Here is a 72,089-nt window from a genome sequence, read left to right on the forward strand (position 1 = left end):
GCTCGAATAGAAGCACCGAAAAGAAATAGAAAAGGCTGCAAAACAAGCCTCAGAACTGTGTAGAACCCTCATGTCTTCGAATTGTTCTTAATGAACACCGGATGCACGTATGCCACTTATTGCAACTGCAAGTGAATGTGATGACTGTGGGACACGGAAATAAGGATTTCAAGTCTACACAATTCTGTTAGCAGAGAAGCAGAGGCTGTCTTATCCCTTTGAGCTTCTTTTCTTTCACCCCTCCTCTCCCCTCCCCCAGCACAGAGAGCATATTTTATTCAGGGTGCCACGAAATGGTGAAGCATTCGCTGTCACGCAGCACATTCTCTCTGCCCTGTGCCAGCCTTGCAGGACATGACTCAAAGACTTTAACAGAAGTGATGGCACACTGTCCCTTTATGAGCCTGGTATTTTTCTAAGAGGGCCATTTGGATCTGTAGGCACAAGGAGAACGCTGTGGGGTGGCTGTGTGGGGATCTCTGCACATCGTAGCTCTCTTCTCCTTCCCAGCATTTTTTAGCTCTATTGCTTCGGCTGCACTGCTCTGTCCAGCCCACTAAGGGATGTGCTCTTTTTTCCTCCTCTGTGCAATAGCTGTGCTGGGGGAGCAAGTGGAGGGGATGGGAGGAGGTGGGGGGGGGGGGGGGGGGGGGGGGGGGGGCGTGAATATAAGAAAGAAAACCTACTCGCATCTGTTTTAATAACTTCCAGCAAGAGCTCTGCCCAGCTCCTGCTGCAATATCTGGCTGTTGTTTGTCTCCTGCCTTTTGCAGGTTGAGTTCGTGGAAGATGTGCTTAGGAACAGTGAGGAAGGCTTCAGAGGTTGGGGGAAAGAAGGGTGAATGTATCCATCCTGCCTGGATTTGAGGCCAAAGGGAACACAAAGAGACAACCCCACACTTCCCACCAGCCGACCAAACGGCACCACAAGTGTCTCCTGATGAAGTTCTCCTCGTTTTCGAGATTGCCCATCTATAAAAGCGTTCTTTACCTGTAGGACCTCTGAAAGTACAAAGGACACTGCATTACCCCCATAGGATCCCGTGCAGAATAAAGGAAGATTGGTAGGAATCAGGACCTAGAATTTAGAAACACCTTTCTCTCTGTCTTTGCGTGTGTCTCTTACGCTAATTCACCCCTCTCCCCCTCCCCTCCTGATGCATCAGCCCACCGTAAAGCCCAATTGTTCCCTTTCGGAGGCAGAGATGGGCTCTGCTCGCCTGCTGAATAAGTCGCCTCTATGCGGTACGACGTGTTTTAAAAGGACAATGCGAGAGAAGGTTTGCCTGGGGAAAAAAAAAAAAAAAAAAGGAAGAAATAAAGGTTACAAATGGTCCAACTCCTCCTCTCCCCTTCCAAACCGAGAGCTGCCCTGGAACCGCACAGACCCAACTCTGCTTTAACCGTTCTGCTTAAAGTAGTTAATCGCTATTGAAATGCTTGCAGAGGAAGGCTTACGAAACACTTTCTTCTCCATTTTTCGCAGAGAAAGTGTTTCCAAGTTCTGAAATAGACAGCCCGAGTCTGAAGTATAAAGCTTTCAAAGGAAAACCATTGATCTAAATGTGTTCCTCTTAGTTTGGCTTGGATGTGCTGGGGAGATGCTGTTTTGGTGCTTTACTGCACAGGAGAGGATAATTTCTAAACATGTAAATAAAAGCATATTGCATGCGGGGGAAAGAGTAATATCTCACTGCAAATGATGAACCGCCTGGTGCAGAGACAACCTATCCTTTATTTTAGTTTAAATAGGGTTGAAAAAATGTTCATTAATTTCTCCATTCTGTGTGTCTGCCTGTTTGTATATCTATCTATCCATCCATCTATCAGTTTATCTATCTCTGTATCCATCTATCTATCCATCTATCTATCTATCTATCTATCTATCTATCTATCTATCTATCTATCTATCTACCTACCTACCTACCTACCTATCTATCTGTGTGTTATCTATCTATCCATCCTGCCCTCTATAAAAATAGAGGGTAAATGCACTATATAATATGCATCTTTGATCACTGTATGTTCATCTATACAAGGGTAGATGTATAGAGAAATACATACGTATGCTTTTACATATAGTCCCCTACAAATGGATCAGGTTTGTATGCATATATGCATATGTAACGTGTAGTATACATGTGCCTATGTAAATCCATACATAAGCGAGAATATATATAATTTACATATATAAATGGGTCACTTCTTATGTCTGCACATGGGAAAAGTTATATGTTTGGTGATAAAAGTGTGTACGTGTGCCTGTATATGTGTGTGAAACTGCATATATGTCTTTATCTGCCTGCCCAGAAGTCTATATATGTGTATATGCAGATATATAGTCACATATATGTCTGTAGATATATGTAACTATGTAACAGATAATGTTTTTACTATCCGATTGAGGTTTACTTCTGCAGCCTATTGTTTCAGACAACAGATATAAGTTGCGATGGAAGAGGAACGTCGGATTTGGTGTCTGTCCCCCATTTCCAATTATAGATGGATCATTACAGACAGAGAAGTACTGAGAATCCAGACATCTGCTCTTCACATGAATGCACTCACCTCCTAGAGAACAGCCTGCCATCATGCTCTGGAAACTGGTTGAAAATGTCAAGTACGAAGATATCTATGAGGTGAGTATATAATATGCATATGAGTAAGAGAGTATATGTATATTTAAATATACATCTAGCTGCATAGAGCCATACTATATAATACATATATAGCTCTACATCTGCTTACATGCAGATATAGAGACGCAGACACCCGCACACACAAATAGAGACGGGAAACAGAGTAAACGCTTAAATGCTTATTTATTGGCAAATTTGTAGCCGGGATGCCAAGTCCTAAACTTTTTTTTTTTTTTTGCCTTTTTTTTTTCTTTTTTTTTTTTTGCCTTTTCTTTTGTGGAAAAGCTGTTTGATGCGATTTAAAACATCAAAGAAACGATCTGAGGGTTGGAATGAGGCAACTTAAAGGCAAGAGTCGGATTGTTTAAGAGCCCGAATTAAATGTAATTCGATTAAATACGGGCAAATGTCGAGAAAGAGGGGGAAAAGATGAAATTAGAAGAGAAACGCGATCTGCTATTCGGGGACGGGATGCATTTCTTTATTTCTTTCTTTTCTTTTTGTCCTAGTTTCTTAATTTCCGATTCCAATCTAAGCTCAACCTGAATTTGGATATATATATATATTGTCTTTTTCTCGTTTTCACGACCGGATGGCTTTTTTACGACTCTTTTTACACGCATACACCGTAGATAAGATGTGCGCGTCCGCATCCACCCTCACTAATGACGAGGCACACACATTCTCGCACGTCCGTGCGTGCACACAGCCGAACCGATCCATCCAAAGCGGGCACGGAAAGTTCTGGGCTTTATTTTAGAGACCTCCTCGGGATTTTTGAGGTTCAAAAGCAGAGAGAGGCGGGAGGGGACGGTGTGTGTGTTGGGTGTGTGTGGGGGGGTGAGGCAATCACAGCAGAGCCAAACGGTTCTTAATTTTATCCGGATCTTTCCCAGCACGGCTCCCCGAATGCGTTCCTTGTAAGTAAAGCAGCGCGCTGGATCGGCTCCGAAATGGGAACAAATAATAATAATAATGATAATAATAATCAGATGGAGGGAAAGTTTTGCCGCTTCGTCAATGATTTTTTGTTTGTTTGTTTGTTTGTTTGTTCGGTTTTGTTTTTAATTTGGATTTGGTGGCGGTGGTGTTTATAGGAGCGGGGAGGGATTCGCACGGCTGTTGGGGTGGGGGTGTTGAAAGGGCTCTGGGCGATGCCGTCCGCCCCGGGGAAGCGCCGTCGGGGCCGCACCGCTGCAGCCTGCCGCTGCGGCCCCAAAGCGGTCCCGCACCGCTCCGGACTTCCATCGGGAAAGCGTTCAGTGTTAAATAGAAATGAGGAAACAATAAATAAGAGAGAGAGAGAGAGAGAAGCAGAAGGAGGGCATTGATCCGACTTTTCGCAGCCGGAGTAAGGACGGGAAAGAGCCGCAATATCTCCTGCTCTCCAAACTGCATTCAGGCTCGTTATCAACCAGCAGCGCAGCCCGGTGGGTGTGCGGGGTCCCACGGCCGCCCCCAGCCCCTTCGAGCCTTCCCTGTTCCTAGCACATCCCGGCCATTGTCTGTGCCGCAGCAGAGGGTGACAAAACGTCTCCCTTCCCGTCCTGCGAGGTGGGGGAATGTCGAGGCTTTCCCTTCCACTCTGGTTTTTGGAAGGAGAGCTGGAAGCTTCGTGCGTCCCTCCGCGGCCGTGGGAGCGGTGGGATGGGATAGAGTAATCCTAACCCGAGGGTGCGCTTCGGGTCATTCCGTACAGGGCATCCTTCAAAATGATATTTCTTTGGGTCGGTTTGAAAGAGAAGGAAGGATTATTAAAAGGAAAAAAAAAAAAAAAGAAAGAAAAAAAAAAAAAAAAAGAGAGAGAGAGAGAGAGAGAAAGAAAGAGTGAAAGAAAGAAAGAAAGAAAGAAGAAGAAAGAGAAAGAAGAAAGAAAGAGTGAAAGAAAGAGAGAAAGAAAGAAAGAAAGAAAGAAAGAAAGAAAGAAAGAAAGAAAGAAAGAAAGAAAGAAAGAAAGAAAGAAAGAAAGGAAAGAAAGAAAGAAAGAAAGAAAGAAAGAAAGAAAGAAAGAAAGAAAGAAAGAAAGAAAGAAAGAAAGAAAGAAAGAAAGAAAGAAAGAAAGAAAAAGTGTTTCCCCTCCTTTTTCTTTCCGATTTCTAATTAAGAACACGATGGTAGGGGCGTCTCAGGCGCTTAAATGGAATCTGTTCTTAAAACAAAAGTGTGTGTGTGCTTGTAATGGGGGCTGGGGGGGCTGCTCTGGGAAGTGTGAGTCTATTTAGGAAGGAACGTAAGTTGAACTTTAACAGAAATGGCAGACAGTCCAGTTGAACGAGTTTCTGCAGCATCAAAAAGGTTTTACATCGCCCCCGGCTTTGCCTCGAAACTAGAAATCTACTATCCTTTAAAAAAAAATCACTGCATTACATTTTACATTCGGGTGAAAATCGGGATAGATATGTGCATATCTATACGGCGGGTTGGGTTCTTTCTGCGTATCGGGCTGGAGGAGGATTCGGAATAGAAGAGAACCCAACTTCACCCCGTTGCAACGTTTATTGGGTTGCTCTGAATGAACGCGGGTCGGTAACGCGCACCAGAAGGGCTCAGTCTCCGCTGTAAATACGGACTGGAGTCAGTGCGCATTTCTTCTTCTTTTTGAGAAAGAGAGAGAGAGAGAGAAAAAAGAAGTGAAAGGATTAGGAAAGCCTCTGTTTTTCCTCGTTATTTGTTAAAAAATATATATAAATCTACAGGAACAAAAGCACCAAAGGCAATCAATTCACCGTATTGGGAATGTATAATTAAACGTAAAAAGGGGGGAGGAGGGGGGGGGGGGGGGGGGGGAAGAAAAAAAAAAAGAAAAGAAAAAAGAAATACGTTTTTTTCTTCTTCTTCGCCTCCAGCACTGCTTCATCTCCCTTCCCTGCTCAGTGTCTGCTTTCCACGTCTTCCCCCCGCTCGAGTTAATTGAAGTTCTGCCTCTTCCCTGCTAAACTTTTTCCCCCCTCTCCCTCTCCCCAAACTCTGCCCCTGCCAGCCCCCTCGTCTGATTACATCGAGTAATTCTCCACTGAATGAACGTCATTTACAATAGTAGGGGAGCTCTCGAGCTGGCTGCCAGCTTCACGCTCCATTTGGTCCTGCATTCTCCCTTTAAAGTAGTCGTGTAATATTAATAGTCATGAATATCAATTATTATGAGGCGGCGTAGGGAAGGAAAGGGAAGGAAGGGGTAGAGGAGCAGTCTGAGCCCAGCCTTGGGTTGAAGAGGATTGCGTTTGGGAGCTCAAAGGGGAAAAAGGAAAAAAAAAAAGAAAAAAAAAGAAAAAAAAAAAAAAAAGAAAAAAAAAAGAAAAAAATACCAGAAAAAAAAAAAATACAGAAAAAAAAAACCAACAGAGAGGGAGGGGTGAATCATATATATGTAGATAGAGGTTTCCAGGCTCGGTTTTGGGGGCATTGGTTCTTTTTTTTTTTTTTTTTTTTTTCTCTTTTTTTTTTTTTTTTTTTTCCTTTTTTGATGGATAGTCTCCGAAATACCTCAAGCTGTTCTCCTGTATCCAACACGGCCCTTTGCAGATCTCCTTGATATATATCTATATATATATATATATTATTTTTTTTTTCCTTCCAAATATTATCGCCACAGTCTTTGATTTTTAGCTATTACAAGACTTTTTTTATTTCCAGATGTTAGTCCACACCTATTCCGCCATGGTGAGTTTGGATCCATGTTGTACTAGAATTGCATGTTCTCTCTCTCTCGATCTGTTGTCTCTCTCTCTCTCTCTCTCTCTCCCTCTCTCTCTCTTTTAAACGCCTTTGGCTTGGTAATTTAGCACAATAATTGGAGGAGGCTTTGCAGCTGCTTCTCCCTTTTTGCATTGTGTGTTCTCCATTTGAGATTTGGGGGGGAGGAAAGAAGGGGGGGGGGGGTGGGAGAGCAGGGAAAAAAACTTTATTTCCCCCCCCCCCCCCCCCCCCCCCCCCCCCTTCTTCTTCTTCTTTTTAAACCCTATGTGCCATTGCTTGTGGGGGTACGAGCTGCACTTGGTGGAATATCTCTTTTTCTTCTGTATTTTCACCCCGCAGCTTCCGAGCGACTGGAGTGGGACAAAAGTCCTCTCCCACCTTTCCTCTGAAGCCTCCACATGCTTCTCTCCCCCAACCCCCCCACACCCCAAAAGACTTTACATTACAATTACCCCCATCCCCTCCCCCATCCCCTCCCACCCCTTTCTCCGGAATATAATATTGGAAAAAGAGACAAAAAGACACTGGGAGTTCCTGTTAGAAATCATAGCGGTTGGATTTGTTCAGTACTGATGTTTCGTTTTTATTCTGATTATTATTATTATTACTATTAGACTCTTTTATACAAAGGGTCCCTGTGATATTATTATTATTATTATTATTATTATTATTATTATTATTATTATTATTATTTCCCAAGTGTTTTCTCGGACAACTCCTTACCTCGGACTCTTCCGAGAAGTGCAAACTTTCCCCTTCGGGTCTTTTTTTTTTTCCCACGTGAAGATGGGTCGTTGATGTTGAGTTGCAGGGCTTCAACGGAGGGAATAAAGAGACGCTGGGAAACTTCGGGCAGGACGAGGGGTGGGTGGTGAGGAGGGATGGCTTTGAGGGTTCTCTCTTATATTTTTACAACTTTTAGTTTTATTTTGGGGACCGGTGGAGGGAGAACCGTGTTAGTAGAGCGGAGTCACATATCGTGTACGGAGCATCAGTCCTACATGTTTAATTATGACACGAAGCGTCTCTCCCTTCCCCCTCTTCTCCCTTCCCGAATTATTCCTGGGCATAGGTTTGGGTACGAAGCTCTGGGACACGGCTTGCAACTGGGGAGGAGGGACACCAACTACCATTGGTTCACCATGGTTTTACTTTTCCCTTATTTTGTTTTATTTCTGGGTTGGTGATTAATTGCTGGGTTTGCGTTCTTTATACATATATATATATAATGAAAAAAAGGGGGAAAAGGGGTAAAAAAAAGAAAAAGAAAAAAGAAAAAGCTCCTCTTTTTGTTGTTGTTGTTGTTGTTGTCGTCTTTCTTTCATCCCGCCTGTAGGACCGGCATGATGGAGTGCCCAGCCACAGTTCCAGGCTGTCCCAGCTGGGATCCGTCTCCCAGGGACCCTACTCCAGCGCTCCTCCGCTCTCTCACACCCCGTCCTCGGATTTCCAGCCGCCTTATTTCCCACCCCCCTACCAGCCTCTTCCTTACCACCAAAGCCAGGACCCTTACTCCCATGTCAATGACCCCTACTCCCTAAACCCCTTGCATCAACCCCAGCAGCACCCCTGGGGACAGAGGCAGAGGCAAGAGGTGGGATCAGACACCGGGTCACTGCTGCCACAGCCTCGGGCCGCCCTGCCCCAGCTCTCGGGACTGGACCCCAGGCGGGACTACCACTCGGTACGGCGGCCAGATGTCCTGCTGCATTCAGCTCACCATGGCCTTGACTCCGGCATGGGGGACAGCCTTTCCCTTCACGGCATCGGGCACCCGGGGATGGAGGAGGTCCAGGTAAGGCACCATGCTTCTTTTTCCATGGGCAATGCCTTTCAGTTGAGAAGTGTTTACAGTGGTTTTGATGTAGGTTAAACGCTTTTTGTCGCAATGAGATGATGATGATATTGCCCTTTCCCTCCCCAATTTTTTTTCCCCTTCCTTTTCTTTAGAACTCTTTATGTTTGGGGCGAATTTATTTCCTCGCTGTCACGCACGGGCTCCGCTTTGCCAACTGTCTGCTGCAAACCGCACGCGAACCAGTAGAGTGCGTGGAGCAAGCACAGGCTCTGCGTGCTCCACGTGCTCCCAAAGCTGGCAGGGTTGAAGCCTGGCTTTTCAAATCCCAGCTATTTCCCATGCAATCTCAACTCCCACCCCCCCCCCCCCCCCCCCCCCCCACTAATTTCCTGCACTCCAGGGACTGTGATGAAACTGTCAAATTACCACTTTTTTTTTTTTACTTTTTTTTTCCCTTTTTTTCCCCTCTTCCATTCGTGAATGAGGGATAATATCAACAGAGCCCACATCGAGAGGGGCCATCGGGACAGAGCCAGCCTCATCCCTCCCTTTTTAAGCACAATTATTAGGGTAGCAATGATTTTACATAGTTCTGTTCGCTCCTTTGGATGACAAAGGAGTTTCACGGGGAAGAAAGAGCAGCATTTCCCAGCCTTCCCCCATCCCACTCGAAACTCATCGTCACGTGTTGCTTCCTAAAAACGGAGTGACCCTTAACAGCTTCGGTGCTGGGGCGGTTGGCACCTTGCTTGAACAAGGCACGGCCCCGGGGGGGGGGGGGGGGGGGTGGGAGGATGCAGCCTCCGGGTCCGGCATCAGGCTTCAGAAAGTCAGGGTTTGGGGGGTTGCCTTTCTTTCTTTCTTTCTTTCTTCCAAGTTTATCTATCAGAGGTACGAAGAAGATACGTATTAAAACTTGGAATAAGCAAAGGGAGGGATGAGGGAAGGAGGTGTAGACTTCTAAGTTACAGGCAAGGGGAAAGGCAGGAGAAATGTAGAGAGGAAGAATAGTAAATAAAAGAATCGTAGTGAACATCGAGGCAGAGGAGATGTATAGCATCAGCCTGAGGACTGTCGTAGGGATGCAGAAAACCCCATGCTTGTCTGGAAATGTGGACTTGAGGAACAGGGAGGTTTTCTGCCCAGTTGTGCTGTTGCCTCCGAGCTCCATGACCGGTCATTGGTTTCTGTGGGTTTCTAAGCTGGTTTGGGAGACCTGGGGCTAGTCCTGAGCCCCACGGGAGTGTTGTGCAGGTCTCGGCTCGCATTCCATCGAGAATGCAGCAAGAGGCTCTGCTCCCTCTGCCCTTCTCTCTCAGCAAACGAGAGGCGTTAACTACTGTTTGTGCTTTGATATTTACGCCTTCTCCAAATAAAAGCCGGTAATTGTTGGCTTTTGTGAGAAAGAGAGAAAGAAGGGAAGAAAGGGGGAAAGAAGGGAAGGGAGAGAGGAGAAGGGGGGAGAGAGTCAGAGGAAGGAGGGAAGGGATAGAAAGAAAGAGAAGGATAGAGAGAAGAAAAGAAGAAAAAGAAGAAAGAAGGAAAAGAGGGAGAGAGAGAAGCATTGAAAAGCTCAGATCAGCAGCTTTTCCCTTCTTTCCCAGTGAAACAGCCCCGCGGATCCGAGCTCAGCCAGCTGCTGCCGCACACGGGCTGCTTTCCTCGGCTGGGGTAGGGATGGGGACGGGGAGAGGCAGCCGGGGCTGCGGGCCGAGTTGTTTGCTCGGGATGCTGAAGGCTCTGGGACTGGAAGCGGCCCCTTCTTTGTAAAAGTTTGGTGGCAAACTGAGGGAGGAGGGGAAGAGGGAGAGGGTATCCCAAGGAGAAACACGTGAAGGGAGAGGTATCCAACTGCAAGTTAGCTCAGGCAGCGGGGAAAGCAGCCCAGTCCTCTCCTACTGTTCAGCATTTTCTATTCTTGTCCCCCCACCAATGACAGATGAAGCCGGGCAATTTTCCACCGAGAATTTTAATATGGATCAGGTTCCGCTCGGGTTATGAGGATTCCCATTATTATTATCCAAGAAAGTGTTTCCAGAAATGATTCCAAACGCTTTATTTTTATTTATTTATTTATTGTAATGATGTTCTAAAAGCTGAACTGCTATGAGGTCAGACGTGTGTCTCTGCTTTAACTTATGTGCCTCTGATTAAATAGATGCCATGAGAAAAGGTTGGGCTGTCAAGGGGAGAAAAGAGAGAGGAGGGGAGCGCGTGACGGAGAGAAACAGTGGTTATTATATAAACACCAAATCCGGGCCATGTGTAAGCCATTGTCCAGGGCTAGAATTAAGTGACTGCAACACGATAGCGCTCTGTTATTGTAAACAGGACGTATTGTATTGCTATTGCTGCCCCTTTCGAGAGGAATTCTCAATCTGCCGCTGACGGCCGTCAGGAGGGGAGAGCCAAGACCTACTTTTGGCAAAGAAATTTGCATTATTTCATAGAGTTGCTGGAAAATCCCATTGCAACTCCAGATGATTCCTATTTCTTTTCACCATCTAGAGCAAAGCAGGGCTCTACTAAAAAGAGACAGGGCAACGATGGGAAAATCCGGGCTTAAAGGAAAACAGGAAAGGGTCGTTCTTTAGGATTTCCTCTCAGACATTTCCCTTGCTGTTGGATAAGGTGTAGGTGTATACATATGCCACATGCATATATATATGGGGAATTTATATATCTATGTGACATGTCTGTGTATGATATATATATTTGTGTGGCATATATATGTATGGTATGTGTATATATATATATATATGACGTGTATTCATATGGCTTGTCTACATATATATGTGTACATATATCTACATATACGGTATAAAGGAAGCTCCATGCTATCAGATTATTGGCAGAGGGGAGGGAAGACAATCTTCCTCTCTCAGTTTTCTAAGTATATCAGGAGCCCCCCCCGTCTCCCACCTCCCACTCTTCAACCACACATCTCCACTTCTCCTCCTCCCCATGCTCACGGCCGTCCCTCCTGTGTGCCAGCAAGAGACACGGAAAGTTAAGTCGCACACCAAAAGCACCCAACTCCCTTATAAAGTAACCCCTGGTATCACTTTTAACTAAAGAAGTCTAGTAATTAAAAGTCTGAGTTGTTTTTCCACGTTTCCGCATGCAGTCCTAATTAAATCTTTACGATCCTCTCTGTGACTATTAACTGCCAGCATGCTGAGCGAATATCCTGTACAAAAACCCAGCAGGAGGGCGTAATTAGATAGAAAATCAGACAGGAGTCTTCTCATTAACTACAACAACTAACCCACGTTGCTGATGGAGCGAGCGGAGTGCACGCACGCACATAAAGCGTGTGCACAGACCTATACCCCAGAGATAAGGTGAGAAAAGAGGAGGGGGTGAATAGAGAGGGAAGATGGCGTTTCGTATTTACCTCCAGCTCTGCGCCATCGAGTTGCAAGGCGCAGCACTCCAGCAGGCTGCAGGATTTGCTCATCATCCCTCCTCGGCAGCTGCTGAGGGAAAGGAGGGAAGAGTTTGTAATTGTATGTTGTGCCCTTTAGGTATGCGGGCTATTGATTAGGGGAGAGGCTGAGCCACGCACAGTGTAAGGAACAGCCATGTGAGTGCGCTTTGGAGTGCACAGGGAAGGGAAACGAAACAAGTGGAAAGATCCACGGGAAAAAAAATTGCTCCATCACCTTTTTTTGGAAGGAGATGTGATTTTCTCCTATATCATATCAGGGTTGGAAAGGTGGAGATAAGGGCTGGGGTCGGATGAGCTCAGCTCCTCAGAGAAGCCAATATGAAGTTGAAATAATAGGGAAGGGAATCACTGGTTTGCTGATAAGAGGTTTTCCTTATCATGGAAAGAAAAAATATATACGTGTTTGTGAGAGAAGTTCTTAAATACACCCATAACCCGAAAAGAAAAGGAGAAATAAAAGAAAATAAGAGGAAAAAATTGAAAAGGAAAGGGAAAAAAAGCCAAATTCTGTGTAGAAATAAGAACATCAAATAGAAAAATGAAAGATAAAAAAAAAACAAAAAACAAAAACAAAACCCATTAAGTATACAAAGTACACACAGGTCCCTCCTTCCACCTGAAACACGGAGTTCGCCCTGCAGCGGAACCTGTGGCAGTTCCGCAGTGAATTGCTCTCTCGACTCTGCTCTGATGGAGGTGATTTCGCTGCACCGAGCGCTGATCAGCGTTGGTTTGCAGTCTTGGACCTCACCATGGCGCTGAGATACGAGACCCGATGTGGGCTCTGCCAGCTTTGCCCCCTCTTTGTTCTCTCCCCCTTCTCGAGTGCCTTAATAACAGGTGTGCTCCGACAGGGACCCAAAAAGAACAACAATCGTAAAAAGAGATTTTTAAGGAGGATCGGGGGACTTTTTCTAGGCAATCAATTTCACAGTTGATACTTTTGATAACGCATAACCCCACTCGGCCCTCCCGGCCCGCAAATTCAGGACACGGAAGGGACCCCGGGGGCTGTAAATCTCTTTCTGCTTACACCCTACACGAAGTGGGCGTTGAGCTGCCCTCAGAATCTCCCAAGCTTTAATTAAAAGTCCATAACGCAAACTATTCTATATAGGAAGTAAATGGCCCTTGAATTATTAAGATGTAGCGGGGTTAAGCAAACAAACAACACAAAAATAGGAGAGGTGTGGGGGGGCGGAGGAGGGAGGGGAGAAAAGGGGAGGGAGAACTGAAGTTGTCCTTAATCGTGTTCATTTATGTCATGCAATAGATCTTGCAGATGTTGCCAAATTGCCGGATTTTCAAAGGGGGAAATGTAAAGCTTTCTCGAATGTCAAGATATCCACGAGATAGCCGTGGTTTTATAAGATAACAAAGCCAATATTGCGCCCCATATGCTTCACAGCTCCCTTTTATTTATTTATTTATTTATTTATTTATTTATTTATTTATTTATTTTTATTATTTAGGAGACTGTATAATTTGTAAGAATTTCATTTCCTTGTCGTTTGGGGGGGAATAATAATAACAAATAATAATACTCAAACTCCCTCCTCCCCTAGTGAATTAATATAAATGGAAATAACAGCAACCCCAGTTTGGAATGACATGATTTATGTACGCGGTTCTTTAATATCCAGTCAATTTGAATAGTGATGTTTTTATATCCACAGTCAGTTGAAGATGCCAATAACAGCGGTATGAACTTATTGGACCAGTCTGTCATTAAAAAAGGTATGGATGATTCCAACGAGATAGACAAACTTTTACTGTGCGGCAATACCCTTGTGATACATATATGTGTGTGTGTGTATATATATATATTTACTTCGGGACAATGAATGGGGAGGAGGCGGACATGGCAGCAAGATGAATCGCTGATTGGGTCTTTAGGTTGAGCGAAGGGGAAAAGGAAGGCAAAAGTTGGTTTCCCCCCCCCCTCCTCCAATCACACCGACGCCCTCAAATGGGGTACCCCCATGCTGTCCCCCATCCCCAACAGCCCTCCATGGGGGTCTCGTGGCTTTATACCTGGGAGGAAGAGGAGGGGGTTGACTCCACTTTTGGGCTGCAGTGCATCTCCCAGACGAGTGGGAGGTGGAGGGAAGAGAAAGCAATGCCTATGAAAAGCAGCTCTGCTTGCCTTCCCACCCCCCCACCTCCCCTTCCCCCTGCCTATTTTTTAAACCTCCCTACATATGCGCACATGATTTAGTGTAACTGCAGAATCACCCCATACTGTTAAAGGGAATGTGATATTAACAAATGTTTGCAGTCTCTCGTACAGCTGTAAGCAAAATAATTAACTAATTAAACTAATTAAATGTAATTACAATAACTCATTTCGGGCGTAATGCAGCTGCTTAATTTTTTTTACATTTCTCTGACAGTCACTGGAAGATGCTTGGCGATTAGTGTTGTGTTATGCTGATAGACATTAAACAGATCCCACACTGCAAATGTAGGGGAAGCTATCTTTAATTATCTAAGGAGTTTCTATTTCTAGATTCAATTTTAAGTACCAGAGATGAGGCTTAGAAATGCTGGCCCTTATGCTCACGATCAGCAGCGCTTATCTCTGGGACCTTATGATTTGTCAAACACTCATTGCAGCTACAAATACTTAGGATCTCGTAGAACCCAAAGCAAAATAATAAGCGTGTTTATTTAAAACGCGTTCAGGGCAGCGTGAGGTCCTTCCGTGTGTTTATTGTTTCTTATTTCAACCCTCGTGCGCCTCTACCACGAGGCTGCAGTTGGTTGAGGGATGAAAACTCGTTTGCGGCCACCGGTTGGAAATGTTGAAGAGGGAGAGACAAAGAATTCCTTGCTTAAAGGGAAAGGAGTTAGTTCGGCTTCTGTGCTTTGAGTGGGTGTTGCGGTCAGGATCTGCAACCTGATGGCTCCTGGTGGTGTTTTTCCCCCTCTCCTCTCTCTATTCTCCATCCTCCCCACTCCGCTTGCTGCCTCATGGGCGATGTTTCCTCGTGGGCGTTGTTTGATTAATTGGTAGTTGATTTGCGGTCGGGAGTCTCCTTTGTAATGCTGGGCCGCTCTCGCACTTTCGTTTCACAGCCTTTAACCCTCTCCCAGCCTTCTCCCCCCCCCCCCCTTCCCCGGTTTCCCATTCAGATCCGGATGCGAACCGCAGCACGGATTAGGGTCAGGATGGGATGAGTGCGCTATGCCTCGAGCAGAGGAGATGGGCACTGCGCGGTGCCATTGGGAGAGGTGCGCTGAGTTCTACCCGTGTTACATGTGCCCTTTGGAAATGACATTACTAAAAGGCACCGAGATCCATCTGCTGCTATGCTAAAGTCACTGTAGTTGCATTTTCTTCCTAATGAATCTTGCCAGCAGAAGGGGACAGTGTGGGTTCGGTTTCTTTTCTGGGTGCGGTGAAGTGGCTGTTGAGTGGGGGGTAGAGTTTGGTATAGGAAGTGGGGAATGGAATCATAGAAACACAGAATGGCCTGGGTTGAAAAGGACCACAGTGATCGTTAGTTTCAACCCCCTGTTATGTGCAGGGTAACCAGCCACCAGACCAGGCTGCCCAGAGCCACATCCAGCATGGACTGGGGCCAAAGGAGTAACACAGAGAGGCTTCCATCCGAATTTCACTTTGTTCCCTGCGCTGTGAGAGCTACTTTAGAGCAAGAATAAGTTATTTAAACTCTGTGAGTGGTTATTGCAGGCAGAGATGCAAAGAGTTATGGGTTTGAGCACCCCTTGTGATACGTATTTACTAAATGAGCAGCAGAGGAGTTCTATTCTGCCCGAACGTAGCTTAGATCCTAAAATGCTTTAATTAAACTGTAGTGAAAAGAATATAACGTGAACTCAAAGCATCAAGTTAATTATGTCATCCAGGCTGTGCATGCCTCCTTCTTTATGGACTCTGAGGCCTGCAGAGGGAATTATCTACCCATCAATGCAAAGGGATTGCCAAAAATATTAAGGAAATCATAAAGGGATTCATAGGCAGCTATCGATTTATCTCACGTATCGATCCCACACAATGGATCCCGCATGCAAGGCCCCTTGTTATGTTTGCTATCTGAGCTTACTTGACATTTCTGAAGTAATTTAGTTAAGAGGAAATGAGTTGTTCCCAGTAGAGAGAGCAAACGAGTGGAGTGAAGGTAGCCAGCGTGATAAATGGCTCTTTCATTTGGAGATCTCCAGAGCTCGTTTAAGGCTAATTTTCTGTATTAGCCCCCTTTGAGCTATTAATGCAATAGGCAGGGACCGTGGCCCCTCATCTCTTAGCTGCCCCATTAGAGCGAGCATTAAGCTCCCAAGCCTGAGCTCTGCTGCGGTGGTGGTGAAATAATGAAAGGTGCTTTTAAAACTCTCCTAATCTAAGCTGGCAGAGGGTGGTTAATACGATTTGAAGGGAGCTGGTCAATGAACAATCAATAAACTAATAATGAGAAGGATGCGGTACATTAACAGTCTAAAACTCCAACAAGACATTAAAAAATCATCGTTCACTCCTAGTCCCATTAAGATTTGGGTGGTGGGAGTGGGAAGGAGGGAGCCAGATAAATCATCGGGATGATAATAAACATCAAGGGAATGAATACCAGATTTAACTCAGCCCGAAGAACTTACTGGCTGCAGGTTTGGAGGCCTTACCCTCCGTTCCCGTTGCAATGAAGGGCAGGTTTTCCAAGTGTCGGCTCCCCCCGTCATCTGCTCATCCGAAATCCGCTTGGCACTCTCTATGGTAAAATCAGTCTTCGTCACTCAAATCCCTGCGTGGCCCGAGCGAGAAGTTAATTTTTTGTGACTCTGGGGCACAGTCAGTGACCTTAACGTTATCCCGATGTATTTATTTACTTTCAGCTGTTCCTGAAGCCCGGCCGTACCTTCACATCTGATTTAGCACGAAGGGCCATTTTAACCCAGACGCCTATTTCGTTGTCTCCTTGCAGACACGCTCTCTTAAAGACATTATTTTAAAGAAACATGTGAAAGGAGCTCTTTTAACTTTGTTTTTCCCAAATAACTCTGAGTCGAGCAAAGCTCCTCCCCACCCCCTCTTGAAGTATCCAGCAATAAATGATTAACTGAAAACCACTCCGGACACAGCCTTCCAGATGATAGATCTGGGAATCTAAGCATTTTCTCCGGTTGCCCATTGAGCCTTGAGATTCCTTTTAATTTAATGCACAGCAATTTCGGAGGGAATATGTTTCACTTTGAAACGTGCTCTTGGCTTCCTGGGGGAAAGGGAACGAGGAGGAGAAGACAGGGGATGTTTACACTTTCTGTATTTGCTCATTAAGACTTAAGCGATGATAGGGTCTTTAGTGGCAGCGGGCAGTCATTGTCCCTCTATTTAGTGACAAAGGCGGACCCAATCACCAGGAACAACGCAGCCTTGTTGCTCTGATGGACTTCTTGCTCACTTCACACCCAGTAGGCAGATTAAAGGGGCTGAGGGCTGTTTGACACCTCTTCAGTAATTAGTTCGCCAGCGCTGTTTGCTAATAAGACATACTAATCGCCATGGATTGTTTCATTAATTGATTGATTGATGCTTCGGCGATCATATTTTGCAGCGTTACTGCAGCGATGTCCGTAGCTCAGAGCTCCTCCTTCTTTTTTTTCCAGCTATTTTCAGGCCACGATTCTATTTATCCCTTCAGTTTGAGTGGTGTTAAAATGCCCTTTTAGTGCCATTTACGCTCCTGCGTGCGCATTTTCCCTCGTGTGCGGAGAGCAGCCCCACAGAGAATCACCACCAACCCCCAATAATAATAATAACAATAATTAAAAAAAGGGGGAAAAATAAAAAGAACCAACCCCTAAGACTTAATGTATGCACAGAAAATTGTAAACATGTAAAGAACTGAAAGCTTCACGCTGAGTTTCGCCATGCTCCATTTCCCCACCATTTCCTGCTGTCGTTTTAAAGCGATCTCGCTCATCTAGAGATCCCGTTTGCAGGAACAGTATGCTTATAATTACTAACAAATCAAGCGGCTACTGTTGCTCTCCCGCTTTATTGATAAGCTGAAGAGAAATGGAAGGGGAAGGGATGACAAAGAGGATGGAAGTCACCACGGGGAGAGAAAGAGGGAGGGAAGAAGGGAAGAAACGGGGGAATGGGGAGAAAAAGCGAGAAAGGGGATGATTTGGGAAGGAGGGATGATGGGAGAGCGGTCACGTCTGTAGTTAAATACAGTTCTGGAGCACAAGGACAACAAGAAGTAAATCAGTGGGGAAAAAAGTTGAAGGGGAGGTGGTGGGGACGTCGTGCAGTTGTGTGCTGTTCTGGCAGCAGCCACAGCAATCCCTGAGCTACGGGGAGAGCTGACATCGACTGGAAATCACCTCCCGTTACGGTGCGCATTGGTTTGCACGCCCGCGGGGCTGTGACACGCGCAGTGCACACGCGGACGCGTGTGGCCGTTCATCTCCACGTTCTGTTCTCTCTGCCTATATATAACCGGAAAGCGACAGCCCATGATAAACATACAGATCCGATGTAGATAGCGATAATTCATTCCATGGCAAACACGGATTTTTTAATTTTTTTTTCTTATTTTTTTTTTTGGAGGAAGCATTAGGTAATTTACAGAAGATACAGAGCGTAGATAGAACACATCTCTCTGAAGCTATGAAATCGCGATAGATATGCTTACACCGCCTGGAAAAGCCTGTGGAATGGGATGGGTGTTATTAAGGCTCCCAACTGCTCGCTGTGTTCGTGCAGTACTTTTTTTGGGGGGGGAGTAGGGGGGAAGGGACACCGCTGGGAGCAATGAGGCTCAGCAGAGCAGGGAAGGAGCCTGGCTGCTCACCGACAGCAATTCGCAGGGGAAAACCAACCCCCCGAGCACGTGAAAAGCCCATATTTCAGAGGTTAACTAATGTGAGAAGTGCCACGACGGGAGGTGTGGGGTCTCTTGAAATCGTCGCACGGGTAACTCTCTCTTTAGTGAGTTTAGACTAAGATCAGATGGCCGCGGAATTGCTGCCTCTTGTTTAATTTCTCAGTTCACTGGACAGTGACCTGATAAAGCGGTCACTAAATATAGACACGGTAGAGGTGCGCCCGAACCACTGAGTCCGTGTGTTTGTCCGGAGGAGGAGAGAGAGAAAAAAAACCACACCAAACAACAGCCAACCTACCAAAACCAGTGATGAAAAACCATTTGGTGTGGCAATGCGTTAATCCAACTCTTCTTTTACTTTGTCTTGATGGTGCGCTCGCATGATGCTGCAGAGCGCTGTATGTGGCATATACAATATATCTATGTATAACAGGGGCACGACAGAGTCTCTTTTATTTTTACTACCCCGAAGGAGTCTCTTCCTACAGAATCAACGGCAAAAATCCTATTAAGAGCAAGGAAAGGCCTCTAACTCTCTTGTTACTGTGCCGATCTTCAACTCTTTGCAAATGCCTTTATGAGCTGCATAATGTGCACAACTAAAAATAATAGAGAAATAGGAATCCGTTTCACTTTCCGATTCCCTGAAGAAAAGCCACTCCGAATAATTTGTTTATACTGGAGACTATATACAGGCAATACGTGTATCTGAAATCGACATGCCTTTTGGTTTTTAGCTGTTATAGGGCTTTTATTGTGGGGGTCTGGTCTGGCGGTAGGAAATGATCTGTAATAAAAACAGTGAAACACGGTTGTGTCTATTCCATACGCTGAGGTTATAAAATTGGCAATTGCCCAGTAGTTAGCACTTGGTAATATATTAGGATACCCGATCTTATTGTTTAGCAACTCCAGACGACTTAAATATCCCCTCAACCCTAATGGCTTGATTCTCCAGATATGTCGCAAATAAACAGGGTTTTTATGGCTAATAGCCGGCATATGCGCACAAATAGAGCTCTCTGATTTGCCGAATCGGTTTTGCAATTGATTTGAGTGGGAAAAAGGGAAGAGGGCGAAGCGGTATCAGAGCTGTGTGAGGGTCTGTAATCAATTAAGCGTTCTCCACCGCGGTCGCGGAGCTCACTCCGCGCGTCGCGTTGTGGCTATCCGCGAGGAAGCAGCGGTAGCAGCTGTCAGCTCTTATTAACTCCTGCATAAAACATACCTTAAGTACGGTTTGTTATCAATTACTCGCCGAAATGAAACAACTGGGAAAAGGCAGGCGAGGCTCCCTATAAATTAAAGCGATTGGTTGATTGATTAGCGCACCTGCCGTAAATCAGAACGGTTGAGGGCAATTATGAGCGAGCGGTTGAAGTTCATTTGCAAACAAAAACCCGCGGCTCATTTCTTGTTGTTTGTTTCTGAGTTGGGTTTGGGTGCCATAAAGGAGATTTGCTCGGTCTGATCCCCTCCTTTACTCTTAACACAGCCCTCGTTTTTCAGAGCAATGGGATCAAGTTGGTCGTGGACAGGATAAAAAGTTTCTGTTTTGTTGTGGTTGGCCTTTTTTCTTCTTTATTATTATTATTATTAAATCTTTCGTAACTTCCTTTCCATAGCTTCCAGCCCTCCCTTTGGGGGCTGGAACTTGATGATCCTTGAGGTCCTTCCCAACCTATTCTATGATCATACATAATACCGTACCCAGATCTCCTTTCTGTAGAAGAGTTCTCACTGCTTTGAGGACAGCACAACACGGTTCAGTTGGTGCACGTCATGACTTAAACCGAGATTTTGTTTTTCTGCTGTTCATCTTTTTCTATTTTTTTTTTTTTATTTTTATCAGAAGGAAAAGGCTCATCTTGTTTCATAAACCAGACTTAATAAAAACACAAAGCAATAACAGAGCTGTCTTCTGGTTGCTGTATCCTCCAGCCTCCACACTTATTTAAGGCAGCAACTCCCTCAGTGTAGTGAATTTATTCCTGGCTCAGCTTAGAAGTAATGGGAAACATGAGCGAAAGAAGTAATTCTTTTTCTTTCCTTGCAAAGCGTCAGGTGCTGTCAGCTGTACAAAAACACGGGGAAGGGGGAGCAGGAGGGGGGAGAGAGGGACGTAGAACCCGAAGTTGCCAAATGCTTCAGACACGTGTTGTATTTCTCAACAGTTGAATCCTTCACAGAGGCTGTGCTGCATCACCATCCTTGTTATTATCACATTCCTTGTTATCCTCCCCAAAACAGCGTGGGATGGGGGGGGGAGGAACACATCCCCTTTTAGTTTGCTGTAGAGCTGAAAAGTTCCCTTTCATTTTGCTCTGCTGTGCGTGTTAGAGTGTGGTTACGCTGTGCTGTTCGTGCCATGACTGTTTTTCCCCTCCCTTCCTTTTTCTTTCTCCAGTTCCTGTCCCTCCAAAATCCGTTACTTCTTTGATGATGAATAAAGATGGCTTCCTGGGTGGAATTTCGGTCAACACCGGAGAGGTGTTCTGCTCTGTCCCCGGCCGCTTGTCTTTGCTTAGTTCAACTTCCAAGTACAAAGTAACAGTGGGAGAAGTTCAAAGGCGCCTTTCTCCCCCAGAGTGTCTGAACGCATCCCTGCTAGGAGGAGTACTGAGAAGGTAAGGGGTTGGGGAGGCTGTGTTACGGTGAGGGTAAGGTGATAAGATGGCTCTGAGATGAATGTAGGGGAAGTACAGACAAATCAAGCCCGGTGTAGCTTTAATCAGAGCTTCTCGAAACATAAACTATCAGCAGCTCGGGTAGGCAGTAATTTGGATTTCCATCCGGAAAGGGCTGCTATCGGAATCCTTCGCAGTTGGTGCAAATCACCTCCTAATGGCCCGGTCAGTGCTGTTGAATAACTCTAAGTAGTTAACGTTATTGGTCCTTGTTAAGTGAACGGTAGGGAGCGACCTCCAGGCCTGGGTACAGATCCGATGAGCGGAATATTGCTCATTCACTAACGAGAATTTAAGCTCTGAAGTCACCACCTGGATGAACACGGAGAAGGGGCTTTATCTTCTTAGAAACGATTGAAAGACTTAATCGTCAGTGTGGCTTTCCTGTAGGGAAACTGACCTAAGAACATACACCGAGGAGAACAGAAAAGACGTTACGGTGGACGTTCTCCCAAGCCAGTGCAAAGCGGGGAGAGTACAAAATATGGCAGACTGAGAAATAGAGTGATTTCATGCGGCTCACTGATAAGTATGAACTGGATCAGAATAAATCTCTTTTTACTCATAGAAGTTGCAAATCTTGGAGGAGGAAGGGTGCTGCCAACTAGTAGGCAACATAGTAGGCAAACACGCCGTGTTTGTTTGTTTTCCTGCAATTATTACTGTGTTGAGGTCAGGAGCTCTGTGTCTGGAGAGGGGCACGATGCCTCGCTCCGTGCAGTCATCCTATAGCGCACGTGGGAATGAGGAGCTCCTAAAATAGCTGCCGTTCCACGTGGATGTCTGTAATCAACGCTCAGCCGCGATCTGTGCCAGGGAGAGGAGCAGAGGTTTGCTTAGAGACGGCAACACGCCTGCAAATGGAGCAGGAGGATATCGGAGAGATACAGTGTAGAAAATGTAATTATCAAGGAAAAGAAACCTCATTATAGAGCTTCAGTGGATTACCGGAGATGGCCCAAGCCGTAATCATTGGCTACTGCTGACTTCAGTTCCTATCTTGAATCTGGATTTTAGACAAGCTTTGGTTCAGGGCAGATGAAATATAGGAAGCTGTTCTGCTGCGTACCCCTATTTACTCTGATAGCAAATAGTGGGAAGCCAGCCTGCTTTCTCTATCATTACTGGCTTCCTTGTTTTTTTTTGTATGTGTGACTGCTAAGTCTTTAACATTTGTTAACTAAGAACCAAGAAGTTTTTGGGATGGACTGTGATCTCAGTGCCAAAATTCTCACTGCTATCACAGGTAGAAGGATTCCACCCCTCGAGCTGTACATACCTACGGGTGTGAGAACAATAGCTCCGTATTTCCCACCTATGGCTCGCTTATCCTTTCAGTGTCCTTATCAATAACCTCCGACAAATATTCACGTCTTCCTTCAGGCGCCCAAATCCCCGTGTAGAACGTGGTGCCTCCGGGTGAGCATTGCCTCTCCGCACGCGTTCACATGGGCACGAAACGGATCCTAAGTGCTTTCCCCCATTCTGCCTACCCGCAGTTTCTCCCTTCGAGCATTTTATTTCTCTTTTTTTTTTTTTTTTAAAAAATTCCTTCTTATTATTCCCGGACTAAATGATTATTTATTTCTCCTCTGTCTTTCTGTCCAGCTCCACGTTCCATCCTAACGGAATGCCATACAATAGGAACTCATTTGTTCTTTAGCTCAGAACTCTCTGCTATCTGCCATTATTTGATTTCCCTGGGTGAAAGCGGGTGAAAAGTGGGCTCATCCCCACTCCCACCCTTGGGAGAAATTAAGCAAATAACAGCAAACTCGGGCACAAATCAGCCCACCCAGAGCGCTGAACACAGGGTGAAAACCTTTACAGGGCTCCACTGATTGCACAGACTGAACGTTTCTTCCAGGAACACCGCGAGGCTTAACGACCATCTCGATTTCTTTGCAATTCTAGAGCCAAATCGAAAAACGGGGGGAGATCTTTGCGAGAAAGGCTAGAAAAAATCGGTTTGAATTTACCAGCCGGCAGGCGTAAGGCTGCAAATGTCACTTTACTCACCTCCCTGGTGGAAGGTAAGCGAGGGTCGCAGCTCCCTTCACACCCCCTCCCACCTCGGGGTTGGCGTTTCGCGAGGCACAAAAGGCTTTGGGGGATCAGGTGGAAAAGCCTCGCGGAGGTGAAATGTAGGGCGGGTAGGAGGAACGCTTGTCAAGGATTCCGTCCCAAACAGTGTCCCCGGATGGGGAATTGGGGCTGGTGGCACGAATGGTGTGTGTGTGTGTTTGTGTGTGTGTGTGTGTGTGCTCGGGCTGGGCAGTGCCGTTCTTCATTGCTATCAGAACCGGGCAGTGCTCCCCGACTCCACGTCTGCTCCATCCTCCCACTAATTTGTTCCTCCCGAGTTTGTTTGTGGTTGAGGCTCATTATGGTTGACCCTCAGTGAGGAAAAAAAGTATATCTGGTGAAAGAAATAATCAGTTTAAGACTTGGGGAGCACAGTTTATGATAGGTAGAGCAGAACAAGGACTCAAGCTATTTCCAAGGAAGCAGAGAGGGAAGGGGAGGAGGGGGGGGGGGGGGGGGAGGGGGCTGAAGTTTCATCATGATCATTACGAAGTTTCATAAGGATCAGAGAGTCCAACTCCTCATTCAGCTGATGCCATTTTGGTGTTCAGTGTGTTTTCTTCGATTTACTGTTACTATATCAAAGAGCCATTCTTAAAGCCCCTAATATATTTAGGATATGTGTAAGTTTATGTGAAAGGGAAGTTGGACCTTCTCCAAAAGACATAACCGGAATAGTAGGGATGCAATTATGAATTATATGTATCTACGTTACACATACACACTGAGAGGCGTAGGAATAATCCACTTATCTCTTCCGCATACAAGCATGCATAAACATTTGTGCTAGATATTAACTTTCCGGCTCTTCTTGGTGGAGTTGTGGCAGCGATAAGCCCTCACCGCATGTAGAGCTGGGGCTGATAGCAGCTCCTTGCGGTAGTGCAGGGCTCAGATACAGGCACGGGGGTGCACGCTGTAGGGGATGTGCAGCATTATGGATGCACCCAGGGTGCTGATCCATAGGTGTGAATTCAGCTGTGTGTGAGAAACTCTACTCACAGCAAAAGCAAAGCTAGCTTGAAATCTCCAGAGCCCATGAGGATACACAGTGATGCTATACCCCATGTTAAGAGAGTAGGAAGGTGTGTGCATCGCTCTCCTGGTTTCCTTACAAATCAACAGCAGTTTCTCTCATGAGAGCTTCCTCCTTTTGGAAGAAGCTGCACCTGATGTGGGTGAAGTTTGCTTGGTGCCAGCTGACAGGCTTGGTTGATGCTGTCATTGTACTCCAGCTGGCATCAACTGGAGAGATGGGGCAGCCACTGTGGGGACACTCCGGGTACCCTCACATTCAGTTAAGAGCTTTGTTGATTAGCGAGAAGCTTTGGGAAGCAGAGATGACATTGGAAAATGACTCCTGGTCGTTAAAAGTAACACAGTCCTGGAGTTATTAGACCTATCTGTTTTGCGTGTTGGAAATCTTCCCCTTTGCTCCCTCAGGCAGTGCTTTAAAGGGTTTAACACTTTATTCTGGAGGAGTTGAGCTATAATCTGGTGGAATCCCCTTAGAGTCTGGGGGTGCTGTTTCTTTTTTAATTACTTTTCCCCCCTCTTCTTTTCCACCTTTCTTTGACTACTGTCTCCTCATGGCATGGAGTGCATCAGTAGGGGTTTGATGACTCAAACCTCTCTGTAGGCAAGGAATTAGAGATCAGGCAGTGGAAATGACAGTTATAATTAGAAGACTTACTGGTGTTCACAGAAGAATTTGCAATCAGTTGATATCCTTCCATAGGCCAAAGGAGAGTTCTTGTTACTGGTGGTCAGTTAAGAGAGCAGAGTAATGAATTGTGTCAGACAAAATAGACTTATTTCCATCATTTTACTGATGGGATGACAATTATAGTAACAGTGTAGGTGCCATGTAATCCTATACAAAGTTGACATCAAAATTGACATTATATCCACATTCATAAAATGCTGGAGAACGTTCTTCCACTGTATTGAAACAGGAATATTTTTGGTGCTCTAGGGGAGGGTTGAGTCCTTCTGTCTTTTGGGACTTGCTTAGTTTCCCCTCTTTTTTTGGTCCAGTTCACTTAAATTTGTGCGTGTGTGTGTGTGTGTGTGTGTGTTATCTGCCACAGTTCCACATGGGATCAGTTGCATTCATGTCTATAAGCCATCATCAGCGCATTGCTGCAAAGACAGCTGTAAATCTGCACCCCAAACTTCCTATTTCCCCCAACATAGGATTTATAGAGAGAAAACCAGTGTCTGCAGCTTGGCCTTCAGGTGCAGCTGGGTTTCTAAATGTGACTCTAAGAGCTGCTGTCTCCCAGAGGGAACAGTGGGCAGCAGAAAAGCATTACACGATACCTTGGCAGCTCTGCCCTGGCCCAGAGGTGTTAATGTCCCTCTTATCCCATCCAGGTGAGGCCGTTCATTTAGCCCGGGATTTTGGGTACATCTGCGAAACGGAGTTCCCAGCCAAGGCTGTTTCTGAATACCTGAACAGACAGCACACAGACCCCAGCGACCTCCACTCCAGGAAAAACATGCTGCTTGCTACAAAGTGAGTGCCAAATTATCCATCACTCCCCTGGAAAAATCTCCCATTACCTTAAGCCCTATGTTTGAGGTCAATTTAAAGGTGGACAGAGTCTCCAGTCCCAAATTATAGCAGCCTCAGGTGGAGGAAGGGGTGCCCACATCGCCATGTCAGTAGGGTAGCGCTTATTGTCTGTGTGTCACTCTGCAGTTGTTATCCCTATGGAGGATGTGTGGGCCTGATCCCTGGCTACCACGTGTCTTTTCCAAGCCATCCTTAATCCAAAAAACACCACGATAAGGCAACAGCCAAAAAGTGGGTTGCTTCTACATCGTTGTCTGCTTGTGCCTCCTGCTTCTCATGCACACCTGTCTGCCTGCAATGTCTAATTCAGATGGTTTAATTAAGAAAATTAAAAAAAAAGGGGGGGAAAAAAAAGAAGACAGCAAGGGGGGAAATCCAACAAAAACATGGTGAATTGATAATCATGCTTGCTGTGGTCCCCCTGATACATTTCTCTCCATGGGGACTTTGCTGGAGGCTTTGGGATGCAAGTCATCCCATACAACATTCCTAAGCTAGTACTCAGGTCCTCAGCAGTGGTGCTGTGCTTTTACCTCTCCTTTTTTTTAGAGCGAGGAATAGGAAAAATAAGGAAAAAGAGCAGCCCAAAGAGCTCTCATTTATTTCATGCTCTGGGACGTGTCTTGCCTCTGATGACAGCGTAATTTAAAGAAATATATGGAGGGTTGAAAAATCATTTGCTCAAATTTGTCCAGATGTTTTTTAGACGTGATTGGAATTTGATTGCCCTTTTCCGCAGGGTCAGAAGATATTAATGTCCCAGAACTTTAATTGCTCACAGACCCTGCTTTGCTCTTTGAAGATGTAAAATGTTGCACTCATTACTGTTTGTTCTCCAAATTCAAAGTTTCCTCTCTTGCACTTTCTTAATGGATAATACACATAGAAGTAGACCTTTATCTTTCTCCAACCTCTGAAACCTTTAACCCACTGGGAATTTCAGGCGATGAGAGCTGAAAGCCTTTTTTAAGTGTTTCTTTTTCTTTTTTTTCCTATTATGTCTTTTTTTTTTTTTTTTTTTTTTTCCCAATACTTTTCCCCTTCCCCCCCCCTCCCGATCCCTGGGTAGGCATCTGCTGAAAGAAATTATCAGCCCCCAGCTCCTATGTTCCTACATGTCCTTGACACCTGTTGATATGAAGGCCTTCTGGACTAGAGCGATGCAAAAGAAAGAAGGGGGAAATCATATAAATAATAATTATAATCTGATTTTCAAAAGTGTGGAAAAAAGTAAGCAAGGGCCACATGTTTCCTCTGATGCTTCAATTGGTCTTTCTCTCCCCAGAACAAAATAGGAAGTGCTAGTTTAGATAAGCCAGAATGGAGCTCTAGAATCCAGAACTTTCTCAACAAGGCTGTGTAGCCCAAGCAATCTCAAGAAAGATTCCATTTAGTCCTTTCACCACATTCCTGTGCCCTTCAGCAGCACATGACTGTGATTTTTCTCCAGGAACAACACTGTTGAGGGTTGCTTTAGGCCATGGTCCAGATGGGTGGTTGGCAGACACATGGTATATCTTCCACTCAGCTTGGTCATCTTTGGGTACACCAAACAGGGTTGGGTTTTCACAGTGCTTTGGAGATGTCCTTGTGATTGCAGGAGAGATTTGTATCTCTGGACCTCCTGTTGTACTGCAATTGCAGAAATCTGTTTCCTGAAAAGCGTCACCCTAGGCATGGATTCTAAGCACTGACTGAACGTGATGATCTTTTCCAACCTGAGCAATTCTATGATTCTATGACTGTCCTAGGATGATCCTCAAGCACTGGTGGGAGAATCATAGAATGGTTTGAGTTGGCAGAGACCTTAAAGGCCATCTGTTCCACTCTCTGCACTGAACAGGGGCACCCACAGCTCTGTCAGTGCTCAAAGCCCAACCAACCTCACCTTGGCTGTATGCAGGGATGGGGCATGAACTACCTCTCTGGGCAACCTGTACCAGTGCTTCACAACCCTAATTGTGGAATCCCAGGTTCTATGGAAATCCTAAAGGAAGGGTGAAAATGTTCCATTCTGTGTTCTGGGATAAGCTTTGGCTTGAACTTGCTCCTTCCTTCAGCCTTGGTTGTCTCAGAGAACTGTATCAAGTGTGGGATGAGTCTAACCATTGCTTTTCTCCCCCTTTCTCTCTTTTCTTTCTTTTCCTTTCTCTCTTCCACTCAGGCAACTTTGTAAAGAATTTACAGATCTCTTGGCCCAGGACAGGACACCCATTGGAAACAGCCGGCCCACCCCTATTTTGGAACCAGGCATTCAGAGCTGCTTGACTCACTTCAGCCTCATCACTCATGGCTTTGGGGCTCCCGCTATCTGCGCCGCCCTCACGGCCCTCCAAAACTACCTGACTGAAGCTCTCAAAGGCATGGACAAGATGTTCTTGAACAACAACACTGCTAACAGGCACACATCTGGCGAAGGACCAGGTAGTAAAACTGGAGACAAGGAAGAGAAACACAGAAAATGAGAGGAGGAAAAAAATTAAAATAAAATAAAATAAAAAAAGGAAAGGAAAAGAGGAAAAAAAAAAAAAAGCTAAATAAAAGGAGAAAAGAGAGAGAGAGAGAGAGAGATAATCTTTTAAAACAAAACCGTCTTAATTTTAGCTTTAAGAATTATCAGATTGGGCTTTGGAAGAATTCTATTAGGTAGGAGAAAATAATAATAATAATAAAAAATAATAATAATAAAAGAAAGATGATAATTTAAGATCAGAGGAGCACAATGGCGCAAGACCAGTGGTTCAGAGTCTCTTGCCAGGAACATGTGAAGACAACCACCAGGATTTCCTTTTTTTTTTTTTTCCCACTTCTGCTCTTTCATGTTTTTTTAAATAATGATTTGGGGAGGGGGAGGAGTCTAATAATAATTAATAATAATAATAAAAGAAAGAAATGAATAACTTATTGGAAGAAATCGGAGAAACATTTTTGGTGTCAGTGCTTTGATTTCTTGAGCTGCACGGTCTGTCTTACTCTGATTTGATTTGTTATTATTTTTTTAATGACGTCCTGTCTCCACCTTAGATAAAACAATCTTCCAGAGTGTTCCTTTCTGAGCAACCCATCACCTCGTCCCCAGCTCTTCCCCATCTCATCTCACCCCCTTGTCTCTGTCTAGACTAGGAAAGGAGGGCAGGCAATGCCCAGGCTACCGAGACCTCTCCCAAAGCCATCACCATCCACCACTCATGGCTGTCTTTGCTTAATGGCATCAGATGGGACACTTTGAGTCATGGTAGCTCAATCCAATTAGTTCACTCTAATTTTTTTAAGAATCCCATTATTGTATTTTCCCTGGTCTAGACAGACTCTCTGTTTGGATTGCCAACGTTTACAGGTGTGTGTGTGTGCGTGTGTGCGTATGTGTGTGCATATGCATATGCAGGCACATAACCCCATAGGGGTATGCGTGTGTGCTATGTATGTTTGTATATATATATGTATATATCTGGACATATACATATATATATTTAATATGTGTGCATCAACCACACATATTCATGCATGCAAACATACCTTTGTGATTTAGTGCAATGCCTTGTCTATAATGGGTTGCAAACTTTGAAAGTAAGGTCTGGTACAATGTCAGTGCTATCTGATTTCTTAATTTCTGAGGTCTCCTCTTTCTCTAGGGAGTTTTATATTCCTAACTATGCCAATGTTTCAGTCCTTAATTTCCTCGAGTAGAGTGTGTGTGAGAGATATCTTTCCCCATTTTAAAAGAATTGTTAACAGCAACAACAACAAAAAAAGAGTGATATGAGTATGTAATTCTTTCTCAGGAGTATGCACTATTTTATTTTCTTCTGTTTCCTAAAGCTTTGCCCGCTTGGCTTATGAGCTTCTTCAAAGAGGACTAGAGATCCCTACACAATATATCAGGTACAGAGAAAAAAAATCCACAATTCTGATATTCTGATACTTTTTTTTTTTCTTTTTTCAAATCAAAGCCAGTTGTTACCGAATTCCGTAGGTGCACTTCTTTAAAGAAGCTCAAAGGGAATAATTGGAAAGAGATAAAACTATGAGTTGAAATCGAGGTGTGATACTGCAAAGAAAATAAGAGCTGTGTTGAATGTTACCGCGCTTGCTTGGCATCGGGGCTTTGTACCAGGGAGGAAAGGGCTGCCATGTGAGCTGGCTCCTCGTGATGGGAGCGGGGAGGGTTTGCCAGGGAATATCCTGGTTTCTCATCTCAGTCTGATGAAATCTGCTTCTCTTAGAAAGCTTTTCAGAACTGTCTTGTGACTCTTGCTTTGGAATGAGTCGATGCGGTAGGGGGAAATCTGCTGAACTCCAGTGTTTTTCTCGGTGGTTTGGTGCGTGACAGGATGTCTTATGCATATGATTTGGGAGGGGTGGGGGAAGTCTGATTTCTTCTTTCTTTCTTTCTTTTTTTTTTTTTTTAGCATACCTTTTTCTGTCTTATATGGTTAAAAAAAAAAATGCTGAAGTGTAAGGATATGAACTGCTGTTTGGATTCTGCCCTATTGTAATTGCATGTTTTTCTCAGTGGAGCAGGATTCATGCACTAATGCATCTTTTTGCTTATGTTAGAAAAGTTTTTGGGTATGCGTGGGGTAAAGCCTGGAGTTGATGGCAAAAATTCAGTGGGACCAGGGCCTCCCCTAGCATCTCTCTTAGATTTGCAGTGTCCAGTGCCACCAAACTGAGCAGGCACAACTGATTCACAAAGAGTGGGCAGGAGAAGCCATAATCTTGGTTTAAGTCCCAAATATCTTCCAAAGTGGACAGCGGAGAGAAATAATTTAGCAGTACTCTCCTCCTTGGCCTCCAACGAAATGTTCTTAAAGCAAAGCAGACAAAACTCTTGATTTGTACCCATAATGCTCCATCTACCTTAGATAGTACAGCCAAATGAAGTATCAACTTTCATCCCCCATGAGGTGGACTTGTGTCAACAGAAGCCCAGAGGTTGTCCTGCCTTGCTCAGCCCCAGGGAACACCCAGCCCTTGTTAAAAGTTCTTCATCCTTGGTCCCTGTGGGGCAGAGTGCTGTGGGCATTCTCATGTGAGTAGAGTGGGAAACTGAGGCAGGTGGGTTGCTGCAATGAGCTGGGAATGGCCTTCATCTATGGCAACAAGCAATGGGTTCGGCATCTGACAGATCCCTGCAGATGTCCCCAGAGGAGTTGTAGATCCTCGGGCAACGTAGATCTCACGGAACCCCCACTGTGATGTTGGGGACCCGTGGACTGAAGAGCAGCCCTGGCCCTCCAAAGCCTTCTCTTTGCTCATCACTATCCTCCATCCCCCTGGAGAGCAAAAAATGTCTATCGAGGAGAAAGAATGTCACAACTTGAAAGCAAATCTGACCATTGAGGCTATTTTCTGAAACCCAGCTCAGTGTCGAATGCTATTTTGTCCTTGTGAGGAACACATGGGTCAAAACACTCCAACATCCCCAACTTGGGGGGGATGTTGCACACCAGGGAGACCACTGGTTAGAGCTGAGCCTTCCATCTCTCCAGCTGCAGGGGTGGGGAGGCATGGGGACCCACTGCTCATCACCCAGAAGCTTCCAGATGGAGGTCTGGGGGGACACTGGGGTGCTCCTTGGTGTTGGAAGGGATGCTGGGGATGCTCTTTCCTTTTAAATGTGAAAGGTCATCATACCACCACTGTGACCTGATGGGGAGAGGGAACTGCTTGCATCTTTTCAGGGAAAGATCTACACACAAGTGTGAGGGCCTGATCCTGCTGCTGCTGACATCTTCCCTAGGTGAAGGTTTGGTCTCCTGGAGCAGGACCTAAAGCCTGGGAAAGTCAAAGGGAGAGTTTCAGTCGACTCCTGGCAACTTTGGATCTGCCCTTTGTGCCTCCTACCTGGAAGAGACAGACTGCAAGAGGCCAGGCTGTGCTTTGCTCAAGCCAACATAAAATCCCTACTGCTTTCAGAGGGACTGCCCTGTTCTTTTATTCTTTTTTTTCTTGTGCTTCCTAAAGTCCAGAGGAAAAACAAAGAAACAAACCATGATGTTTCTGATTCAGAAGCAAGCAGGGAGAAATTAGGATGTAGGAGAATACCCACCCATCTCTGTTGAGAGGACACATCCATCTCCTCCCCAGAGGACACATCCATGCTTGATGGCTGTGGGTGCTGCAGATGGAGATCCCCCCCAGAGCTGATTTCAGATTCCCACTGTAAACCCTTTCCCTGTTGCCCTGCTCTTTCCCAGCCAGACCACTCGTATTGGCTGGGCATCTCGGACGTTTATCTGATAATTGAGTTATTATAAGATTCCTTTTTTCTCGGGATGGTAAATCAATAAACAGGAGGATTAACTCAGCAGCTTTGCTTTGTAACTCGAGGGAAAAGTTTGAGGAGAGACTGCGAAAAGTTTGTTTTCAAACCAAACAGGTGGGTCGCTGTTAGTTTAATTTCATTCTTAGCCTCGCTTTTCCTTTTCTTCTTTAATTACAACTCTGTTTGCTGTTAGAAAGAGCTCAGTTTTCGTCCTCGACTTTTTTTTTCTTTTTTTTTCTTTTCTTTTTCTCTTCCTTTTCCTGGTTGCTATTCACATGAGGTGTGAAGGAAACAAGAAGCCAATGTTACAGGAAACCTTTCACAACACGGCGGTTTCTCTAAAACCAAGCTGTTGCATCTTGTCCCACCCAATGGAAGTTCTCTGTGAGAAGCTGCTCTGAGTCCCTTTGCATCCAAATCCCAATCTCTCCCCATAGCCCAGAGTTTCCATGTGGGCTGGGCAGTGGGGGGGAGAAGGATGGGGTTAAGACATTTTGCTGCCCCCCAGGACTCACTCAGTTCCCCCTCTCATGTCTTTCCCATTGGTGTAATGCAGATCCATTCAGTTTGGGTTGAATAAAGAGATTTCAGTGCTGGGTTCAGCAGCCCTAAGTGTTGCCAGATGGATCCAGGCAAAAGCCCCTTCCCCTTTGGTTTCCCTGTGCGAAAGACCGTAGGCTTTTTACAAATAGTCTATTTTCTTATACAAAGATGAAAAGTAATAAATAAATAAGAGAAAATATCCCCGAGCTCACTGGCAAACGCCGGAACATTTTGAGAGTGACGAAATGTTGTGTGCCAGCAAGAAATAAAGGAAAGGAAAACCAAACCAATGCAAAGTGGTGGAGGAAATAGAAAGATGAAAGAGGGTAGAAATACGCTCTCCTTTCTGTGCCCCAAACGATCCCTCTCACCTCCTCTTCTTGAAAAAAATCTGACCACAAAGTGAGAAATATGGGTTTATCGACTCTTCCTGAGAAGAAATGCGGAGAGGCATTCGGTGTTGAGTTTGTATATATTTATTTATGCTTAATTTAACGGGAATGTGTAAATATGGCGAGCAAGTAGTTTTTGGGTTATTTATCTGTGAATCTATACCTCTGTGAATGGGTGGGGGAATTTAAAAGCAAAAGAAAAAAAAATGGAAAAAAAAAAAAAAGAAAAAAAGAAAACACACAGAAAAAAAAAAAAACCGCTTGACTAGATAGTATCCTATCGGAATCTCTTCTGTTCTTTATAGACGAGCTGTTATGGTAATGGGTAGAAATTGGTTTCTTGTCCCGTGATGACCTGATTTACATAAATAATAAGAATAAAAACAAAGAGATTGTTGTGTTTTGTTGTATTTTCCTCTTCAGTTTTTTTTTAAAAATTGTTATTTTACAACTTTTTAATTTAATTTGATTTGATTTTTTTTTAAAAAAATTATTATTATTTTTCGAACGTTGGTGCCGCTTCAGTTCTGCAGACGGATTCACTTCTAATGCCACGAAGTCTTTATTTTCTCAATGGAGGCTTTGGGAAAATACAGGACGTGTCTCTACATTAAAAAACAGAAAAAAAAAAAAAAAAAGAAGAAAAAAAAAGACAATAAATATTGCTTCTCAGAGATGTTGGTATTTTATTTCTGTCTTACTCGAAAGTGTCTGTATTTTTACCACTCTTACCTCTTCATTCTAAGCAGACCTATAATAAACCTCACGTCATGTTAACGTGATCTTTCATTTCAATTTGCCTTTACTGGCTGAGTTAGCAGTAAATGTTTTCATTTGTGAGGCGTTAGCCATTGAATCAAAGTCTTATGTACCATTACAAGCATTCGATATCAAGAAACTTTTTTAAAAAAGAATATTATTATTATTTTTCCCCGTGGTCCCCATTGCTGTATTACAGTTACTGTACGTTTCACTGATGTCTATGTGGATGTGAGTGTGTATATATGTAGATATATACTCTTCTATACAGAACGGGAGTGATGTTTGCGGCGTTGTTTTCTACTTCTAGGTCTACAGTCTCAACACCAATCACTACTAAAAGGAAATACTAAAAGCCACCCCCCGACCCCCCTGTATTCCCAATTCGCCTTTATTTGGGTTTGTAAGCAGCACTGACAAAGAACAGCTGCAAGCAGAGCCCCGGGACCAATCCGGAGCTGCTCCGGAGTGACTCCGTGTTTCCCCGAGGCTAAGCAAGGGGAAAAGCAGGGGCAAATGCCTCGAGATTCTTTTTTAAAATTATAACTATTATTATGTTTTATTATTTTATTTTATTTTTTTCAGTGCTGTCATAGAGAACAATATTAAGGAATATTCTTCTTCCCTCCCCTCCCCCCCCCGTCAATCGGTGCTGGAAAGGACTGTCAATATAACCTCAACATGAAAATAAAACCTCGTGTGCTCGGGGTTCCCGGGACCGAGAGCATCGCTCTCACTGCAATGAAATGTAGCTGAATTGCTGGCTGGGTTCGGGATTACCTGTTGGTTTTTTAGGGGTAGCGGTAGCTAGGAGGGCTGATGAAGAAGTGCAGCGGATCGGGTTTTGCAACTTAATGTTCCTCACGGAGGAGGGGTGGGGGGTTGAGGGGAGAGCAGAAAATAAATTCATCCCCACCTCCGTATCCCAAACTACCTCCCTTCTCCCTCTCCTTCCAGCTTGGACTACAGGAGCCGACTCAGCTGATCGCCTAAGGTGTCCAAAATAAATCATCATCATCACCCTCATAATGCTACTATTAATAATAATAAAAAAGGAGAAAACATTGCAAACCACGACCCCAAAGTCTAATTGGTGGGGAAGCTTTCGAGGCTCTCTCATCCCAGCCGCAGCCCGGCCGTGACCTACATTCCCTCTGTGGTGCGATGGTGAAAGCGCCCGAGGGTCGAACTGGAGAGGGGCATCGAGACAGCAGTGCCAGGGGTCGGAGGAGGGGGAAAAGCGAGGGGGTAGGGGGACAATGAGGGGGGAAAAAAGTAAATTATCAGAATCCTTCTTTCTCTTCTTCCTACCGGGGTTTGGCAGGGAGAGGATCAAACCCCCTCCCAGCGCCCCCAGAGCCGCCCCAGCTGCGAGCAGGTGTGAGGTGAAGGCTGCCCGGGGGCAAGGAGCGCTGGGAAGAGCAGCGACACCGAAGCCGGTTTCCAAAAGCTGAGAGCTTTTCTTTTTTCTATCTTTTTATTTATTTATTTATCTATCTATCTATTTATTTATTTATTTTTTCTTTGTGATTTTCCGGCTTGTTTTGCTTTCTTTTGTGCTTATCGCCCCGATGATATTATTTTGAGGAGAGCATATGTTTTGCATGAAAGCTTTCGCAACAGTCCGCGGAGTTCCCAATGGAGTCTGGGAGGGCCGTTTGGAGGATAAGGGGTTGGGGGTAGAGGGGGGTAGGGAGGGGCGGTTCAGGAAGTTTCTGTGTTGTCCAAGGGCTGTGCAACAGTTATGTAAAAAAATAAAAATAAACGAATAAATAAATGAATAAATACATAAGGAGGAGGGTATTGAAATGAATGAATAGATAAAAAAGCAAAGGAAGTTGTTTTATAACTCAGTAAAAGCGCCTGCATGGAGAAATTGGAGTCTCCTTTTAAAAGCAGACCCAGTAGAACGAGGAAAGCTTCACCCTCAGTTTCTTAATCCCCGATTCTGGTAATAAATACAGGTGGCTGCTCTGAGAGCATCTGCACTGCTTGAGGTCTGGAACATGGTGTCAGGAAGGGAGAAATATGCCTGCTGATACCAGCTTCACTGCATTTCCCATAGATCTTCAGCAGTTCAAGAATCTGTTCTATCTACCTACCTGCTTGGATACCTACAACCAACCAACCTACCTACCTACCCACTTACTTACCTATGTATCCATCCATCCATCCATCCATCCATCCATCCATCCATCCATCCATCCATCCATCCATCCATCCATCCTTCTCTCCCACCCTCCCTCCCTTCCTTCATCCACCCATCCACCCATCCATCTCCTGGTCTTTCAGCTCTCTGAGCTTCTCCCTCATCTAAGGTTAAGAATGAACAGCAGCACTAACGTCTTCTCCCCATAAGTCTGGTGTTAAAATCTGCTTTCCCAGCCATGACCGGCGGGGCTTTATCTCTGTCTCTTCTGCCTTGCCCCAGTCTCCTTTTTCTTTCTTGCAACTCGAAATACTTCTAGTTTCCATTACAAAACTTCACCTTGATTTATGTAGTCATAAACATCATTTTTGTCTTTCATCCCTCTGGGGCGAACTTTTCTTTCTTCCTTTTGCTTTTCTCCTTTTCCCCTCCCCACCTGAATGGTACGGCCCATATTTATACGAGAACTCATAAATAACATCTGACATCCCTACGATGGAACTAGTCAAATGTCTTCAACAATTCCCAGTGTCAACATATATCCCGAATTCTTTTGTTTTCTCTGTCTCTCCCATAAACAGGCACCCGTGGCTTTTTTTCTCTTCCATGCATTGAACGTGTATATGCGTATGCACAGCTGTAGCGGGACACTGTGTAATACGGCACAAAAACTCACAGTTCCACTCTCCCATCACTACCGACTTGTATGAGTTACTGGGGACAAAAATACTCCTTGGTTTCACCCTCGGTATAGACTCGAAGCAGTGCAATAGGACGGGCACGGGGCACTGAGACCCCGGGGCATCCCACACCCCCCGGATCAGTCTCCCTGGGAGCAAAGGGAAACCTCTTTGCGATGCCTCCGAGGGAAGAAAATCTCTGCGAGTTAAGAGCGTCTCCGTCCCGTCCTTATCATTAAGGTGGAAGAATCGAAGTCGCACCGCAAATTACTTTGGAGCTCAGCTGAAAAATACAGCGACAACAAGACTGAAAAGTGCGTGTGCGTGCATGTGTGCATCCTTTTTTTTTTTCACCCGAATATTCGAAGGCGATTATTCTTAGCGTTCTCTGTGTCGGATGGGGGAGAATGAAAAATCCCCCGTGATACAGGGGGGGAAGAAAGGGAAAATAAAAAAGAAAGAATAAGTTAAAAACAAAGAAACAAAAGAGAAAGGGAAGTTTAACGCCTCTCAAAGTGCACTTAAAGCACCGTCCAGTGGACGCAGCCTGACCCCCTTCCTCTCCGGCGTGGGGAGGTGCTGTGCCGATCGCTATCGCTGCTGTTCCATAAGCAGCGCGGAGCAGAGCAGGGAAACACCTGAGAACAGAAACCTTTGGTCCTTCCAAGGTGGTGAGCTGGCGTAGAAACGGCACAAACGCAATGACATTCAGAGTGTGACCGGCTTAAAAGCCAGGGTGAATAAGCGTGGGGCTACATTATTTTCCCCTCGTAAAAACCCATTCAAATGCAAAGGAAAAAAAAACAATCTTTTAGCCTACAAAACCATCTCTAGGACAAGTTTATCTTGCTGTGGGTGCACAGACGGTTCTCGCTCCCGCAGGACTAGCAATGAGCCCACCCGAAGCTGCCACTGTGCACCACCGGCTCTGCTCTTCCCTAGTACTGAGAGTGGCTATAGGGACCGCAGCTCCCCCCAGCCCTCCACACAAACCGACACTGCTTTATTTAATCCAGAGTAGATCCTATTTCGGCTGGGAAAAAGAAAAAGAAAAAAGAAAAAGAAAAAAAAGAAAGAATAAAAATAGAAGGCCGGTTTTGTGCAGAAAATCACACCACAATAACCGGTAATAATGGGGTTGGGGAGGAGAGGGTGAGATTAAGGAACCTCACGTTGGAGACGGGGAGCATTTTCGGATCAATGCTTTCTGAGGAAATCAGCTGGATTTTAAGAGGTGTTTGAAGGGTGGGATCGAGAGAAACGTTCGGAAACGAAAAGTTCTGGATTCTGAGAGGAATATTTGGAGGTGAGGGAGGGAGGGGGGGTTTGTTCGGTGAGAAAAGCAAAACCCGGCTTTAAGCTGCCCCAAAGATTCCTCGCACCCTTAAACCCTCAAAACCCTGCGCAGAAAGGGGAGTGGGGCTGGGAAAGTGCAGGAGACGGCTTTTAAACCCCCTCCCGTGTTGCTTTCCTGGGACATCGCCATTGCAGCAAAGCCCGGAGCAGCTGCCGGAGTGGGGGGGGTGGGGGGTGGAGGGAGGGCAGGGGTGTTGAGGGAGAAGGGAGGGGGTGGTGAGTAGCAGCAGGGACCTCCTTACTTCTGCTTCAAAGGGCTCTTTAAACTTTAACTTCGGAGCGATACGAGACGAGGGAAAGTAACTCAGCCCTGACCTGTGAACTCGCATTTTGGAAATACATTTCCACCCCCCCCCCACCCTTTTCTTCTTATTTCCTGGTTTTGTTTAATTTTCTCTTTCGTTATTCTTATTTATTATTGTTATTATTATTATCATTATCATCTTTTCCTTGCCCCTTCTCTACCTCGCCTTGGGAAGCTCGGGCTTGCTTGGAAAGCCTGGAAAGCAGATCTCTCCCCCCACCCCTCCTCTCCCAACCCCCTCCCCTCCCCCCACAAACACACACACAAAATACAAACAAATAGAAGGCGTTAGTTGCACAGAGTTCCTTCTCTCTGCATAAAAGGTGATTAATAATCAGAGGTTTGCTAACCCGAAAGGAGGAACACGCGCAGCCCCAAAATACACACCCTACGTTGGGCGTTGTGCAATTCTGGAGGATGGGTGTGAAAGTCAGGAAGGGCTTTTCTTTTTTCCCTCTGGCTGTAGATACTCTGCGTGTACGTGTGTGTGTACATACATGTACTTGGGTTACTGACCTGCGGGAAATATTTTACAGCTACTTATCTCTCCCCGCTCGGAAAATGAAGGCGACAGGACAGGGTCGTTTCCTCCTTTCTGCCTCTTTCTCCTCTCCCCGCTCACACTCAGCAGCCCTATCCCGTGCAGGCAGCCTTTCACCGTCCCCTTTTATTTACCCCCAACAGCTGAAGGGCTGCTTCTGCAATCTGAGCCGCGACTGCTGCCAGAGGGGGTGGCCACGGTGGGACAGGGAGCTGGAAGGGAAAGTAAAGCTGGGGTGTATCTATAGAAATCCCTTCTTTATGCCTATTGATAGATACACATATACACACATATATACGTATATATACATACGGATATATATAAACTCCCCTCTAAAGTTGGGAGGGGAAGACCTGGACAGGAGCGCATCCCTCCCCCTGCCCCGTCCCCTCAGAGCGGGCTGATAACGAGCAGCCCCTGCCCGCTCCTCTTTTCCCCCTCCTTCCCCTCACCCCCATCCCAACATCCTGTCAAGCAATAGGCTGTAAAATAGTTATCCAGCCCAGCACACAGGCAAGTGCCGTTTGAGAGTAATTTCTGCCCCGAGCATTTGGCCTGGGGCAAAGCAAGCGTGCTCTCTAACTGATCAACCTGGATATTTCATTATTCATTAATTTACTGTTTAACCAAATCCCACTCATTATCAGAGGCAACGCTTGGCAGAGCCCAGCGAACAGTAGCAGTTGGTGTCAGGCGTGGAGAATTGGCCCATTTGATCCTGGGCTGTTTTATTATTCAACACCACTGACTGAGAAAAAGGCCCATGAATAATAAAGAGCCAAAGCGTGTTTGAACTGAGAAGCATGACACAGCCTTACAAAACAGCAGTTAGGAAATTAAAGGCGAGGTGGCCCAGGCTTTGCATTTTTTATTCTCACTGTGGGCTCGGGCACTGGGATCCCATATTATTTTTGTCCCTCCTGTGTTTATTGTTGCTGTTATTACTCGTTTTCCCCACAAACTCTTTGAGAGATGCAAACCCAAATTTTTAACTGTGAACTTTTTTACTGCAGTGTTTCTCTCCACTCTGTCCCAGTTGTTGTGTTGGAGTTAAAAAATGAATCATGATAGAATCACAGAATCATGGAATGGCCTGGGCTGAAAAGGACCACAGTGATCAGACAGTTTCAACCCCCTGCTATGTGCAGGGTCACCAACCATCAGACCAGGCTGCCCAGAACCACATCCAGCCTAACCTTGAATGGCCTTCAGGGAAAGAGCATCCACAGCCTCCTTGGACAACCTGTTTCAATGTGTCACCACATCTCACTACTACTATGAGCTTCATGTCTGGATCATTTGGGGCATAAACCCACAATAACTCTCAGGAGTAGTTTAATGGTGCATCTGGATGGGAATGTTGCTGAGATCCTGTGGGACCCTTAAGGGTCCTTAAGGATCAGATCTCCGTGAAACCATTCCTTTGAAGGCACTGTTCATGTTTTGACATCACTTTCACTTGGTACAGCTGCCCAGGGAGGTGTTGGAGTCACCATCCCTGGAGAGGTGATCAAGAACTGCAGTGATTTGGCACTGAGGGATGTGGTCAGTGGGCATGGTGGGATGGGTTGGGATTGGGCTTGGGGGTCTTAGGTGCCTTTTCCAGCCTGAATGATTCTACAGTTCATCTCTAGGCATCAACTGATCACTATCTGAAAAAGAAAATATTTCATGTTAGATATAAATGATCTCATATCAGTCCCTGGGATTATCATTCATTCTAGTGAACCCAGACCTTTGCCTGAATCCTTCTCTTATGTACAGGAGCATCTCACAGGTGTTACCTTAGTTGTTTTCCAAAATTCTACTTTTGCTGAGACACACAGGAACATTGTACAGAGTGGTTCCACTTTCCATATCTTACTAAATAAAGAGGGAATCAACAGTTCACAGCAGAGACTTTGAACAACATTGACCAAAAGGGCTCTGCCTTGTATCCATCATACAAGAACAGCAGAACAAACTTTGTGTCTGCAGCTAAAATAATCACAGCCTACAGCACTCAGAGCAGCCTAACCTGAATTTCACTCTTTTTAAATAGGAGGCTTTCAAAAATCTATTGGTCAAAACAGTCTTTCTGCGTTGCCCTTTTGATATCATAGAATCTTATAGAATCATAGAATGGCTTGGGTCGGAAGGGACCTTAAGGATAACTAAGCTCCAACCCCCCTCCACATGCAGGGCCACCAACCTCCACATTGAATACCAGCCCAGGCTGCCCAAGGCCTCATTCAACCTGGCCTTGAACACCTCCAGGGATGGGCAGCGTATCCACAGCCTCTGTGGGCAGCTGTTCCACACTTCACCACTCTCATAGTAAAGAACTTCCCCCTGACATCCAACATCATTTCCACTAGAAATAACATCTTTAATATCATCAGGTTGCAGGACAGTCTTGAAAATCTTTACCAACCTTCGTGATCCCATGATCCTATGAAAGATCTGTCTTTGATCTTTCTTAAGTAAATGGTGAGATGAATTCTGCCCTTCTGACTTTTCTATTCCCCTTCTGTCAACTTCATAAACTATTATGACAGGAGCGGCCTCAGTGCAACACCTGGTGATAGTCACAGCCTGGAGGAGCAGCCCCATAATTTTCAGGCTGTTCTCCCCTTTTGTTATGAGTCTATTTTGACACTACATAAGACGTGTGGCTGGAGAAAATGGATCATCCCTCCTATTTCTGTCCTTTCCTATCTTCCCTCTCATCTTCTCTCACAGACATGGGTTTTCTAGTGTGTGGTAGCCATGCAGGGAATGATAACTTTAAGACCAAATGTAGGTTATCTGCACATATTAGTTCTGGTCAGGCTCAACAAAGGCCTCCTAAATGATTTAGGATTACTTGATTTGGATCAATTGTGTATTTAATAAAAAGTGGTCAATTCAACCCTACACCACATGTCTTTTTTTATTTACTTGTGGCCTGGCTCCCTGCAAAGGCATCTTTGAACAGGCCATGTGGATCTCATTGTGGCAGCAGGCAGTTATCCCTAGAGTCCGTCTCATCCTGCAGGGTGGGTTCTTTCTTTCTTTTCCTCTTTCTTTTTATTTATTTTCTAATTATTTTTGTTATTATTTTCAATTCTTCTGGAATTTCATTGGGTTTTTATATCTTTATTAAAAAAAAAATACAAATTGGGAAGAAGTGATGGAAATTTGGTGTATTCAGAGGTTTGCCTTATCTTTCTAAAGGAAATTTTTTAGAATTCATTTCAGATTAAGTTTCCTCTTCAGTTGAGTTCAGACTGACCATGGGTTTTAAGTAATGGGACAAAATAATAAGGTGCCCATGCATGTATCTGCACATGGATTGGTACATATGACCCTCTTTTCTCTCTGACCTTTCCTGAATATTCATGAGAATAGTTAGTGTTACTGGAACTGGGTGTTTCTGGTGAAAATTGTCCCATGACAGTCCAGCCTTCCTGCTGGCATTTGTTTGGGCTTCACACCCATCAAGTTCTTTTACTCTTCGGGGAGTACACAGATAAGGGCCAAATCCATGGTCAGTGAAACAGCTTCCTTGCTGACTTGAACAGGTTGCCCAAGGAGGCTGTGGATACCCCTTTCCTGGAGGCATTCAAGGCCAGGCTGGACATGGCTCTGGGCAGCCTAGTCTAGTGGTTGGCGACCCTGCACATAGCAGGGGGTTGAAACCAGATGATAATTTCAGCCCAGGCCACTCTATGTTTCTATGATTCTAAGACTTTATGATTCTATCATTCTATCACTTTAGGACTTCAAAGGGAGGAGTTTGCCTGGGCAGCTCTACTTGCGAACTACAAAAGGTGGTCATGTAGTTATGCAGAAGAGACAATACATGCAGATTATGTCACACGACTGTAGATACACAGCTGGATTGGATAGCTTGTTGCTGCACCAGTGAGTGGTTGTCCACGTGTTAGGGAACAACAGTAATTTGCTCTCAAAAAGTTTCCACTGATGCAATAGTGGTTTAAATCGGTGACCTTCAAATTCTTCCACCACTTTCCCCACCTGAAAGGCAGGAACAGCCCATGCCACTTTAAGGTCTCTTTAGGGTAGGAACTGTCTTCTGTAAGAAGACACCAGCATTTTGTTAAATAGCTCCTTGCGTTTCATTCCTGTTATGTACTGAAATAATAACAATCACAGAGTATATTCTTCAGGAGGTATAAATTAATGAGGATTCAAGGCAATCCTATGGGAAGCCAGCAGTCCTTGTAAACAACAGTATTATTTTGTTCTTTAGTGAGAAGTGGTTTCTTTTTCTGTTGCTGAAAAACAAACAAATAAACAAACAAACAAGCCTAAAAATATTCTGCTGTCAGGACAGAGGAAGAAATCTGGTGTTTTCATGCATGCGTGAATGTGATGAGCAGACGTGCATCCCAGTGAAGGCTGTTGAGCATAAGTGGATGCGAATGTCTGCAAAGGATTATACCTTAGGTGCAGAATTGCAGGTTTAATCACATGTGATTATAATTGAGTGTGGGGGGAGGTGGGCAGCATTGGTGGTGTAACTGAATGGGGAGTGTGAGGGTGTGATTGTAATTAAGTGTGGGTGTAGCACTCTGGACATAACCGAATGTGAGTGCCAGGAGTTGGGTATGTAACCAAATGTGAAAGTGTCTGAGTGAGTACATGTTAGTGGAGGGAAGAGGGCATGATTGAAGCTGAAGGTGAATGTGTCTGCGTATGTATGCGATGGAGCTGGTGTGTGCTGTAGGACACTCAGGAACCAGGGTGGCACCATCAGGACCACAGAAGTCCAGCTGCAACCCTGTTATTTTGGAGCTAGAGATGTAAGAAGTGAGGTTAGAATCAAAACAGCCTGGGCTTTCTAAGCTGAAGAGTGAACTGGAACAGCCCTTCCGCTGGTGTGCTCAAAGTCACAAGCAATCTCATTGACTTTAATGTAGCTGAACATGCATGAATAAGTGCTCAGTACCAGGAACAAAGGCTACAAAATTAGTGGATGTAATTAACCAACCCAGTAGCAAGCGGTGCTGGGCTAGTCTACAAAACATTGACTACTAGCTCAAATAAAATGCAATACCTGTTTTTTTCTTGCTGTGTTTCTGTTCCCAGTGTATTAATTTTTTATGTATAATTTGGTCTGTAAGTTTACTGCAGGAAGCTTTTTATAAGCAAGGAATTTCAAATGTCTTTTAGAGGATGTTTGTGGCAGAGGTATTTCCAAATAATTTCTTTTTCATGTCTGACACATGTTTCCAGGAACTACATTAATCCAATCAAGGCAAAAGACTAACACATCATAAACTATGAGTCTAATCAAAACTAATTAGCCCCGCTTTATTTTCATATATCAAACATACACAACAAACGGCCCAAAGACTGGAGATCAAGATACCTCAAAGAAACCATTTGTAAAGTGACTTGAAATAATGAATAGACTGCAACCTCAAAGACCGTGTGTGAGTCTAAAAAGAAGCTGAATTCATTTAATTATTCTTTTTCCTTCCAACCTAGTGGCTCAGGTCAAGTTGTTTGTGTGCCAGAATGATTGAAAATGATGCTAGCAGCAACATTCTCAGTGCCATTTGCCAATGTACGCAAGTTTCCTATTACTTTTGCCTTCCCTTTTACTGCTTCTCATTGAGACAGGCACACACTTCTCTTCACATGCCTTAGGGCTTCTTGACACTTTAGAATTTCCCCAAATAGCTATTCCAGAATTCTGGAATAAAATTGGCTATGTGGGGGCTTCAATTAAGGAACTACTTGGGAACCATTATCCAGGTGTAGTACATTTGCAGGAGTTAAAAAAATGTTAGAGACAGTGTAGCCCAATGAGTAGAGACACAATATGGGAGGGAGGAAAACACCCAATTTTCTGCTCAGTCATTTGCCTTTAACAGGGATAAGGAGAATGGACTGAGGCTAACTTCACAAGATTTTACTTGTCTGAACCTGAATAAGATGTGGATGCTCTCCCTACATGGATGGAGAAAGCTCCTGCCACGAGTTGATCTGTGCCACCCTAATATGTGTAGAGGAGCTGGATAAACATCATCTCTATGTCTTTGTTTCTTAACAGAGATGGGGACCTAGGGGTCTCATAGGAGGTGGTAGGTGTTGCCTCTTATGCTTTATGTTGCCTCTTATGTGGTCCACTTACTCTTAATGAATGTATTGCTAAATTAGGCACAGAAAAGTGCCATAAAGATGACCACTGCTATCTGTTTTATGTTTAGAAGCACTTTGAGTCCTTTAGATATATGGAACTGTGCTTCCTCAGCCATCTCACTGCTAGTATAAACTTTGCTTCTTCTTTGTCCTGCATTTCTTTACAAAAGCTAATTTAGCTCATAACACATAGAGGTGATCCCCTCAGTTTGACAGGAGAGGATGAAGTTTTTGTAGCCTATTGAGTAAGGCATCAACTTAACATAATGTTGAGAGCTATAGATGTGCTCACTGCATCTGCTTTGTTTGAGCACCATCTCTTGGTGTTGCTTTGCTTTCATTTTTAGGTTTGATAGTAACAGTTTCTACTAATATCAGAGGTCTTTGAATGCAGTCTCCATACTTAACACTCACTGCCATTTATAATATCAAGGCAGGTGTAGGATGCAAGATATCTTTCCAAGTGGAATTACACTCCCTCTTGTTTCCTGATTCTGGTTCACTGTGACTTAGTCATAGCAGGAGGGACAGAGAAGGGATACTCTCTTCCCAAGTAGCACAGTGGTTTAACAGGCTTTTTATAGGGGAGAAAGAGATCTGAAGTTGTTTACAAGGAGTGGGAACTCACCCTTCTATCTCCTTCTTCCTGGACAAAAGCAACCATTACTTCAGTGACACTGGCTAAAAATGGTCACAAACTGGAGGTGATGCCATCCACCCTACTCAAATCAGAGCAAGCTCTATGGCTGCTCAGGGACACCTACTTATGAGTGTCATGGAGATGACAAATTAGCTCAGCTCAGAAGAGTAGTGATCAAATGCAAGGATTGTTCACTGATTTTTTTATTAACTTTCCTATCAGCTGTAGAAATGAGCTCTTGGATCGTGCTCATTGAGATCTGAGAGTCTGAGGACATAGATTTTAGTCTAATCTCCAGGTGTTAAGCCACTGAGTATTGATCCAACACCCATCCGTCACTACTAAATCTTTCAGTGACATCAGTGGCCCAGAACTGGGACCTTCAAGTGTAAATTTTGAGGAATGAATCACTACACACTTCTATAAAGGTTCCTGCTGGAAATGACTTGATTAAAAATAACACACTTAGTAGAGGTGTTTCAGCTCCAGCCAGACCTCATTAACAGAATCATTCTTGATGTTCTTCTTGGCAAGCCTAGTGTTAGGTCTGCTTCAAACTTGTTTATGAGGTTGTTTGAGGTTTGTGCTGCACACAAGATCTACAGTTGGAAAAGTGTCACTGCATGAGGCTGTAATCCTTACTGTGGTCAATGTGTTGAGAGTTTTATATTTCCTGACCACAGGATCTTTCCATAAAGTGGAGGGGGGAGGGATATTATTGTGATTAACCAGCTGGTTTATTAAAATTTCTGGAAGCCACAGTGAATCTTTAATGAGATTATTGCGTCCATAAACAGCAAAGTTTCTTCTGCGCTTTCTTATTACGTGGAAAACAGAGGAACTGGCCAGGTCTTTCTCAGGCCACGTGAAAGGTTATTAGAGATCATAATTCAGGGTGTGAATGGTGGTAGTGAGACAGAGAGAGGCCTTCCAGATGCATTAATCAGCTGAAAATAGTGAGGTGTTTCTCTGCTTATGGTCCAGTCCCTGGAGGTGTAAACTGCTGAAGAAGATTTTGGCAGCTGAAGTAGAAACTGGGATAGGATTCCCTCCTTCTCTCAGACCTCCTTGATTAATTACAGGCTGAAACACAAGCAAGCTTTCCAAAGGTTGCTCATGACCTGTGGTTTGAAAACATATACTGCATTTATAGATGCTGTGTTGGCAGGGTCCCTGGGCACCTTCACAACAGTATGCTGGTGACTTGAGCCTGACTACTGAAGCACCTACGCCTATGCTCCCAGCCAGAGCCAAGACATTTTTCATCTTGGCTGATAGAACAGCAGTTTTCACTAGATAGCAACAGCATTTAACACTGATGCAGAACAGCTTGTACTTGGCTTTCCAGCATTAACATACTCATTCTCTGCCAGGTAGCCAAACAAAACAGTGCAGCACACAACAGAGAGGTGAAGTGTGTGGGAAAAACAGTAGCAAAGTGAGCTCCAAGATATCATTGACTCTTCTTTCTTGATCCCTCTGTTCCTTCTACTAACTTGATGCAAAATGTGGGGAAAAAAAAAGAAAAAAGAAAAGAAAAAAAAAAAAAAAGAATAGCAGTCTGGAGTAGTAATATTCCAGTCTTTCTTATATTTGCTAATTATGTTAGTCTATTTGTAATCTCTTATTTTTTGTTGCTCTTCCATTTTCTTTTTCTTCTTCACTTTTTTTTTCTTCTTCTTCTTTCATAGTCTCCTGAGAAAAAATGCAGGATTAAAAAATGCAGGCATTAATTCATAGAATCATAGAATCATAGAATCATAGAATCATAGAATCATAGAATCATAGAATCATAGAATCATAGAATCATAGAATCATAGAATCATAGAATCATAGAATCACAAGGTTGGAAAGGACAAGATCATCCAGTCTGACCATCCTCCCATCACTGTACTAAACTGTACCTCAGAGCTCCTCATCCAGACACCTCTTGAACAATGCCAGGGACAGCGACTCCATCGCCTCCCTGGGCAGCTTTTCCAGTGCCTGACCACTCTCTGAGAGAAAAAGTTCTTTTTTATGTCCAATGTAAACCTCCTCTGGTACAACTTGTGGCCATTTCCTCATGTCCTGTTTGTTGCCTGGCAGAAGAGGCCAAGCTCCTCCTCATCACAACCTCCCTTCAGGTTGTTGTAGAGTGCAATGAGGTCGCCCGTGAGCCTCCTCTTCTCCAGGCTAAACAATCCCAGCTTCCTGAGCTGCTCCTCATAAGACCTGTGCTCCAGACCCCTCACCAGTTTTGTTGCCCTTCTCAGTGTCTTTCTTGTAGTGAGTGGCCCAAAACTGAATATAATACTCAAGATACGGTCTCACCAGTGGTAAGTACAGGGGGATGATTACCTCTCTGCTCCTACTGGTCACATTATTTCTAACAAAGGCCAGGATGCTATTGGCCCTGAACTCATCTGTCATTTTGCTTGGAGTCATGGAAATGACACTGAATAGAATGGAATAAAATAGCTCAGTTGGAAGGGGCTTGCAAAGATCAACAAGTCTAATTGGAAAAGCTTAATAAGAAAATGAAAGTGTGACAGGTAGCATCCATTGTGGTGACCTTTTCTGGACGTTAAAAAATGAAATCTTGTACTGGGGCCCCCAGTACAAGGAAGACAAGGAACTATTGGTGAGGGTCAAGAGGAGGGCCATAAAGATGATCGCAAGGCTGGAGCACCTCCCCTACAGAGGCAGGCTGAGGGAACTGTGGTTGTTCAGCTCAGAGAAATGAAGTCTGCAGGGGTGACTTTGTTGCAGCCTTTCAGTACTTAAAGGGAGCCTACAAACAGAAGGGGAGTAAACTCTTTACAAGGGTAGATAATAGCAGGACAAGGGGGAATGGTTTTAAGTTGAAGGAGGGAAGATTTAGGTGGGATATTAGGGGGAAGTTCTTTACTATGAGAATGGTGAGGTGCTGGAACAGGTGTCCACAGAGGTTGTGGATGACCCATCCATCCCTGGAGGTGTTCAAGGCCAGGTTGGATGGAGCCCTAGGCAGCCTGGTCTGGTATGAAATGGGGAGGCTGGTGGCCCTGCCTATGGTAGGAGGGGTGGAGTTTGATGATCCTTGAGGTCCCTTCCAACCCAAGCCATTCTGTTATTCTGTGTTAAAAAAAGGAAAGAAAAATCTCCATCCTCAACTGCAGGCAGCTTGGAGTTATCAGGCCACACGTACTGGGCTCGTATTGTCTGAAATGCCACAATCAAGTCATATCCACATGGGGCAGATTCTTCTTCATTCAGGTGACTTTAATGCAAGAGCAGCAATAACGCACCTTTTGGTGTCATGCCCACAGTAAGCAATCCACCTCTTTGTCACCCCCAGAACCAGTAATCATATTTCTCTAGTATCAGGGGAAGAACAGTGAGCTTCACTAGATGCATCCTATAGGTCTGCAGGTCCTAGAAGTCATGCAAATGTTTTTAAAGCCCCGATTAAACATTTCTCATCTTTTATAGATGGTGCAATAAAAATTGCTAGATCCAATTTATCTTTACAAATATAGGCCAGAGGTGAATCCTAGTTCTTTTAGTTGTTGCCATAGCAAGTATTATCACTAGTTCCCCCTACCCCCCCCCCCCCTTTTTTTAGACATCAGCTTAACAATTTCTGTTTATTTGTAACATAAATGAAGGAGAAAGAATGATGTTAAAAAATAAGCTACTTAAGTACAGACATTATAAAAACACAGAAACACAGAGTCAGTTATTAAAGTTCTTAGAAAGGTAGATATGAAGTCTGGTTCAGCTTCCATTTTCATCAGTAGCAAAATTCTAGTTGATTTCATTGTGGTCAGAGTCTGACCTTAATCAATGCTGTTGACTGTAAATTAACTGACTCTTATTCCTGTCCTCTGAAAGCACCATGGCATGCTTTTTTAATGTAAATAAAGGAGGATCCACCCTTGTCATTTTGGATGGGTTAGAATCAGTGCATCATTGGATGTCTTCCAATGATATGATATTAACATCTCTGGGTAAAACAGCTTTCCTTGTGCAACATGCCTAAATAAAAAGAGTTTATAGAAATAATCAAGATAAATTATGGTTGTAACCACATAATGCCAATAAATTAGTAGGCAGAAATCCTATCATTGTTAGAGGAGGAAAACCCACTGGTGAACTTTCCTTAGTTAGGAAGGGCTTGTTCATGTAATTCATGAATATGAATTACAACACGAAGTGGAAGAGTCTTTCATTTTTTTCCTTCTGCCCTCTCCTCTCCTTACTATGTGTCAAAGGCTTGTGAAACTGTTTTTATGAGCTCTACAAATATAAGGAGTGTGCAACCAGTAAATAAGTGGGTTAGAAACCTTCAAGAAAAAAAACATTTGGATGTGGTACTCAGGGACATGACTTAACATTAGGTTTTTAGAGTTAGAGTAGTATGGTTAAGTTGTGGTTGTCCTTGATGATCTTTAAGGTCTTTTCCAACCAGAGCAATTCGATGATTCTATGATTCTAAGACATTAAATCAGATTAAATAATGAAGATTGATCTGTTGTTGAGGAAAAGGAGAGTGTGGAGGTTGCAGATGGACGAAAGGTAACCTCGTGTAGCTATATTATGAGCACACCCCATGACACTGGGTGTGACTGCTATTGCAGATATTGCATTTCAGATGAGGACAAAGGAAAAGCTTTTCTTTTCTCCATAACTGTCAAACTTCCAGGGAAGTTCTGTGTGTGGACGGTAACCCTTTGATTCTGCCAAAGCAAATTATATTATCTAAATTCTCACTGTGTTTTTCATGGGTGAAAAAAATTCTGTCCCTCAGATTGACTATAACAAAGTGTTGCTCTATTAAATCACTGTGGCAGCAGTGGTTGTCCCACAACAGAAAATGTCTTCTAGAGAAAAAGGAGTTTCGATCGATGTGTGTAGGGTATGTGTACCCTCCAGGCAAAGAAATCATTGGTCACTCTGTGGGACTGCTGGTTTTAGCTCAGGACTATGTATCTACATCCACTGCATGCTAAAGCCCATCAACACCATCCCTCCTTCCATGTCTAACAGCACAAAATTATTCGACAGGTTTCTCTTTTTTGCTAATTGGCAGCAGCTCTGTAATTATGAGATAACCGCTCCAAATGAAATATTTGGTATTGGGTTTGAAATATTGTCTCTTCCTGCCTGCCTGGGGGATTTATGCAAATGCAGAAAAAATTGTACCCTAAGTCAAAAGATTCTGTGGTCTTATCCACCTCTTCCAGGACTTTATGAGCAGGAAGGAAGGTTAGGGCAGTTTTTCATTTCCTATGTGAATGTCAGAGCTTGGAACAATAATGGGGTCTGGAATTGCTCTTTGTAAAAAGTATGTTGAAATTATCAGTAGAATGGAAGGGAAATGCACCAGGTGAGATAGGAGATACAAAAATAATTTTCCTGTTGCAAAGTAGTTTTCTTTCTTTAAATGGTATGAAGGGCTAATCTGTTTAGTATCCAAGCAAGCTATTTATCTGGTAATTTATTTTCCTGCAAACAAGTCCATCTGATACTATAGGGTATACACAAGCTATTTTTGTATATTCATATATAGTTTGCCTCGTTTTTCTATCTCTTTTTCTTTTTTTTTTTTTTGGTTGGTTTCAAATGTTGAAAAACACTTGATGATTTCTGCTGTGCAAACAGTGGTCACTGATGGTAGAACCGCAAGCTATAGATTAGAAGAATGTTTATAAGACCCAGCAGACAAGGAAGTAATCCTAAACGTGAACTTTGAAAGCCTCATCTGACTCAATCTTGAAGAAGAAAGGAGAGGTTCAAGGGTTAACACGACCTAAGTATTCCAGAACAAGCTAAATACAACATGTGGAAGACAATGGTTTTAAGACAAGACTGTAACTTTAATAATAATTTTGGAATCATAGGATCATAGAATAGCCTGGGTTGAAAAGGACCTCAAAGATCATCTAGTTTCAACCTCCCTGCTATGTGCAGTGTTGCCCGGCTTTTAAGTTCCAGAAGCTTCTCATAGTCAATAGTTAGCAGAAAAAGTGTACTGTATTTAGAGCTCTGATACAGAAATATGAATACTTTGTCAGATTTCCAAGTTTTCTGTGCATAAGAAACCAGTAGTGGTAAAAGACATTATTGCTGCATTACATATGAAGACATATTCTCATGTGCACTACATATATGCATCTACATCTTCATACACATAAGTATATACATATACTTGTGTTTGGGGAGGGGAAGAGGAGGGTGGTAATGGATAACTGTTGAAGGAAAAGATGTACCAGTAAATCAAAATTTGCTTCTGGAAAGCATAAATATGAAAAAGCAGTATTTGTTACTGCAACAAGACTCTTGAGATTTCTAAAGAGATACTGAATAACGGGGAGGTAGATTAGTCACATGTAATGTTACATGTTTGGATGGTTGGTACCTAATCTAAGCGAGTTGTCTAAGCTGCTGATCATCTCTTAATAGTCAATGGAAGCAGAAAGGATCCTCCAGAGAGCCGCTCATCCCTCTAATACTAGGATGGGTTAGACCATTTCTGGAAGTTTGTGCCTTTCTTCATTGACCATAGAGGAACTGATTGAGCAGTGTAGACACATGCCTAACTTTCTGATGGCTAAAGTTAGGTGAGGTGAATTTGCTTTTTCTGTGCTTGAAGGTTAACACTTCCAATCCAAATAAAAACTTTAACATTTGAGATGTATTAGGTTAGATTGCTAACCTAAATATTAGAAAGCTAAAGGCTTTGAGCTACTCAAGTTTTGGTACTCCTGCAGTCTTTAAGCACTAATTATATTGCTATGGAAATTTTCTGCATCTGTTTTTCTCATTTTTTACCAGAATTAATGTGGCATGAGTTCTACCACCCATATTTCTGCCACCTAGACAACACCTGAAGCCTATACCTAGGTTTAGGGTCCACCCTTAATACAATACCAGATGAAACCAAGCATGTGGATACCTAGAATACTGTTCAGAGATAAAGGGATGGAGTGAGAGATTAAGGCCCTTAGATCTTGTTTTCAGTGTACAGGTACAATTTCAATATATTTCAGTGTATAGGCTCTCCAAGTAACAAACATCCCACTATGGGAAGGAAAAACTTCATCAATGTGGCCATCAATGATCATGGAGAAGATGAAGTTTTAATTTTAATCTGATGCCACGGAAGCCAAGTGTAGGTTATGTTGTTCTAACCCCCTGACGCTGAAACAGTCTGTGCACCCAAAATTGCAGGCAAGTTTCTGTAGCTCACACCATTGCCCCACTTCCCCTTTAGCTCTGAGTGATGCCCACAGCAGAGTCTCTCTGCTGAACCAACTGTTGCAGTGCCTGAAAGCCCTGTGGTGGGTGTCACCTATGCCCCAGAAGCCAGATTTGCACAGAGAGGGCTCAGCTGGAGCCTGAAGAGGACATCAGTCTCTCTCCCCATAAGGGATCATAGAAGACACCTTCCACATTAAGAGCTATTCTACATCTCAAGATTTGGCATAAAGGGGGGAAAGGAAGCAAGCAGCAGTTCATAGTTGTTGCCACCAGCCATAGGTCTTTCTGCAGAGAGGAATGGAAAGTTTATATGAGCAGGGGAATCTGAGGGAGCCATATGTGCTATATGTCCCCTCAGCCTCCTCTGCTCTGGGCCCAGCAAATCAAAGGGCCTTGGCAGATCCATATACCCCTTGCCCTCCAAACCCTTCCCCATCTTTGCTGTACACCTTTGGGCACTAATAGCCATAATTTGGGCTACCCTGCTGAGTGAGGACCTGAGGCTTTTTGTGCTGTCTCTCTTGAGTGTTTGTAGCAGATGACTGGGATAAGGTTCTAAGATCTGGATCAAAGTGCAGAGGACAACATGCTCTGTCAGGCCTGCATGGATTGAGAGCTAAGCACTTCATCATGTTTAAAAACAGAATAATGGGGTTACTTCAAGAAAAAAAATGCACCTAAACGTGATTTATTTGCATCCAGAAGTAGCTGAACTGAAATCAGCAAAGCAGTACTGGTATAAAATCAACTCAAGCATGGTCAGAATCAGTCACAAAATCTGTTTTTTAAGCTTCACTAAACCTTTATGATAATTCCCATGCAAATCATCCAGAATAGCTTGCTTCTAACGGGCTTTTTCTGAAGCTGTAACATTCTGCAGTCTATTTCTCCCAGGCCTTGGATTTTCTGGCAGTGCACACATGCTCGCTGTTAATAAAAGCAAATGGCTACAGGGGATTCTGAGTCTTAAATTTAATAACGGGTAAGAGTTAAAGTAAACAGTGACTTTGCACCGGTGTGGAGGGCTTTGTAATGGACATGCCAATGGTGAACTGTAGCTGAGCAGTTCTCTTTCCTGGACACAGATCTGTTATCTGATCATTACCTGATCTCTGTGTATTGCTAAGGGAGGGGAAATAGCTTTTATCACACACCTTCTCTCCTTCTCGTCACCATTTCCACTATTGCACCTGTGGGTTCTCAAACTGCTTTTTTTTTTTTCTTCTTCTTTTTTTTTCTTTTACTTTTCTCCTCTTTCTTCCTTTTTCAGCTATCCAGCTGCTGATGGAAAGGGAATTTCCTAAGCACCCAGGATCCCAAGATCATCATGTCATGAAGAAACAGCACAAAGACCAGATATTTCATAGCAAATACCACTCAGTAGGAAGCAGGAAAAGTGAATTAATAAGGACGCCAGTAATTCTAATCAACGAGCTTGCCTGTCAGGCTACAAATGCAGAACAAAGTTGGTTAAAATGCACGTCCTGGGACATTTTAACATCTGGAACTTTTTATGTATTCATGAAGATTGTGAGTCAGATTCACAAAGCTGTTTAAACAAGTGTGTTGATACACATAAGGTTTACTGTATTTATAGAGGGGAAAAAAAAAAGCATCATTGTTAACATGTTTTTTTGTATCCCTGCCAGCTCCTTGCCAACTGGGGATGGAGTGTAGGTAGTTGGCACATGTTCCCAAAGCTCTCACTGGAATGGAAACTTCCCAGAGTTGGTTCAAAGGTTAGTTGGGTGTTTGATTTAAACTGAACCGCTTTGGAAAAGTGGGATTTATTTATTTATTTATTGATCAAAATGAACATTGATGCTGGTAATTCTCACTTTCAGGTTTTGTTGTCACGGCAGATGTTTATTTGGGCTTGAAACAAGTGGTTTGATTGACCTGGTGCTAAAAGAGACTGATTTAATTTGGGTAGGACTTACATTGAAGCAGTCGCTGGCTGTTCATAAGGAACTCTCTTTACCGAGAGAGTGGTGAGTTTCTGGAACAGGTTGGATGGGGCCCTGGGCAGCCTGGTCTGGTATTAAATGTGGAAGTTGGTGGCCCTACCTTTGGCAGGGGGGCTGCAGCTTGATGATCCTTAAGGTCCCTTCCAATCCATGTCATTCTGTAATTCTATGATTCTATGAATTATGCTCTGTTTGTGTTAGTTGTGTACAGTTTTGTCACCTTACTCTGGTTGATCAACTAGCATCCTATTTTAAGATGGAATAAATCACCATCTAGAAGCACCATCACCATTCTTACCTCTCTTATATAGAAGCTGGATGTATGGTTTGGTCCAAGTGTCTAACTTGGGGGTGAGTATGACGAGTTCCACCACTAACAGCTGTTAGTGTTATGAGCTTCATGTATGCTTCAAAAAAACAGAACTAAGCTCTTTTAACACGTTCCCAGTGACTAAACAACAGTCAATTGGAACCAAAGCACAGGAGGTTGCATCTAACTACCAGGAAGCACTTTTGTGTTGTGCAGGTGACAGAGTTTGCCCTGGAAATTGTGAAGTCTCTTCCTTTGAGAACTTTGAAATCTACATGGGCAAGGCCTTGGGCACCCTTCTTTGGGTGGCCCTACTGCAGAAGGGATTACCTCAGAAATCTCAATCACCATTCTGTGATTCAGAAATATAAGCACTCCATGTCTATTGGGAACACACCCATTCTTTAAAAAATGGAATTTCAGTGTGTCTCATAATTCTCTTTGTGTTCAGTAGGTGGCAATGAATCATAGAATCATAGAATGGCCTGGGTTGAAAAGGACCACAATGATTGTCCAGTTTCAACCCCTTGCTATGTGCAGGGTCACCAACCAGCAGCCCAGGCTGCCCAGAGCCACATCCAGCCTGGCCTTGAATGCCTGCAGGGATGGGGCATCCACAGCCTCCTTGGGCAACCTGTTCCAGTGCGTCACCACCCTCTGGGTGAAGTATCTGTTTACTTTAAAGCAAGCATTTAATTGAGCACAAAGCTTCTTTTCATCTCACGATCCTTCCCATCAACAGCCATGGTGGCATGAACCCTTAGATATCCATGGGTAAGTTGGGCGGGGATGAAAAATTGCAGCCTGAACCCTAACGTATACTGTATAAGTCTCTCCTTGGGCATAAAGATGGAAGCAAAAAAGATTTCATTTTCCCATTCACTTATTCTCTAACTAAAAGGCACTCTATGCCTCGGGGAGCTGAAGTATCTTTCTTATCGGAGAGATCTAAGGTATAATGAATTAATTAATTCCTGTAAAGATTTTTTTGTAGCAATTGGAACAAAAATAACGATAGTCAGGTAAATGGCAACAGTAAAGAAGGTGCACATGTAGAAAGAAATAATATTTTATGAATGTGTTTACTGTGTCCTCATTTAATATCCATTTGGATTGATTGCTCTTAAAAGAAGCTCTTTAGTCGAAATGTTACATTCTGTTGGTTTCATGTACATGGTTACATGTAAAATGTAGTGCATTCATTCTTAAAATTGTAACTGGAATAAAAGTATTGTTATTTAATATACAGAAGTCATACTGTAAACATTCTACTAAGATATTATTTTATTGAAGGTGGAATTTAGATGTCAAAGATTTAGAAGTGTGTATCTAGGAAGATTATTCTTGGTTTCTTTTGTCGTCAACAGAGAAGTAATTTTTCAACAACAACAAAACTGGCATAACATGATCTTAGAATCATTCAGGTTGGAAAAGATCACTATGATCCCAAAGTCCAACCCCAGCCCACCCCCACTGAACACATCCCTCAGTGCCACATCTCCATACTGAACATCTCCAGGGATGGTGACCCCACCACTCCCTGGGCAGCTGTGCCACTGCATCAATGCTCTATATGAAGAGAAATGAGGCACAAGTAGAGGCCAACACTTCTTAACACTCTTAACTAGAAGCACAGGCAGATTCCCAATTCACCACAACCTCCTTTTAGGGAGTTGGAGAAAATGATATTGTCTTCCACAGGACCTGTGCTTCAAGAATGTTGCAAGGCTGAGATGAAGGACTCTCTGGGTGTCCTATTTTTGCTCCTATCTAGGGAACTTACAGTTATTACTGCAGAAGATCAGCATGTCTTTAAGTGAGTAAGTATGACTTAAGCCACTAAGGCTTTAAAAATGCTCAGGTGAGAGGAATCTTATCTTTGGTTTCCATTTACCAAATGAGGCACAGCAAAGAGGCAAGGTATGGAGGGCTTAAAGGTAGCAACTCTTGTGTAAGCCATGTTACCTGTGAGGTGCTCCAAGATATTTCAAATCACTATGGGACTCCTGGATACAATATAAGTGATACCGTAAATAGATCTCTATTGGAACAGAGCTTGAAGACACCTGTTTGTTTTGTCTTTGACCTCATGTGTGCAAAATGCACTGATATTTCTGTGAGAAGGTCATCTCTTCAGAGATTTCTAAAACATCTGTTTCTCATCCTATCATAACCACTGTCTGTCTTCAGGATGCTTTGGCATTTCCACATCCAGTCCCAGCTTGCAACCAGCAGTAAAAGAGGAACTTGATGAAGTCTGGTTTGAGTTTAGGTGCAAAAATGTCCGAGGCTCATCTGCTTTCTATCTTCTATGAACTGCTGGCTAGTTCTTTTCAGTCAAGACATTCAAATGATGATTATGTACGTTTTAAAGGAGACTGTGTAGGGCTAGAATGGGGGCAGCTTAAAGAACCAGGAGATCTTTTTCCCCGTGTCACTGCTATAAATCTCTCATTATCAAAATAATGCCTCATTTGTGGTCTTGGATGGCTCTGGTTTGAATGAGTCATATTTCTTCTGATGTAGATGATTCATAGCACTTCTTGTACAACCAGTGCTTGATCTGTAGCAAAGCTTAGAAAAAACCTGGCTATAGCAAACAGGCTCTGTATATGCTCTCAGTTGCTGATACTTGGCCTTTATTTAATTAGGCTTCATATCTTTCTTGTGAGGTAATTATTATTATTACTATTATTATAGAAGTTACTCTAAGTCAGGAAAAAATATAAAAAGGAAAAATAGAGAATAACTGATTGATGAAAATGAAGGGAGGTGTTATTATAAAATCTGGATTCGAAGGAGTCCACTTTACTGCTCTTTCTGAACACTCAGTGACTCTTTCTATTGCAGGTAGAGATGAGATACATATTCAACACGGCCAACAAGTGTCTTTATTTAGCTCCCATTGCACACAATGTTCTGATTCAAGGACAACAAAGTCCCTGGATTTAGTGATGAAACATTCTGTATGTGCTTTTTTATTTAACTATTATTATTATTTCAAAAGATAACTATCAGGAAGCAGATATCCATCCATGTCTTCATGAGGTTCTGGAACATGAGATAATGAATTATGAGTATATTTTTTTCAGTCTCTGGTCTTCCTGCTATCACACTGTTTTCATAGACGTGGTTTCTTTGGCAATGTTCTTCAAAAGATGATCATTTTCTTCCTCTGCCAGCAAAAAGAATTGTCCTGCATTTTTTATGGGAAGCAAGGGATGCAATTCAATTGAGACCTCATGGTTTCTTCTCTCCTACTGCACAAATCTGAGGCTGAGCATAGATTTGCACAGAAGAAACTATCTGTTTTGGTCAAACAGGACTCAGCCTCCAAGAGATGCAAACTTATTTCAGGTGAAAGAAATTGTGAATGGATGTCGGATGAGAGAATGCACAGACATGGGTTGATCTGAGACACTTTGCTGATGCAATCCTTTGCTGAGTCAGTGACACAAAACAGGATGATCACAGCTGAACCTAGAAATTAAAAAACACGTTCTCTTGATTTTTCTATTTTTTGACTGTGGACCTGTAGTCAAAAACTGACAACTATGATAGCTTGAAAGCAAACTATTTTACCTTGCATAATGTGTGTTTATCATAGGTCAACAACACATGCAACTGTAAAAGACCTACACCTTTCACCGTGACAGAACTGCATATTTTTGTTTTCTTCTCCAAGTAATTTTTATGTCCTTGAAAGAAAGACAACTTAGCCTGAGCTGTCTAACAGAATTGGATTTATTAATGATTGTTTTGATGTACCAGCAGATATGAGCCAGTATTAGATTTCATTTGATTTACTCTAATTATGTGGACACTTTCAAGGCAGAAAATATATTAGCTTTAAATAGGAACAAGATACTTAAATGATGCTGTCATAGCACTGCAGAAAGAGAAAATAGCCTATTGAGCAACTCGGTGCCCTGGCTGTTCTGACACCCAAGCTATCTGAATCCAAAGTTATTTTCCTGAGAGGACTTAAAAAAAACCACACATACATTATTCCTGTGCCTGTATTTCCATCTGTGTCTAATGGAGCATTGCTACAGAGCACCAGGAAATAGGTGAGCAAAGAGATGACAGAAAAATCAGACATCATCACTGTCAAATCTGACAACACTAAGCAAATAATTTAAAGGGACATTTGCTAAAACAGCAGTGAGAGCAAACACTACACCCTACATTTCACATGGAGCGTCTGTTCTGAAGTGCTACAATTAATGCGGTGAAGTATTAGTTTCCCTCTTGCTGTTGACTTATATGAAGGACATTCAGGCAAAGGGATCTTGGACAGATAGCTAAAACCAGAAAGGCAACTTGATCTTGCAATTATTGTACAGATATTTTACCAGGAGGTCAATGCTTGATTGCTAGATCACTGAAATTCATTTATCCATAACAATGTGATCATCTGGTGACTGGATTCCACGGACTAAGTTGGCTTTCCCAATCTATTTCCTTGTTTGATGGATAAGCATGTCTCAAAGGCAGTCATTGATTCCATCATTTTGTGGAATATATTGTTGTCCTGATTCCAGTGGAATAGATGTGAAGCCTTTTTTCCTCTAGTAATGCACCACAGAAGTGTCTCACAAGAAGCTGAGAGACTACAGATTTAGAGGCAATCTGTCTGTTTGCATGGATAAGCAGAGGGATCTATTTTCCAGGTCAGTATCATTTTTGCAAAACATGGAATTCATATTGAAGGAAAAATAAAACCACAACAAAACTAAAACCATGCAAACCAAAATACCAGGGGCCCTAGAATAAACTTATGAAGACCATGGAATAAAGTCTCATTTTCTTGGCAAGGAAAACAAGTCCTTATATCAAGCTATAAGTTAAACATCCGGAGAGACACAGCTGTAATTAATTCAATTATAATGATGCAATCAATACATTGACACTTTCTGATCTGACAAGGATGATTACTGGATTGCAATTTATCTCCCAGCTTTCCCAATACTCAATGTCTCTAATGAAAAGTGTCTTTTGACTTATTCCCACTTGGTGTTTTAGCTTGTTTGAGTTATTAGCTCTAATTTTGTCAAGCTGGAATGTTACAGACTGGGCTGCTAGGATACTGCAAGATTCATGGGTTTTGGATATTGTACGACAGTAAAACAGCTGGAGGGGAGGGGAGGGGAGAACCGGTATGGTGAGTAATGGCAAATGCATCCATCACAACAAAGAAACTTCTACCAGCCCCACTGGCGAAACAGCAAGTTACTGAACTATCAAGGATATCAGACTGAGGATTTTGAATGATAGCTAAATATACTTTCCCCTTAGAGGAGTGATCTTCCTTTGGACTGATTATATTTGTTGCTCTCAGTGATGACAATGAACAGCTGTGCTTGGTGGTAGCTGCTTGTAATTTCTTTGCCAAACATATCCACTCCCAGGACAAATAGATGCATTTTAAAATGAGCGACAGAAACAGACCAAAACAGTGATCAAGTCATACAGTTATGTGATCCTGTCCAACCTTCTTCGAAAGAGATACTGATTTTTTGACTGGCCTAGTGTCATCATTGAGTCTGTTCATTCAACCACCTATATTTTGTTACAAAGCCTTTTAGCACAGAGGTACACTATTTCCATAGGGTAAAAGAGCTTCCACTGCAAGAATTACCTTCTAGCATAAATCCAAGCCACATGCTCTGTCAACTCACAGTTTGTTACAAAATAGATATATTTTTTTGATTGTTTGATACATCTAGGAAAAGCTATCATAAGTGATCATGATAGTCACATGTCTCTCAGGTGAAAGCATAAAGTCAGACTGCATAATTGTAAGGATTTCTTAGTACTTCAAAAATCTCTTTATTTAAGATGTCTCCTTCCCCAAAGACACTCTTCCCTCAGCTTCTAAACTGAAAGCAATAAAGACTGTAAAATGAGGGCAAGATATAAACATGATACAAAGACAATGGAAATAGTGAACACATCACCTGGAAGAAACATTTAAGGAAGATATACATCAATTATCGCTCACAGAAATTCCTCCTTGCTTGAACTCTGGTTCAAGAATGCCATTTAAAGTGGAGTAATAATTATGAGAAGTGAAACAATAACGAATAAGTATATATATATATATATGTATATAAAACTAACAGACTGCAAGGGGTCCAAACAAATTAGAGAATGAGACCACTGAATACATCAAGACTGTACACACAGCTACACATTGCATGGACCACTAGAAACTCATGTAACCACAAGAGATAACTGAATTTTTGTTAGGATCACTTTGGACCAGTTGTGGGCTCCTGTGTTTTGCAATGAGTAGTGCAGTCTCCAAGGCGGAGTCTTGGATGATCTAGATCATCTTTGAATTTAAAATACATTGAGATCAGTGGGGTTTGAATTGGCCACAGATGAAATGTGTCCATGTCCAACTTGAAAACAACCACTGCAGGGGGGAATGGATGGCTTTCCTCTATGTGGGAACAAAGCTGATAATCAGAGGGATGGGGCACCTCTTCCACAAAGAAAGACTGAGGGAGCTGGGCTTGTTCAGCCTGGAGAAGTGAAGGCTGCAGGGAGACCTCATTGCAGCCTTTCTGTACTCAAAGGGAGCTTATAAATAGGATGGAGACCTACATTTTACATGAGTAGGAGGAATGATTTTAAATTAAAAGAGGAGACATTTAGAGTAGTTGTTAGGAGTAAATTCTTTGCTCAGGTGATATTGAGGAACTGGCACAGGCTGCCCAGAGAAGCTGTGGATTTCTCACCCATGGAAGTGTTCAAGGCTAGGTTGGATGTGTCCTTGGACAGCCTGATCTGGTGGGAGGCATTCAGTCCATGACAGGTGGGTTGGAACAAAAATGATTTATAATGTCCCTTCCAACCCAAGCCATTGTATGATTATATGATCAACTGAGTAGTTTTAATACATGCCTGGTTCTGAAATTTGCTCCTTGTGTTCTCCAACCTAACATCCTCAGTGCATGGTATCTCAAATAATTTTGAAGACCACAGTCTGTGTGAAAGACATAAGAACATGTTTAAATATTGGTTTATTTGATTATAAACAAGGGGAAAATATATATATATATTTATATATGAATGTAATTGGATGGCTTCTTTTAGCTCTCTAACTTGACTGTGATAATGTTGAAATTTCAGATAATGTAACATATTGATTTAAATCCTTGGTAACTCAGGCTGTACTCGCAGTGTAGTAATAGAGAAATATTTACAGTATTGAATTGCTCACTATGGCAAACACTTTATTTCAAGTGTATTTCCTCATCAACTACATTAGGAAGATTTATTTATTTATTTATTTATTTTATATTTTTAAATTTATTTTATATATTTTTTATTTCAAGTGTATTTCCTCATCAACTGCATCAGTATGTTGACTCTAGCTAGGGTGATGTCAGAAACCACTCAGCTTTGTTCTAAACTTATTTACTAGAACAGTAAAAATGCCTGACATATAAGTGAGGATGAGCTCTTTGCTCTTGCTTTCTTGAGCTAGTTGAGGCAGTTTTGAACCCAAGTTCTAGCATTCTTTAACCAGATTTTATTCCTGATTAATGTGCCTGAATTAGGGTGTTTATGTGAAGATGTCTAAAAACCCAACACAAGCTTAACTGAATCAACTGGGACTATAGTGCTTGTTAGGGCGCTAGATACTACTGAACATCCAAGTCAGGCTATTAGATATGAAGTGGGACATACAGGAGAACTTCTTTTGTTGGAATATCCTTTGTCATTATAAATGACACTAGGCAATTATGGCCGAGAACTTGAACTGAGGTCTTGGTTATCACAGTGATATTGGATAACAATTAATTTCCTGTTATGGTAGACATTTAAGCAATAGATACATTGTGCCAAGGCCCAGGGATCTAGCATGGATTTTTCTGAGGCCAGTTGAGACTCTTGAAATCTTCTAGGATTCAGTTGCATTCACACAAAAATTTGTTACCAACAGGGAGTCAGGATATGCCTGTCTCTTTTTGGTGGATAGGAGAGTTTAAAGTGTGCATGTGGACAGACCAAATCTGTTGGCAAGATGACCCTGGTGTGGTTTTACTGATTATACTTATTAAATCTCTACTGACAAAGGAGTAGAAACAGTTCCTCTGCATGTTCATACACCTGCATGTAGACATCAAAGCTCCAAGTCCTAATCTTGAACCCAGTCCCACCCTAGGACTGTCTGTGCTTCAGTTCTTTTCAGCAGAAAGCCAGCACTATTTCTTTACCTATTCATATTGGCAGACTGTTGAATAAGATGGTCATTTACTGAAGCTGAGACATCGCCATTGCTATTACTTGATCAGAGTGGTCTGGTGGAGGGCATTGATCCCCCATATGCATACTTCTACATACATATATCTTCCTGTTTTTCTTTCATACTTGCAAGTGCTGTTGTTATGGTTGATATCAAGGAATGATTCAAGGAAGACAAGAAAAAGGAGAAAAAAGCCTAAAATGACTCCACAAAAATCAGTTTATAATTTCCATGCAACAACAAAGAAAGCAATGAAAATACATATTTTAGGTTCTGCTAACAGGAATAGTCTTTTCTTGTAATCTCCTTGACGACACGTTCTCTCTTTCTGTCTCTTTTTACTCATTTACCCGTTATGTTTGACAGTTAAATAACAGCAGAAACAAACAGAAAAAAATGGTGGCTAACAGAGTAGAAGTGCAAGTGAGCAGCTCCATGCTTAACATAGTGTTTGATTCTTGCTGGTTTCAGACTTCTTAGTTAAGACGATGCAAAGTGATAACTGGTTCAGTATCAGCACTGAAACTTCTCTCGCATGGAAAAATAGTTTAAAGTATACTAATAATCTGCATTCAGGATTGCACATTATGTTAGCTATTCAGTTTACTTTTCTGTTGAAGAAAAAGGAGAAATTTCAGTCTCTCTTCTATGTACTAATCTCAGGTCAGTGCGATCTTCATAACTTGCACCACCATAAGTGAGATTTTATGCCAATCCACTCATTTCAGTGCAGTTGCTCCTGATTTACATTGGCAGAAAATGTTTTTCCACATCACTAAGAGATGCAGTTCTATTTAAGACAGATTTATTTCACTGGAAATTGAAATAAATTCCTCCTATAAATGCTATATTAGAAAACAAAAGCCCAAACCTCCTTCCCTTCCCCTCCACCCCCCCTTCTCTTTACAGTGCTGAAGGTAATGAAGCAAAAGTCATCGCTACAGATCTAAACATGACAATTCGGCACATTTTATTTCCTTAGTTCAGCTGAATTTGTTATTCTCATACAATTCCATAATTGCCTTTTTCTTTTCCCCAGCCATCAGGTTCATCAGGTAGAAGAAAGGCTGCTTTAGATCTGAACTTGACGCTGGAGGTTGTTGCACAGATTATGTAATACAACTCGAAAAGCTTTACAAACTGTTCAAATAGCAGAACATTTCTAGTAGAGTGAAGGAACATAAAAGTGAAACCAAACAAACCCAAACCATTTTGCAATTACTGACAAAATTGTGCACTGGCAGAAAATGTGAAAAAAATAATGGCAATGGAATGGTGGATTTGTTCTTTTTCTTTCCCCAATTTTTGTCCTTTTTTTTCATTTCTTTTCTTTTTTCCTTTTTCTTTTTCTTTTTCTTTTTCTTTTTCTTTTTCTTTTTCTTTTTCTTTTTCTTTTTCTTTTTCTTTTTCTTTTTCTTTTTCTTTTTCTTTTTCTTTTTCTTTTTCTTTTTCTTTTTCTTTTTCTTTTTCTTTTTCTTTTTCTTTTTCTTTTTTTCTTTTTCTTTTTCTCCCCCCCTTCTTTCCCTTAGTAACAATAAAATAAATGCATCTCAGTTCTCAAAATAACTGAATACATGTCCGCTATCCCTGCCTTAATGCTTTCCTTCCATATTGATAGTACCAGCAAAAGATAAAATACCGTTAGCGCCAAGTGTAAATTAAATGATGGATGTTACAGTTCCCTTTTTCTGAATCTAACTCTTTAAACCTCAGTTTAGAAGCCTAAATGTGGAATGAGGGACTATGTCCTGTTTCTCCCTGCTGGGTTCATTTAGGATAAAACCCAGGCTGTCCTGCATTTTAGTTGGAGACTTGCACACAGTGGGGGTGATTGGACTTTCTCTGCCCAAGGCACAACATATGCTACTTCCCATCACTTTAATAGGCATTAGTTCCGCAGACAGCACTGGTCAAATGTACATTATTCACAATCACTTTAATGCAAATATGCAAGGATGAGAGAGAAAATATGTCACAAAGAAAGAATCGGCCATTTCCGTTCTTTTTTTGATTTTCCTTTTTTATCACAGCATCTCTTCTTCTTTCATCACATCTGCCTGCCTAGATCTGCACGTGCCTATGTAATTCTTTGAGCTTCTAGAGGTTTATTTTATTTCTATGGAGGATCTCAGTGTTGTTGGTTGAAAGTGTTTGGATACAAAATACCAATTTTACACTTCTAAAGGTTCTGTCTATTGTTATTCTTAGCACTCACAGGGACAATGGGTTATTTTCATTTGACAGCCTCTTTTTCAGAAGCTTCGTTCAAAATGTTATTTATATAATTTATGTTCTTATGGATCCTTTCTTGCATCCTCAGAATGACCTACGTCTGTTGTAAATGAAGATTTCTGATTAAAATATTATTACCAGAATCCCATCCGTGCAATTCTGTAGAGATGCGAAACAGTTTTGCGTTTTTTGTATTTGCATTGTGACCTCTTTACCTTTTGTTTCAGCTGTATAAATTGCACACTGGGCTCTTCCAGCTGCCAATGTGATATAAATCCAACTAAGGTACCATGTCATAAATGGGATTCTTAGTATCTACCTTTCTGTCCATCCGTCTATATTTCTTTTCATTCTGGTAGGTCTGGAACAAATATGAAATGAGTACTACTTCTGCTGTGACAATCTCATCCCAAGGCTGACAACCCTAAAAATAAACTGAATATAATTCAGCAGCATCTAGCAGTTGTCAGCTTCCCAAATAAAATTCAGTTGATGTTTGGAATGAGTACTGAGAGAGAATCCAACCTTAGGAAGCATTTGAAAAAAATACGGAGCTGCTTCTTGGTGGCTGCCAGAATCAATATAATCTTTGTATCCAAGCCACTGTATTCCTGAAGAGAGGAGTTGCTCCTCCCCATCTAATAATCTGGACCAGTGGTAAAATCTTGAATAAACTCCAAATGTGCTATACTGGCCATCAGCACAACCAAGGTTTCCTATCCATTGAGGTTGTCTGCTGTAATGGAAGGCTCTTTGACAAAGAGGCAGAGACATAAGGTCTAGTGATCTTGTGGAGGGTAATCCAAACCTTAGAGTTTTAGTTGAGAACCAACCTGAACCATCAGGATAACTTCCCAGGGGATGCAGTGGTTTCTGCAGTTTTTCTTTGTTCACGGCTGCTTGTTTTCCCTTAGAAGATGTTCAGATCCAACCACAGGTTCTTGGGGTCATGGCAGGAGCTTAAATGGGAAGTTTTGCAGTTAAGTCAGTATTAACTGTGAGCACTGTGGAACCAAAAAGCCAGATATATGGGCTCCTTGTAAGCAATGGATTAGGGAAGCAAAGTAATTCTATTTAACTTGTGAATGCTAAGAAGGTGTTTTTAAAATAGATACATTCACATAAAAATGATTTAATTCATACAAAATGGAATTTTCTGAAGAAAATTTCATATGCACATAGTCACACAATGCTATCACTTAATTAGTTCTAGTAGTGTCAAGAGAGTAGGCATTAATTCTATAATCATAGAATCAAGGAAGTTCAAGGGTAGGAAAAGACCTCCAAGATCTTCCAGTCCAACCATCCACCTACCAGAAATATCTCCCCAGTAAACCATGTCCTTTACTACAGTATCTCAATTTTTCTTAAACACCTCCAGGAATGCATGTAGCATTGCAAGTAAAAGTAAAAAATAACATTAAGTTTATTCTCCAATAGGTGACTTTCAAGGGCACATTTCTGCACTGATGATGGTCAGTGCTCACTCTCACTTGGTATAAAAGCAAACACAAAACAATAGATGTGCATACATATGTTGAAACCCAAAGATTTTGGCAAGTCTTTCACCACAACATTTCTTTAAAAAACAATACTTAGTACTTCAAAGGGTATTGAATGACAGCGATACGATGGATAAAACTTGGTTAATTTTGACTACCCAGTGTTACTTTGCAGTAAGCTCGCTGGAATCCATCCAGATTTACACCAGTAGAAAGGGAAAATCACTTCTGCTTCTATTTTCTGTATATCATCATCTCATACAGATCATAATCGGGACTGGCCCAGTGCCAAGCACCAGGGAGTCCTGGCCAATGATCTATGTGTTTCGCCGGCCTACTGAAATAAATTCCATCAATTTCTGTAACGAACAGCAACAAGGAGCAAAGCAGCAAGCGTTGCATCTGGACACCTTTAACTTCTTAGCCCAAATGGTCTGATGCCTAGTTACATCTGGATTAGCTAAGAGCTGCTTTTGTATTATTTCTAGCAATCCTTGTCCTCTCTGCGCGCATAACAAGGTGTTTTATTGGATCTGTCACTATCTCACAGACAAAAAGATAAAAAAATAAAAGGACAATAAAAATAACAGTTGAAATTACTATTCTCCCACTCCTCCTACTTCCTCTGCAGCTATTTGCTTTGTTTATGTTTTCACCAACACCATAAGAGTTATATGAGTTTACTTAAAAAGGTTTGGAAATAGTCAGGCATCGCTACCCCTTGAAGCAATCACTTCATGGACTACTTTATTCCATATCACGGCATTACTATGCAGTTCAGATGTCAGATATTTACATTGTAGGTCTTTTATTATTAATAGATTTTTCAATTGGGAAAGCCTGTGTTCTCTGAACTTAGTAGGACTTTATCTTTTCTTGCTGGCGATGAGTGATTTATGTGGACAGCTCCTATTAATGCTAATGGAAAGCAAATGCGTAAATCTCTCCACAGCAGATAGATAGCAATCTTAGAAAAGTGGTCCAAGCAAAGCGTGTCTTTGTACGGGGTCTAACTTGCAATTAGCATAAAAGATTGACATCAGCTCTAATTCAGTATTTATATGAGTACTGTTAATCTAAATACAGAATCAAATTAATCCCTTGTGTAACTCCAGTGCCTGCTTTGGAATTTCAGCACTGAAGATTGTGACCTACCCTGTCTTCAAATGTGCAAGCTAAATACAAATGCTCCGGTTTTAAGGGCTGGACTCTGATACCCTGTTCATTCAGGGAGATCTTTGTTAATTAAGACAGCATGCATAGCTCCTATTACGAGCTGTGTAAAGTCATTTGAAAATAGAAATTAGTATAGGAGGCTGAAAGAACAATTTGTTCTTTGGGGTTAGGCACCTAAAATGACATCAGAAAGACAAGATCTTTTGACAAAGTCCTTGAAGAAATAGGACAGGAGAAAGGTGATTTGAAAGGGTGTTTCTATGGAAAAAAGTGAAGTTTTAGATAGGGAAATGTAACAAACAAAACCAAAAACAACACAACCAACCACCAAAATAAGGACATCAGCTTTAATTGGAAAGACATCAACATTTTTGGATTGAACTGCTGCTGTTGATAAGTGTTTTTCTTTAAAAAAATACTACAAAGAAATGTCAGTATGGTCAATTCTGGAATGCAGTTGTGTTTTAGGTAGAGCTCAGGTACCATTTCACAACATAAAGTAAATAATGACCAAGGATATACAGAGAGAGAAAAAGAATTTCAAGGGTGAATCCTGAACAGCAGATTCTTGGTGCTTCCCATCCCACTGCCACCTGTATTGCAGCTTGAGACCAAACTCAAGGTGTTAACGTATAAGGCACAGATTTATGTTTAACTTTTCAAACAGGGGAGTTGCTGAATGGGTGAGTTGTATTCTTGTAGACAAGCTGTTTAGGACAGAGTAGATAAATGACAGGGAGGTGAACTAGGAAATGACTGAAATACTATGCTCAGAGCCTTGTGGTAGGTAAGACAGAGTCCAGCTGGAAGTCAGTAACTACTGGGGTGCCCAGAGGTCCATACTGAGGAGAACACTGCTTAAACTCTTCATTAATGTTAGGAGTGAATTCACCCTTAGCATATGGAGAGGTAGTACAAAGCTGGGAGAAGTAGCTGCTGCACTAGATGAGTCTGCTGCCATTCAGAGGGCCTTTATCAGCCTGGAAAAAAGAACTGACAGAAATCAGATGAAATTCAGCAAAAGGAATGGCAAATTTGCTCCTAGGGAGGAATAAATCCACATACCAGCACCGAGTGGGTACCAATCTTCTGGAATGCAGTTCTGCAGATAAGAACCTGAGGATCCTGATGGAAAAGTAAATATGAATTAACAATGTACTTCAGGGCAAGGAGACCACTATCATCCTGGACTGCATTAGGAAGTGCACTGCTAACAGATTAAACCCGGGGAGATACATTTAGAGTGCTATGGCCACTTCAGGTCTCCAGAGAGCAAGGTAGACATCTGCACATTGGAGTAACTGCAGCAAAGGTCCATTAAGACAACTAAGGAATTAGAATACCTGACATACAGGTAGAGGATGAGAAAGGGATTAATGCTGGAGAAGAGTAGGCTCTTGTGGGTGGTTAAAGTAGTGAAGCTATTTGAACTCTGGACCAGATTGCCCAGAAAGGTGCTAGAGAACACATCCTTGAAGATACACAGAAACTGGCAGGATATGGCCTGGAGATATTTGATCATGATGACCTTGCTCTGTGCAAGGACATTCCACTAGATGACACCAGATGCCTCTTCCAACTCCAGCTATTCTGTGATTTTGTGAATCCTTTGAGCTCAGTTCTACAGCTCACACACTACCTATCAGTTTTTGAGAGAAGTAACATATCATTCCCAGACTGCATTTGCTATTTTTTTTTCCACCTTAGGCAGGGATTATTTTATATTTTTGACAAATTCTTTACTCTTGTCAATAAATCAATGAGAACAAGAAGAGAGCAGCTACCTTAAACCAGTTTAGTTATTTCTAGGTACCTGTGCCAATGTAAGCCAACATAGCGGTGGCACACAAAAAAGCAGCTTCATCAACCTGAATGACTAATGCTTCTAAACGTCTTGGGCTGGGTATGAAATGGAAGAAGCCTCTCATTACCGTCCCCAGAGCAATCTAGTTTTAGTATGTTTTTGTTAATATGCAACCTGTTGTAGGTGACTGCCTGAACAGGAGGATTGGACAAGACAATCTCCGAAGGTACTTAGCAATCATAATGTTTCAGTGATTTGGAAGTCCAGTATGCTCAAGCTTTCCTCCAGGAGAGTGACTGCAAATTGAGCTTGTGATTTTGCATGCAGGTGAAAATATACTGAAAAATGTGATTGTACTATTAACAAATGTACTTTGGAGTTCAAGAAGTTAGATTTCAAAACTGCTGTTGACTTCCATTGACACTGGCAATTGCACAATCCCTTGAAATCCCTTTCTCCAGATACTCCCCCAAGATAGGGGGATATTTAAGAAGAAACTAAAATAACTGGAGCAATCTGGATAAGAAACTGACTGAGAAAATGGAATTAATCTCCTCCCTTGAAGAAACCATTTCTAATATTTTGTTGGCTGGAGTTTCAGGTTTAAACAGTATTTACAGCTTTCCCAAGGTATCTGGTCCATGATTCTTATTTCCCTGGAGAGGAACTGCAGAACTGTTTGGTGACTTAAGTTAAACATATCTAGTCCCTTAGGTACCTTCATTCCTAGTAAATTAAAGTGTGCCAAAGAACATTCCTGGGCAGTGGAGCAGCTATCTATTCAGATACAACATAGAGATGCTCTCTGCCATTCCAGCTAATGATCTCCCAGTGGAGAGACACCTGGACCTTGCTTGGCAGGTAACAGACCAGAGAATGATCTGGCAAGGTAGATTCAGTGCAGCCAGACTGTTTTGAAGATCAAAAGGATTTAATTGGCACAAACAGACCATACAAATAGGACACAGTTACAGAACAGGCTTAATTGCACTTTGTTTTACTAGTGTGCTGTAGTCTAACTCCATCAGAACAGTCCCTGACTCTCAGAGTGATGTTGGATTTATCTATGGTTGTTGCCAGCATACAGTGTTGCCCTTGGAGAAGCTTAAGAAGAAGCGGCTGGCTACATGTGTAAATGCTAGCACATTGATGAGTAGGATCTTACAGGGTCCAAAAACTCTGCTTTGGACAAAACAGAGGAGCTATTGGTAATAGGTGAATGGTTGGACTGGATGATCTTTTAGGTCTTTTCCAACCTTGGTGATTCTATGATTCTATGATTCTATACCTTCCAGGTATATCTTGTAGCATCTGGCTCTGGAAATGCTGATTGTTCGTATTTAAATGCTGTCAGTAGATTTTTCTTCCAGTTTCTACCTGTCAATATTTTTTACAAAGACAACAATGTACTTCAAAAGGCAGTAGTATTCTTTATTCACTTTTTAGCTTTAAGAGAGTGCTCCTCTATACTCTCCATAGCAAAAAATAAATTGAGGAATTAAAGAACAGTCTCAAGATCACTTATCCTGCTTAGTTCTCAGCTGCAAACATTCAATTATTCACAAAGTCTTAGAATCATACAAAATCATAGAATGACTTGAGTCGGAAGGATTTCCATCCACTAAATCAGTCACGCAAACAGGTTGCCCAGGGTCCCATTTAACCTGACCTTAAGCACCTCCAGGGGTGGGACATCCACAACTTCTCTGCGCAGCCTGAACCACCACCTCAACACCCTCCTAGTGGTAGTGCAAAGAAGCCACTGAATATCCACTGCAGGAAATGGTCACCTCTGAAATGTGCTATCTTGTGCACTTGAATGCTATCAGAGTAATGCATGCTCATTATGTGTCTTGATGCACCTCACACCCTTATTTTTAGAAGCAAAAGCATTGTCTAGAAAGCCAGTGACAGAAGAAAGTAGACTTTCTACTTTACCTTAGACTTGATTGACATTATAATTGAACTGAATGGACCTTTTACCTCTAAATATACCTACAGAAATGAGACTGCCACAACATAGTTTAGCAGCGGGCTGTCACAGCTTGTATTCAACCACACAACAAGG

The 72,089-nt window shown here is 42.8% G+C and overlaps 1 protein-coding gene across 3 annotated transcripts; it reads left to right on the forward strand.

Annotated features, from left to right (window-relative positions):
- The first annotated feature begins 1,577 nt into the window (after window positions 1-1,577).
- On the forward strand, window positions 1,578-34,812 carry TFAP2B (transcription factor AP-2 beta). Of its 3 annotated transcripts, XM_072331786.1 has the most exons (9): window positions 1,578-1,649; window positions 2,434-2,639; window positions 6,273-6,299; window positions 7,672-8,130; window positions 13,261-13,321; window positions 20,840-21,059; window positions 23,034-23,152; window positions 25,581-25,722; window positions 27,947-30,135. In XM_072331786.1, the coding sequence occupies exons 2-9, from the start codon at window positions 2,559-2,561 to the stop codon at window positions 28,245-28,247; spliced, it is 1,410 nt and encodes a 469-aa protein (XP_072187887.1). In that variant the 5' UTR covers window positions 1,578-1,649; window positions 2,434-2,558; the 3' UTR covers window positions 28,248-30,135. The 3 variants fall into 3 exon arrangements, with proteins under 3 accessions (XP_072187887.1, XP_072187886.1, XP_072187885.1); XM_072331785.1 differs by lacking the exons at window positions 1,578-1,649; window positions 6,273-6,299 and adding an exon at window positions 34,702-34,812 and having other exon boundaries at window positions 2,548-2,639; window positions 27,947-28,206; XM_072331784.1 differs by lacking the exons at window positions 1,578-1,649; window positions 2,434-2,639; window positions 6,273-6,299 and adding an exon at window positions 7,292-7,514.
- Window positions 34,813-72,089: the final 37,277 nt, after the last annotated feature.

Source organism: Excalfactoria chinensis, chromosome 3 (assembly GCF_039878825.1).
Source record: "Excalfactoria chinensis isolate bCotChi1 chromosome 3, bCotChi1.hap2, whole genome shotgun sequence".
Taxonomy (NCBI): Eukaryota; Metazoa; Chordata; class Aves; order Galliformes; family Phasianidae; genus Excalfactoria; species Excalfactoria chinensis.

Excerpts from the sequence above, each read along its gene's own strand:
- TFAP2B (XM_072331784.1), top strand. The coding sequence starts at position 7,347 with ATGACACGAAGCGTCTCTCCCTTCCCCCTCTTCTCCCTTCCCGAATTA. Across the intron at positions 7,515-7,671 it reads TTATTTTGTTTTATTTCTGG|GACCGGCATGATGGAGTGCC; the intron begins GTTGGTGATTAA and ends TCCCGCCTGTAG. Across the intron at positions 23,153-25,580 it reads ACTCACCTCCCTGGTGGAAG|GTGAGGCCGTTCATTTAGCC; the intron begins GTAAGCGAGGGT and ends TATCCCATCCAG.